Source organism: Ranitomeya variabilis, chromosome 1 (assembly GCF_051348905.1).
Source record: "Ranitomeya variabilis isolate aRanVar5 chromosome 1, aRanVar5.hap1, whole genome shotgun sequence".
In the NCBI taxonomy this organism is placed as follows: Eukaryota; Metazoa; Chordata; class Amphibia; order Anura; family Dendrobatidae; genus Ranitomeya; species Ranitomeya variabilis.
Window position 1 is genome coordinate 483,846,759 of NC_135232.1, and position 72,089 is coordinate 483,918,847.

The 72,089-nt window shown below is 45.9% G+C and overlaps 1 protein-coding gene across 1 annotated transcript; it reads right to left on the minus strand.

The window, feature by feature from the left end:
- Window positions 1-11,066: 11,066 nt before the first annotated feature.
- Window positions 11,067-58,590, minus strand: MELK (maternal embryonic leucine zipper kinase). The gene is made up of 18 exons (XM_077251672.1): window positions 58,465-58,590; window positions 42,296-42,388; window positions 34,419-34,504; window positions 33,912-34,028; window positions 32,979-33,122; window positions 32,816-32,884; window positions 27,948-28,040; window positions 27,668-27,766; window positions 27,488-27,556; window positions 27,193-27,291; window positions 26,839-26,925; window positions 23,480-23,608; window positions 16,856-16,993; window positions 16,349-16,556; window positions 14,847-14,934; window positions 13,562-13,730; window positions 13,337-13,440; window positions 11,067-11,462 (listed from the first exon to the last, which is right to left on the minus strand). The coding sequence occupies exons 2-18, from the start codon at window positions 42,357-42,359 to the stop codon at window positions 11,276-11,278; spliced, it is 1,950 nt and encodes a 649-aa protein (XP_077107787.1). The 5' UTR covers window positions 42,360-42,388; window positions 58,465-58,590; the 3' UTR covers window positions 11,067-11,275.
- Window positions 58,591-72,089: the final 13,499 nt, after the last annotated feature.

The following is a 72,089-nucleotide window of genomic DNA, read 5'->3' on the forward strand; positions in this document are numbered from 1 at the left end:
CCATCTGTTCCGATATAGATGCTGTGGTATGACCTTAAAAAAGCAGTTCATACTTGGAAACCCTCCAATGTGGCTGAATTACAACTATTCTGCAAAACTGAGCAGGACAAAATTCTTCCGGAGCATTGTAGAAGACTCATTGCCAGTTATCACACAGGGCCCTGTAGGTTTGGATTTCTTTTTGATTAAATAATAAAGACCTTCACGTAAAAACTGAATTTTGTGTTTACTTGTGTTATCTTTGTCTAATATTTGCATTTGCTTTGTGATTTAAAACATTTAAATGTGAAAAGTCTTGTGTAAAGGAGAGACTTTTATTTTTGACATATGGAGATAAATACATTGGAATTTTTTTTTTTAGAAATAAAAAATTGTGCCCATTTAGGTTTTCTTTATATATGTCTATCAATATGTGTATTTTTATTTTTGCCATTTTTAAAATGATGTCTGGGGGGCACTGTACTTAAACTTCCTGTTCATCCTAGTGTACATATCACAACTATGCACTAGGTTCCCTTATGGTTGATGAAGACACTGGACTGGCATTGAAACACATTGAATGGCCTTTTTACCTCCTATTTTATGCCCGTTTGATGTTTTTATATTTTTTAATAAAAATACTAATTTAGACAACATCCTGCTGGTTCCACTTTGTGTTCCATCAGGACTTCCTCAATCCAAAAAGCACAAGGATCTGATTTTTTTCAGTACTTCATGTTAAGTTTTTACTTGGATAACCAGACATCAGAAATACTCCTGAGTGGCTTGTGCAGATGGTTCTTTATTCACTCAGCCCTATACCACACACTGATCTCCCAGTGCTGTTCTTGCTTGCTGCACAATCTCCTCGGGTGAGTGACCCTGTAGTGGGTTTTTACTTGCCTGGGGCTATAAACCCATTCTGGAGGTAAAGTGGTTCTCTCTTGTTCCCTCCCTAACCCCTTTTAATACAATTCAATCTCTATGGGACTGCTGGAGAAAGCAGAGTACAGTGCTCCGCTATTTACGACAGTCCCATAGAGATGCATAGAGCTCTTCCCATTGATTTTTTGGTGAGCCTGAGATTGATTTGGATTTATACACAGCAGTTAATCAGAAGAAGCAAAGCTGGTGGTAAAGAATAGCAGCCTGATCTAATGTAGAGAAAAGGGTGCATCTCAAACTACCTTAAACTCTTTGCAGGCACCAAAGAAAACCTGTTGTCCCAGATAGAGCTAAGCTTTAAATTGTAAATTTAAAAAATCAAAGTAATGCAACACCTGTATGTTCACATTTGATGAACAAAAAAATTAAATGCTGGATTTAGAATAAAATTATGTTGAGCCACTTGAATACTGCTCAGCAAAATTAGTATTTTTGAAGAAATCATTCTAGAGGTTTGACACGCTTTTTGAGCTTTTCGTCTGCCCTCCTAGATCATGCTATACTTTACTCAAATCTGAGTAAAAACGACAAAAAAGAAAAACAAAGTTTGTTGTAAATTTCATATTTTGAGATTTAATAGATAAAATTTAATCGTAGCTTAAAAATATATCACAACACTATGGGAAAAAAAAAGAAATAAAAGGTCACCAACACCACCTATAAATGACAGAACAAAAGCTTTCTTCCTTTGGGAAAAAAAAAAAGTGTTATTTTGCATATTCTTTGCATTTAGGAAATCATTTTCCTGGCTCATTTTATTTTAATCTGCAAAACTTACCATTGATATGCAAATACACATTTGTGAGAAGGAGGACGGAGGAGAACTTAAAGGGTTTATCCACTACTTGGACAACCCCTTCTGAATCCCTGTGTTTACCCCCCAGTAAGATAACACTTGTACTCACCTCTTGCACAGGTGCCGTTCCAGCGTTGTCGGAAGTGGCTCTCTCCTGCGGCTAAGCAGTACTGGCTTCACTCTCACCTCCTTCATACAGATCAATACATGAGGAGGAAGTGTGAGCTAGTGCTGCACTCTGACTTCTACCGGATGTCAATTACATCCATAGAAGAGAAGTGAGAAGCAAACGCTGATTGGCCACAGGGATCGCATGACAAGGTCATATGAGCCCCAGGAGAGTCAGTGCCAACATTAATGAAACGGCATCAACACCAGAGGTGGTGGTCCTGGCTGTTGGACCAGTCTGATCTTGGTCTTTTCTGCAAATTAGCCATCTGTGTCATAAGGCCAGACAACCCCTTTGACTATTAGCAACAACCCTGATCCCTGTCACGGTTACTGGGAATTGGTGGCTGTTTACATTATTGTTCCTTCTTGACGTTTTGTACACTGTAGCCAAAACAGTAGTATGTGCTCCAACTTGCTCTAGCATGCCAATATTTCTTCTTACACTATGTGAGAATTAAAATCTTTAATAGAAAAGGCGATAAAAAAAGCCATACAACTCATGTACACACTGCAAACAATATCTGCACTGTAAATTGAAAAGAGCTCGAGGTTTTCGATATGTGGCATGCAAGGGCACACACAGGCAGAAGAGGAACCCTTGCAGTCCAAGTCTATGAGAACCTCGTTCTGACCTATTTCCGGCTCCCATACACTTACATTGAGTAGGGACTTCCGGCTCACCTATCAAACACTGTGGCAATCCGGCAAGTCATAAACGATTAGAGACCAATGTGAGTGGCACCGATATCAGATGAAGACGATGGCAGGTAAGAAATCAAAAATTAAAGACCAGCTGGAGTACCAAGTTTAACATGTGTACGTCCCCGAAAAAAAAACCTGTACAATTTTTTTTAAATTTTTTTTTGGATGTGAATGGGTTAGAAAACAAAATCAGTAAAACGGAAAAGCGTTGCGTTACTCAGCTTTCAAGTTAAAGTGTGAAATGTTTGACAGGGGTGTTCAATGTAGAGTACCCTAATAGGCTTCAAAATGGAGAAAGTTTAGTTCAGTGCATTTTTATCCACAAGGGTCCATATTAGTTTATGCTTGGAGAAATAAAATTATGCATTACTGCCAAAGCATACTGGAAAAAGTGGCTTATGGTCAACAAACATAGTGCCCATGATTTAACAATTCTTATCAGCGATAGTCTGACAGTATATAAAGCGTGAACGGTTAGGAACTGATTGATAAAACAGTCATAAATTCCCCTCAGGGCACTGGAGTTATTACTAAACTCTGGAGTTTTACTTCGGTAGTTTATTATAGGTTCAGAAATCCCTGATTGATTTATAGCTTGGCTTTCCATCCCCATTCATTACCCATTTATAACCTTCACTCCGTCAGTAATAAAGACAAGTAGTTGATGTACTTTTATTCCCTTTCACATATACACTACCTTCAAAAGGGAATATATACAGCATTTAAGCACAGGGAATAGATTACATTTTTTTTTCTGCATGTTACAAAACTAAAAGACCTTTGTTTTCATAACTTACATTAAAATTCCACACCAAGAGAGCAATAAAATTCTCTCAAATAATTTAATACTACATTGTAAAATGGATGACAAACACCTGGGTGGATGTTACCAAAAGTAGTGAAAGGGATGCTTGGGGCAGTTGTCTACAGCCTTCAGATGCTAGATTCAAAGGATTCTCTGATTTATAAAGTCCTCACTTAATAGTAGTGAACGAGTGTTGTTAAAAACCCACGTTTTACAATCATCTTGCAGTGTACACAGGCTTCTGCTCACCTGATAAACGAGCAACACTCATTCATTGGATGAGATGATCTTTTTGCACAGCATAAAAAAAAATCATTGATCTCAGCGGTGCATCGTCCTGTGTAAATGGGACTTACACTGTTGAGAACCATTTCATGAAGAGGAATGGTCTTCACTCAAAAGAAGGAGCGGTGCTGGGAGTGTGGGCTGGGAAAGCAGTCAATGAAGAAATATCCACCTCACTTAAGATCAGTTGCAAGTCCATTTTATTCAATAGCATATACACAGTGGAATGGGGTAAATCAGATGGACTTTTTGGGATGCGCCTGCTCTACTCCTCAGCGTCTGCTTGTCTCCAGCTTGTATCAGAACAGCATATGCCTCCAAACTCTGCATCAACGATTCAGGGAATCAGCTACCACTGGCGAACCCAGAACAGGTCAAAATGTCCTTTAAAATTGTCACTTTTCGCTTCATCTGATTCACCCCATTCCATTGTGTGTATACGCTGTTGAATAAAAAATCACCTTGGAACGGATCTTGAGAGTGTGGTGGATATTTCTTCATTGACTGTTGAGAACCATGGCAGCTGTTGGGTACTGAGCAATATAGTGTGCATCGTTCATTTTAGGGCTCATACTCACATGCGAGAAACTCAGATGATTCTCGCACGTCAATACCCGGCACTCAGATCGGAGCGTGTGGCCGCACAGCAATACATGCAGCCGCATGCTCCGCTCCTGAGTGACGGGTGCAGTGCGAGACTCATGCGAGTTTCTCGCACGTGAGTATAAGCCCTTAGTCTGTCAGTGTGAGGAGACATTTAAACTTCCGCCGATTACAAAAAAGTCCAACAATCTCAGATATTTAGCAATTTATTTGTCACAGTTGCAGTACTCTCGGGATTGAATTCTCTTGTATTACACTGTGATGCAGCAGCGGCAACTCAAACTTTGGCTGTGGGACATGTGTTGCCATGTAGCCACAACCTAATTGTATCGAATAGGCTATGATAGACAGAACAATAGTGCCCTCTGCTTAAAAAAAACAAAAACAAACAAAAAAAAAAACCAAAACGCACAAGATTGTCTGACAAAAGGATACAATGAGATCAATTTCTTAAACTACTTCGGTAAGTAACAAATACAGAGGACTGTTTTAATGAATTGAGCCCAATACCTATTATAATGAACAAGCGACAAGTGACACTTATCCCAGGGATAATGTCACATTTTTATGTCATGCTAGCCCGGCAGACAAATCAATCAGTGGCCAATAGTATGCAACTTCACTCTCACCTCCTTTGGATAAAACTGACAGTGACAAGAAGTGAGAGCTGCTGCTGCTTTTATTTTATGGGGGGGGTGGGTAGCACAATTGAAAAAAAAAAAAAATCATCCGAGAAGTGATTTATCCCTTTAACTATCTTCAACAGCCAAAAAGGATTGTGAAAAAAATTGTCACCAATTAGTTAAATGGTCACAGTTGTTTAACCCCAGGTCAATTTTTCTCATCTTTGCTCTTTCGGTTTGTACTTTCTTTTCCAAGATTTTTATTTTTCTGACAAAATAGCCATGGGTTCATTTTTTGCAGGATAAGTTGTAGTTTTTTTTAATTGAAAAAAAACCAAAACGTATCTGCTCACCATGATAAATGTCATGTTTGAATGATAGGAAAGAAGACTGAGTCGGTGGTTTGGATAAGCGCGGCCAAGCAGTACAAGAATGGATGCCACTGGTAATCTTAAAGGGATTAAGATAATCTTATTTTTGCAACGTGTTTCGGGGCCCAACTGGCTCCATCAGGCAAGTGTCAGCCAGTTGGGCCCCAAAACGCGTAGAAATAATAAAAGATTATCTCCGGACCACCGACTCAGTCTTCATTCCTCTTGATTTCCATCTGGATCCCTTGCTGGTCCAGCATGTGGAGCAGCAGCCTGCAGGAGATATATTTAACCTTATCTCACTGTTACCTGCATTGCACAACTTACCCAGATGAGCAACTTCAGCACGGAGATCTGCTTTGGTTTAGTTGATCTGAGCAAGGTGAGGTTTCTTTAGATTTTTTTCTTTCATGTTTGAATGATGTGAGCAATGCACAGATTACTCAATGCCGGTGTCATAGAGCAACAATGGAAACAAAGCTCCGTAATCCAGCACCACAAAATAGTCTTTTTAACCATCCTTAACGATTGTCTCCATAAATTAGAATAAAAGATTCAGTTGAAAGAAGATAAATTACTTAGCGGTAATTTGATTTTCCTGAACCATGACAGCACTGTACAGAGAGAGGATTCACCCCCAGGAAAAGGAAGCCTACAGAATAAAAAGGCAGAACCTCTCTATATGCCTCCGTGCGTTTACAGACCATAAGGGGTTGCTGCACAGGTAAAGACATGAAAATGCCAACTCTTACATGTAAGAATAAGTTGTGTTTTTTGTACACCTCGTGACTACTGAGGAAGACATCACACCACCATAAAACCATTAGGAGGGAATTAGTAAAGTGCTGTAATGGTTCAGGAAAATCAAATTACAGGTAAGTAGTTTTGCTTACACCCTGACAGCATCGGACAGAGATTAAAAATAGAAAACAATCCCTAGGGAGGGACCACCGCTGAAAAAGACTTTCCTCCTAGGGAGGGGAAAAAGTATCCCAAATCCACCCTGCAGTGCTTAAAGTAAAAGGTGAAGACTAACTACTGCCTTACATATCTGATGCATTGGCCCTTTCGGCCTTTCTGAAAGTGGCCATGGCTCTTGCAGAACAAGCTTTGATATCCTAAAGGGAATTTTGACCGGACGAAGACTAGACCAGAGCTATGGCCATTCTAACCAGTCTAGATTAGGAAGCTGTAGAAAACATTCTGCCCTTATTGGGGTGTTGAAATAAACCTGGACGAAGATTTCCACTATGGACTCAGAACCTCAAGGTATTTAAGAAGAGTCTCCTAAAATCTAAGGAATGAAGTATTACCGCACCCTGAGATCATAGATTCTGAAAGAAAGGGAGAACTATTTCTTGGGATCTATGAAAAACCAGAAACCACTTTGGGAAGATTATTAGATCAGGTTTATGATATCCATATAGTCAAGATAAGCTGTGAAAATATTAAAAATGGCCTGTAGTTTGGAAACCCTTCTAGCTAAAAAGTTATTAGAAGGGCAATTTTCGGAGTAAGCACCGCAAGTGCAGAGAGCGTCAAGCACCAGATTTAGAACCCAGGGCACTACCTTAGCTCAACTCACTAATCTATATCAAAGGAGAGCTTTAACAAACCTAGCCCTAGGAATGATTGGCAATTTTCTGTTCATTTAGAGCTCTTTCTGAGAATTTTCCAGAAGCTCTAAGAGGAATCTGCTGTTTAGTTGATAAATTTCTCCTAGAGCGATCTTAAGAACCAAATTCTAGTATCAGGGAAGTAACCCCTTCTCTCCTTAATGGAACCAGGGGATTTCCCTCCAGTCTCCCATGCTGGCAACTACCTCTTCTCCACTGCGTTGCGCTGTGATCCAACGAGGGCAGGAACACTTCAACTTAGAATGTCCATTGCGTTTTTTTTTTGTTTTTTTTTTTAAATTAGAGTAAAGACTAAGTAAGCAAAAAGCATCTAACATATCAAAATCTCCCTTCAGGTCCCAGGATGTCCGGTCCAGGCTGCAAACTTGAGGACAGACTGGACCCTGCGATAGAAAAGCAGAAATCTCCCCCCAAAAGGGGAGCAGCTAGAATGACTCAAGGTCTCTCCACAGCTAAAACCAAAGGGAAGGAGGGAAAAAAAAAAAAAAAAAAAATATATATATATATATATATATATATATTTTCTAGTTGAAAAATCACCCTTCTGAAGGAGCAAATCTACCCTCCTCCCGTGGGACTGCCTAGGGTTTAAAGAAATGAGTGCTCTTAGATGGCGATTTTTTTCTGTCCAGTAGACTCCACGAACACAAGTTTTACTGAAGATATCTCGATTCAGGGTCTATTACCCCTTACTGAGTAGATGACGACTTTAGAGGGTCGGAGAATCTCATAGTTGATTACTTAAGTAACAGCAGGATAAAGATAGAGTATTTTCTCCTACCAATGTCAAGATTTTTCCCTTCCTTGATCATCAAAGGCCCTGACATGGCCTGGTGATTTAGGTAAGCCATTGTTGTGCTGTTGTAATAGATATCCCATACCTCTTTCAGAAAGAATTTCAGAGAGCTGTAAGATCAGTTTTACTGCTCTGGGCTCCTTTAGATTTGAGGAACGGTCCTCCAACAAAGGACTCCATATTCCCTGAAAGAACAGATTACCTCTGCGTCTGGTAGAAACCCAGAATCCCCAGGAAAGGTCCCCTGTTCTGCCACCAGGCCAGGGAACCTAAGATCCCTACTGATGTATGAAACGTCTGGACTAGATGAACCGATCTTTTGCCATAAGATTGACAGGATCTCCCCTTGACCACATGCATGTTGGCTATCAAGAGTCCAGAAGAAACATTTTCCCAAATCAATTGAAAATTAAAAATGTTGATAGTGTTGTTCCTCTTGGGTGGAAGAGGAAAACAAACGGGTCGAATCTATACACAAGCCATAATCATCAGCAGTAACAGAAATAAACACTTGAAATATATCACTCTGTAATGACTCTAATATAGGAGTTTCACTTTTTGTAAATAACTGAAATAAATTAACTTTTTGATGATATTCTAATCTTGTGAGAAGCATTTGTATATATTTAGAAAAAAAAAAAAAAAGTTCAAATCCCCCCCCCCTTTTTTGCCCCCTCTCCAGCCTGCTCGTGCATGCCCTATTCATCTCCCACCTCGACTACTGCAACATCCTCCTCTGTGGCCTACCTTCTAACACACTCGCACCCCTCCAGTCCATCCTTAACTCTGCTGCCCAACTAATTGATCTCTCTTCTCACTACACTCCTGCTTCCCCTCTTTGTAAATCCCTTCACTGGCTCCCAATTTCCCAGCGTATCCAGTTTAAATTACTAACACACAAAGCCATCCATAACCTTTCTCCACCGTATATTTCCACACTAATCTCTCAATATCTTCCCTCTCGTAATCTCCGGTCCTCCCAAGACCTCCTCCACCTTTATTCGCTCCTCACCCAATCGCCTCCAAGACTTCTCCCGAATATCACCCATCCTCTGGAATTCAGTGCCCCAGCACGTCCGGTTATCCACTACTTTAGGATCCTTCAAAAGAAACCTGAAAACCCACCTCTTCAAAGAAGCTTACAGCCTGTAAAGACCACACGGCCTCCTCAACACCATCGGAGCTCCTGCAACCCTTGACCTACTGTCTCCTTAATCCTGAAGAATGTAAGCCCGCAAGGGCAGGGTTATCTGCCCTCTATACCAGTCTGTCATTGTTAGTTTTGTTTACTGTAAGTGATTTGTATTTTGGTGTAACCCCTTCTCATGTACAGCACCATGGAATCAATGGTGCTATATAAATAATAATAAATAAAAAGCCAACATGGCCACGCAAAATGAGGATATCTTGCTCTGATGCCTCAGCAATGTGGAAATGGTGCCAGGCAAAATGTTCAAATTCGTGTGAAACTACAAGTTTAGAGGGAATTTCTCTCAATCCTCTGCTTATCGATTCGCTTATCTCTAATAGCAGGCATATTTTGAGTGGCTAAAAAGACTGAACAGAGTCCATCTTTGCTCATATATCATTTTTGAAGATTGATCAAGAGAAAAGATTATATAGACCCAGACGTCAGATAAAGCTAGCTAACAGATTTGATGTTAAATCAGTCTACTAAAATGCTTTTTAGCCTAAATACAATGTATTTTATAACGGTAACTGTGCCTTCAAGTAACATTTCAGAATTAGGTGTCCTGTCTGTACATTAATAACATAATTTGTGTTTGTGACATATATCCTGCATGCTCACCATTCTGTAATTTACAATCCACTGCGAGCTGCAGCAATTTCTCCCATGGACAGCACAGCGAGGGGGAATGCCTGCTCTTTACCCACTTTTTAGCTCACAGAAAAGGTGTAGCAACATGGAGGATATTATACAGCAGAGCTGAGCTGTTTTGATTTGCATCAAGCTCTGAAGTCAGGTAAAACACTTGTAAAAGGAAATCTATTACCAAGTTCTTGTAACTCCGTGTGAGCATAATGTAGGGGTAGAGTCCCGATTCCAGTGATGTTACTTACTGAACTGCTTGCTGTAATTTAAAAATAACTGTTTTACCTGCTGCAGATCTACCAGTTCTCTAATGCTGAGCTCTGCCTACACCACTGTTTACTAGTGATGAGCGAATATACTCGTTACTCGAGCACGCTCGGGAGTCCTCCGAGTATTTTTTAGTGCTCGGCGTTTTCGTTTTCATTGCCGCAGCTGAATGATTTACATCTGTTAGCCAGCATAAGTACGTGTGGGGGTTTCCTGGTTGCTAGGGAATCCCCACATGTAATCAAGCTGGCTAACAGATGTAAATCATTCAGCTGCAGCAAGAAAAAGTAAATCTCCGAGCACTAAAAAATACTTGGAGGACCCCAGAGCGTGCTCGAGTATATTCGCTCATCACTACTGTTTACTAAAGCAAAAAGCTGTCACAGGGTACAAAGAATTCTGCTAATCAGTGGGAAGGGAATATGTAAGTAAGCTCATGAATATGCTTCACTACCAGGCAGAAGGATTACTAGTCCTCTAGTGATAATCTCCTGCTGATAAAACAGTGATTGTATCAAAACAAACTACAGTTAGAAACTCCGTAAGTGAGAAATGGCTGGAAATAACCTTGTGCATAGATACAGAGCCTTTCTGTCTGTTCCCTTTCCCGATCCCCTCTCTATAGAGTATACTGGACAGTGTCCCCTGAGCAAGACTGACTTGCGCTGATTCTTCACAGTGGATAACAAATGCAGGGGGGGAAGTCCAATAAAAAAGACTAAAAGTGGGAAATTAAGCAGATTTCTCTGATACAGCATTAACATTTTTTTATTTTTTTTTAAACTTTTAGGTTAAAAATTGGATTGTTTTTCATTGCATTTCTACAAAAATACTATATACACAAGTAAAAAAAGGCCTCCCTGGTACGACAAGGATACTTATGTGAAGGCTTCGATGACCTTTCAAAGGAGATTAGCAATAGGCATTCGGAGTTCTGATCATTACCCGTTGGTCCTAGGCCGAAGTAATGAATTTACATTTCATTACAAAGCATTCAGCTTCATGGCATTTTTGTTGACTAAAGAACACATTTATTGGAGTCAATCCTATTTTCCTCGACATATGAGCATACAGTTTAACTCTAGTAACCACAGCTGTGGCTTAATTAACGACCTCAATAAATCCTACTTAAGAACCACAGACAGCAAAAGAATTATGCAAATTTGCTGACACCCATGTCCTAGGAAACATTCCACGTTCGGGGAATTTCCGCTGCTCTATCCGTGTGACATGATAATGAAATACTCAAATATAAGGTTAAAAATTGTTTTATTTTAAATGTAACATACAAACATTTAAAAAATTCACAATTAAAAGACAAATGACACTTAGACTTTACAGTTATTCACATGATTATGTACCAGCGGCCAAATCTCCAATATTACTTTACAGACTATGATACAGGACAGGAATAGTTCTAGTGAAAGTCTATGTACACGGCGAGACAATTCTGTGTAGTAGTTAGACCACAGTAACCTTGCAGCTGGAAAGAATGTCTTCTACTAGTCTCTTGTATACCCAGGCATCACCTTTAAGCCGCTGTCTTCGGATCCCTACGAGATCTGGCTTGTTTACTTGACACACTTCTAGTTCAAACTGCATGGTCACCTTCCCAAAGTCCGACTGCGTTTTGCATTTCAAAGTATACCTGAAATTCCAAACGTGTGACGAGTTATTGTGCGATCTGTATATTACCACAGTGTACAGTATACGGCTTCCATGGTGGCACCTCGGGATATATACACAATTCTTGCATCACAGCTCTCCTTGGGGGCGGCTTTTGGTAAAGCTAGATACTACTACACTGATACCTACCTTTAGGATTCACCAACGCCAGAGATCTTGTACTAAAATGTTATTCCCATCTTCAGACGAGTATTGTTGGGGAAACAAGGACTTTGCGATTCAGAGCACAGGGGCCCCAGGCAGCTATATGGGGCCCCAGGCAGAGCACATGGGGCCCCAGGCAGAGCACATGGGGCCCCAGGCAGAGCACATGGGGCCCCAGGCAGAGCACATGGGGCCCCAGGCAGAGCACATGGGGCCCCAGGCAGAGCACATGGGGCCCCAGGCAGAGCACATGGGGCCCCAGGCAGAGCACATGGGGCCCCAGGCAGAGCACATGGGGCCCCAGGCAGAGCACATGGGGCCCCAGGCAGAGCACATGGGGCCCCAGGCAGAGCACAGGGGCCCCAGGCAGAGCACAGGGGCCCCAGGCAGAGCACAGGGGCCCCAGGCAGAGCACAGGGGCCCCAGGCAGAGCACAGGGGCCCCAGGCAGAGCACAGGGGCCCCAGGCAGCATATGGGGCCCCAGGCAGAGCACAGGGGCCCCAGGCAGAGCACAGGGGCCCCAGGCAGAGCACAGGGGCCCCAGGCAGCATATGGGGCCCCAGGCAGAGCACAGGGGCCCCAGGCAGCATATGGGGCCCCAGGCAGCATATGGGGCCCCAGGCAGAGCACAGCGATATTTTGGACCACTGTGCGGTGTTTCAGACCCCCTGTGTGATGTCTGGGGCCCTGTTCTTAAGTATATTAAAGATTAAAGTAACGTATATTAAAGTATATTATAGATCAAATTTGACACGTTTATGAGCACCATTGAGTGATATACTCAAGAATGACATAATTTTTCAACATTTTATGGTTTCAAACTGTAAACACTCAGTTTTTTTTACTTCAACCAGAAAACCTTAACGGTTCATAAAAAACTTGACTGTTCAGGATATGATAAAAGTCATAGTATTCTGAATCTTTAACTTATAAAGATACCTTTACATGGGGTGATTATTGGTTCCAGAGAGGCTTTCAGCCGATAATCGTACACATGGCTGGTGACAGGACAATACAATATAAACGTTCAAAGGTAAACACTGATAACATTAAAATCTAATATATAATTGCCTAGAATACTACTTCCGGCAATTTGTGCCAACTTCCGTGGCTTTGTCCGGAGATAAGTGACGTCACCAGCGTCCTACACCCGCTCAGGGTGGACAAAGATATATGCCTTCGTGGTGCGCGGCACTTTTCTGATTGGTCGCTCGCGGCAGGCGGCAACCAATCAGAAATGTGCCGTACTGTCAAGAATTGTCAAGAGCTGGTGAGTGCAGCCATTTTTTGTTCTCTTACTATTATTTATTAATTGTATTCTTACATTTGAATAAATAAAGTATATATGGATTCTAGACTCCCGAATCTTTAGAATCGGGCTGCCATCTAGTTAATAATTGTATATACGAGCACAAGGTGTGTGTGTGTGTGTGTGTGTGTGTGTGTGTGTGTGTGTGTGTGTGTGTGTGTGTGTGTGTGTGTGTGTGTGTGTGTGTGTGTGTGTGTGTGTGTGTGTGTGTGTGTATATATATATATACACACACACACACACCAAAAAGTAGTAATAGGGAAATCTTATTTCTACACGTTTGAGTGGCATATATAGATCATGAGAATTTTTTTTTTTTTTAATATACATGTCTCATTTGAGACCATATTTCTTGATTAAACAAATTAACCGACCACCTTACCCCTTCTGTACATAGTCGACATTCTTCTGGGGCAGCACTCTGACTATTTCATTTAGCAGCAGGTCAGGACTCAGCATATTGGTCATGGTTACATTGTAGTGAGCCTGTAAGAGTATACAACAAATTAAACATTAATGGTCGCTGTATATTTTCTATATTTATTAGAATAGAAGTCCAAAAAAAAAAAAAAAAACACAAATTCACATCAGAAAACAGAAGTTTTACCCTGAGCTTTCGAGGTCCATCTCTTGCATATCCTTTCCGTTTGCTCGGTGTTAACATAGTGATTACTTTATCAAGTCCTCTTTCCAGGCTTCCAAATACCTTTGTTCCTTTTTTCTTCTGGGCACCATCCAGATGTGCTTGATTCAAGTCCAAATCTACTGAGCGACAGCTGGAAAAAAAAAGAAAAAAAAAGTTTATAGCCATGCAAGTCAGATATCCTCATCTTATTGCCATGTAGCACCACCTAGTGGACAAACTGAAGTACTACATGCAGCCAAAAGGTTTTCACATAGTTCAAAAGGAATAGAAAAAGTAACATTACAGGTCTTGGAAAATGAAGAAGAATTAAGCTTTCTTTACAAAATCTTCACAATCTCCATTTCTTCCTCCCACTAAACAAAACTATATGCAAGTTTTATATAGTCATAATTGTACTGTCCTGGAGAATGATTTGGAGTAATTTTTTACTGTACAATGAATGCCGTAAAAACAAAAAAAACCTAAGAAAAGTATAGCAGAATTCCTTTAGCAGCAATGGACATTCAGAAGTAGTGAGAGTTCCTGCTGCTGTGTCTTTCTCCGAATGTCTGTTACTGCCAAAGGAAGTCTGGAGGAAGCACTGTGGTCATCGCTGGAACAGTGCCGGCACTAAAAGAGAGTGCAGGTGGTTATTTTATACTGGGGAACAAATATAGCTATTAAGAAGGGGGTTATCCGAGTAGTGTACAATCCCTTTAAGGATGGAGCAAATTTTGGTTAACACTGTCTAGTCTACCACAGTGGGTCATGCTGTATGAAATCTGACGCAACATTACACCATCTGCGGTGGAAATGTGCACAACCTTTTGTTTTCCTCAACTTTGTGCGGAAATTTGCACCTACATTTTGGTGCACTGGGGTGTAAGTTGGGCTATGACCCTTTCCCACAAGGCAAAGCTCCCATTTCAGAGAGGGGAGATGAAAGTGTGTAAAACAGATGTGAACCAAGGTCTGTACACTTGTTTTTTTGCACAATTCTGGCACATTTATTGTAGCAAACCTCCACCATTGGGTCTTAAAAAGGGGAAGTTCTCCAACTTGCACAACAGTTCCTGTAGTGACCAGGATTCCAACTAGCAGCTGTTCTCATTAGTAATCTCCAGTCACTTATCTCCAGTCCTCCTTGAGGGGACGCTGGGGCCATGAACACTTACACAGCGCCCATAGACCTCCACGCACCAGTAGACCACCATATGGAAGACTCAGATCTTACACATGCTGTAGCCACAGATATGTACTCACTCACCGTCTTTCAGGACTTATTGAAGGGTTCATTTCGCTGCTTGTCTCCATCACTTTTTTAATAGGGGTTTCTTTTTTGGCTGAATTTTTCTCTATAATAAAACAGGACACAAAACGGACGCTATATTAACTCAACAACAGGTAAAGGGCGAGGAAATAAAAACAAAATTAAAAAAAAAAAAAAAAAAAGCACATTTTAAATTCTGTTTTTTCCCTGCCAAGAGGTGAGTTTTCAGTGCAGAATTCTCTGCTGCATATACCCTTATAACGGAAAGCAAAAATAAAATGTCGTTTCAATTGATTTTTTCTCTAGCCTTCTGCTATAGAGACAAATCTGCATATGCGGCTTTCCATAGAAACTTTGTACAAAAAAAAAAAAGTCTCTACTGTAAATCTGTCTTGCCCTTAAAGCAGGGACGTGGAGTCAGAATCGGTGTTCAATTTTTTTATTTTTTTTTTTACTATTTTTATTAAATGTTCACATAAAATTTAACTTACAAAGTTACTTAGATGCTTACATTCTTAAAGTGAATATCAAAGCAATACATTAAATTGCCATAACCTTCAATCAGAATTTCCACTGATATCTTTTTGTTGGAGTTGGTATAAAATAGACAGACTCCTAAAATATATAATACATTGGGTTCACTAGTTCAGTGCAGGATGAACTGTAAATGTCTTCATAATAACTTGGGAAAGTTAGGAAATGCCCTATAAATGTCTGCTCTGTTCCTGATGTAAGGATCTCTGGGCTTTTAGTAGAGATGAATCGGTGCTGCACTTTATGTACATGCTCATTAGTCGGAGTCGGGGAGATTGAGGAACCGGAGGGTTGGCTTTCCCTGATGAATCGTGACCTAGGTGTTCTGATGTCTTTCTATCATAGCCAGAATTAACTTGAATCCAACAGAAAAGCCTATGTAGCCCTAAGTCCTTAGAGCAGGGTACGAGCCTGTTGCTGGGTTATAGATTTCCCTTACTCTGACCCACTTTTTTTTGGGAAATCCTAATCACTACATACCAGAAAAACACCCCACTAGACCTTCTATTTTGGGGATTTTCTGGTTTAGCAATGGCATTTTGGCCATTGTCAAACTGGCTCTGATAATTTAAGAGTTATTGCGAGTTAGAATCAGAAAACGAGGTCAGGGGGTGCCTAATGGATCGCACCACTTGGTAGATACCAATATCGTGAGAATATTACCCCTTTCAACCGTAGGTGGTGTTAATGTTATTGTTTTACCAGATAGTGCTGCTATATGCTGTATATGGATTCAGTGTAGCGGAATTTCATCACTACTTAGTATCTAGGTACTGCATTCATTCTATTAGTTACACTACTATGAATTATAGTTGATACATGTAAATATTAGTAAACAGCAGCATGCATATCGTCATCTGAAAAATGTGCATCTAAGTACACAAAACATTTGCGGCTGTTGCTAGTTGCAAGAATGGGGGGGAAAAAAAAAAGAAAAAAAAAAAAAAAAAAACACACACAGCTACCTTTTCCTGGTGGCAGAACATTGGTGTTGGTAAGGATTCCCTTAGTAACTGGAGTCCATGGTGCTGGATGCAAAAAGAGGCCTTCATTTTTTGATAGCTTGGCATCAGAGTTTTCTTTATCCTCCTTTTGTTTTACTTGAGTCTTTTGCTCCATTGGTGTTGAAGGCGCAGAACCCACACTATTGAACTCGGCACGAAGTTTAGTGCGCTACATATACAGGAACAAGTCAGCATAGGCACAAGATACGCAGTTACCCATTACACAGTTCTACGTCAGGTTCACTTACAAAATGAGACATTTCTTAATGATTTTGATCTCTTAAAATTCAAATCTCACTGAATTTTTATAGTTGGCCCTAGTTTCTGTGATATTCGAATCTTCCCTCTTACTGCTACATATAAATTAATAAAATCAACAAAATGTCCAATCATCGGTTTTTCTTCATTTACAAAGAGAAAGAAAAAAAATATATATATATACACATACACACATAGCCATTTCCATACCTCTTTCATGGTGATCATTTCTGCACTACTGTATGTGCAGTCTTCATAAAAGAGCTCGTCATCAGAGAACTCCATGGATCCAAATACATATGGAAGTTCACCGGTTTCAACCTCATCGAAACTCAACTTGTTTCGAGCCTATTAGAAGAATATAATAAAATACAAAAAAATAAAATTGTAAGATGATTATGCCACAAAGTCTGTCTAACCAAACTTTTACTAACTTTGTTATTTTGTAACACTTGTGATGGTCCAGCCCAACTAATAATATTATAAGAATGGATAGGGCGACTATAAAATCTGACAATCAGCTACTACTGTTCTAGCGGCCTGTACTAGCAGTGGAAGCATCAGGAAAACATCCAACGACAAGACAACTACAGACAATCATAGGGCTCAGTGGTCTTTAAACAGAAGGATGTCCTCATTACTGGTGGATCCACAGGGGTGACAGGAATCCTGTTTGCCAGTTTGTTATTTTCACCCTACCCATACTTGTGGTAACCATTTAAAATTAGGACTTAGGACAACTTCTAATTACTGTTGATCCGTGTGTATCCAGGTCAAGAGATCTACAATGATTACTCAAAGTAATCAGAAGAAGTCAAGAATGCTTAGGTACAAGCTGAGCAGTTTGGAATAAAAATTACACAGTTGGAGATACAATATAAAATTAGATGTATTTTACACACACACACACACACACACACACACACACACACACTCTCTCTATCATAGTCAGCATAAGTGACTTATAATAAGTGAACATAAAGACACAACAGGAAACATTTCCCCTCCTGTCTGCTTTATCACAGGAGTGAACTGTGGCATCACTAGTCTTGTGAGTTCATCATAAATCGGCCAGTTGTGGGGCTCCTACATCACCAAATTGATTTATGATGAGCTCAGAGGGGTGGAGAAGGCAGAAACACTCAATCCAGTGTTACCTCAGGCAAGGAAGTGTGCAACCTAACACAAACTGTCATCTGCGTGCACACTTACCATAAGTGACTTATGCTTCCTCCCCTAACCAGGAGCTGTGAAGTGGGCAGACCATAAAATGGCGCAGCTCTCCCTGTATTTGCATGGGTTTTCCTCCCACTCTCCAAAAACCTACTGCTCATAAGTAATCTAGATTGTGAACACCAATGGGGAAAGGGCCGATAACGTCTGTAAAGCGCAGTGAAATTGAGAGCAAATAAAAAAAAAGTTCCTATGCGGAGATTTAAAATTATAAAACTTGTTATTCCAAGAACTACTGATTAAAAAGTTACTTGACATCATTACAGCAGAAGAATTAGTTAGTTCACTTGGATATTCGTATACTCAGAAGTCCATAACAAATTTGGAGTTACCCCATCGCCTCCATATTTTCCGATCTGATACAGCTGTCAGAAAATCAAAGATGCCTGCTGTTATTCTAGGAGACTAGCAACTTATGGCTCAGGACCATAGAGTGAGGCTATGTGCACCAGTCAGGATTTCTTGCAGAAATTTCCTGAGCAAAACCGGACATTTTCTGCAAGAAATCAGCATGCGGTTTTTCGCTTTTTTTCCAGAGCTTCCCAATGCATTAAATAGCGGGAAAAATGTGAAAAATCTGCAAAATTAATGAACATGCTGCTTTTTTTTTTTTTTTAACGGAAAAAACGCGTCATGTGCATAAAAATTGCAGAATGCATTATAATTGATGGGATGCACATGTATGTGTTTAATGCGTTTTTATAGCGGAAAACGAGAAGGGGAAAAAAAAAAAAAAAAAGCAAAAAATCCTGAATGTGTGCACACAGCCTGAGCTGTGCGTGTATATATACAGTCATAGCCGAAAGTGTTGGCACCATTGAAATTGTTCCAGAAAATGAAGTATTTCTCCCAGACAACAATTGCAATTACACATGCTTATTTCCTTTGTGTATTGGAACAACACAGAAAACTGCAAACTGGACACAATTTTCACACAAAACTCCAAATACGGGCCAGACAAAGTTGTTAGCCCCTTTCCAAAATTGTGGGTAAACTGTCATGGATCCGTATATTTGTCAGGACAATGACCTCACAATGTCCCGGTTGTGGGCTGGACTTAGCCCTTCATAATTTTAGGAAATCCCAATTTTTGTAATGACTTATCACAGAGCAATCACAGAAGGTCGAGACAGGTGTCATCTTTCATATCGGGATTTTAGCTACGCTTAGAGACTAAACGTGGCTTACCTGCTGGTGGTTGTTATATGATCCCTATGGATTTGCAGCTTTTTGGTGGGGATTATAGTTATGAGAAAACGTGTATTTTTGGCCTTGTTATCCCGGTGCCAACAATGTAAGTCTCATTAATATTGGATGTATAGAAAATCCAATATTCCATATTTTCTCCTGGAGCCATAATGTCTGCTCTGTCACCACGATGCTTTGTAAAAGGTGTAATTTCTTCTTTGATCCACTCCAGGCCCTAACAAGGCCTTCTCCTGTCTATGTGGCGGCAATAGACTTCTTTTGACGCTACCTGGACATAGAGAGGGATCCTTGCAGTTTAATTAATCTGCTTCACATAGCTGTATCACTGCCATTTTGCATAAAGACAGCTGTGATTGCCATCTCCCAGCTCTTCGGGACAAAAGGTAGATAAAAGGAAAAAAAGGGAGGAGGGGGGGGGGGGGGTTAACGGGACATGAGGGACCTCAAGTATGCTTAATATTTTCTTTAACCCCTCCCCCTTTTTTGAGGTGGCATATTAACAGATCGCCCCTTAAGTGTACCTTATGGCATATGGCACACCCTTCCTGGATCCCATAATACACTCTCCGTTGGGGATTTGGAGTTGGGCTTCTCCAGGGGGCAACTCAGCGTCTTCCGACAGGTCTGGGACTCCTGGTTAGGGGTAGCCTAATGTGACGATAAGGTCCCAAACTTACAGAAACCCTCTGGGACCTGTTCGGGGGTCAATCACTGGTCCTGTTATCCCACTTCATGAGTCCGGAAGACAGGACGCTTCCTGCATTCTGGGCTCTCTGGCCACGGGTGACAACTCCTGGACAGGCTGTCTCCCTGGGGGGATAACATTTTTCTATTTCTGACAGGCTGCGAGACACACCTGCCCACTACTCTGACCAACTCTGGGTACAAATTTTCCCACCCATCTGACAGGCTAGGGGTACCTTTACCCAATCCTCCTGACAGACAGTGAGACACATTTCCCTCACCCTACCCGGCTGTAGGACATAGCCCCAGCCCATCCAGGATGTGGGAAGGTAACACCTTCTCTGGCCTCCTTTTTATCTTAGAGGCTTTACTAACTGTGGGGCAGCTACCACTGGCCATGTCATGGTGCATTGTGCCATTGATCAGCTGCACGGGACCACCTTCCTTATGATCCCAGTGCTTCTCCCCATCCTGTCCCATTACCTCAGGAGCTGTGCCAATCATGGGCCAGCTACCACCGGCCTTGTCGCAGTCCGTGGTGACACTGGTCAGCTGCATGGGACCACATGCTTCCATCGCCCTTCGCACTTATGCTGGCTCCTTTTAGGGGATCCTCAGCAGCATCACCACGCAGTGTGATGTGGCCGAGTTCTCCTGTACCACAACACATTTTTATTATGCATCACATTCACACTTGCATGACATTACATATCAGATCTGGGAGGGTTGTCAAGGATGTTTCAGGCAACCAACCGTCCCAGATCAGTTCCCAATAGAACATTTGCGGGGAGATTCTCTGACACCCCCACTTCACTTATCCAATTCCCCGCACTGCAATCCAGAAAAACCTGGGCCATCGGTAAGAGACAGTGAACACCCCCCAAAACCGGTGACAGTCAGTCTTCCCAGGAATGAGTCCCTGCAGTAACAAATTCGGGGCGCACGAGAGTTCATTCTGCACCAGTATCTTTAAGCCCAACAGTAATGGTGTTGCCAACAGTAACTGATTGCAAACTCATGGGCTCTCCCAACCGCCACACCCACAAAAAGAATGGCTACACTGGGCCCTGGGGCTCAGGTGTGGGGTTCACTGGGCAGACAAGGCTGATGTGAGTTGTATGCAGGCCGGGTGCTGGAAGATGGGGCAGGATCCCCCGAGGACCGGCTGGCAGGGACACTGGGGGGTAGTTGTCGGCTTACCCCATTTCCAGCCGACGACAGCTGAATTCCGCACCTCAGGTGTATGGTTGGCCTCATAGGTATATGCGATCTGTGCTGCCTTGGTGGCTTCCAGTTCAGCACAAACTGTCGCACCTCAATGGGACAAAGATGAAGAAATTGTTCTTTCCCCATCAGATTCTTCAATTCCTCAATAGGTAGCAATTGACAGTCCCTTGACTCACTGCTCAGAGGTGGTTCTGAGCCCATCCACCACATCACTGTAGCTGTCATGTGGTCCACGTTGGAGGGCTCAGAACTTTTTCCAGTAGACCTCAGGAGTCAGCTGATACCTTCCTTAAGGCCTGCTTGATTGCCTCAGTCTCCATCTTGGTCTCGAGGGAGAGAAACAAACACCTCCAGAGATTTTCCTCTAAACCCTGGAGTTAAATATCGGGCCCACTGGCCCTCAGGCAGCTGATACTGTCTGCAAGCTTTTTCAAACCCCCACAGAAATATGTCTAAGTCCCCTTCCTTGTCTATCAGAGGAAAAGGCTTGGGACGGGGTTTTAAAGCAATTGGCGTTGCTGGACTCACTGCTGTATGGGGAAGATCTCTGCCCCTGGATTTGGGTTAACTCCAGCTGGCACTGTCGCTCTTCCCACTACCGCTTGGCTTGTCTCTCTTTATCGCTCCTCCCGCTCAGCCAGAGCCCGTCGGTGTTGCTGAATCAGCAGGAGACGTCCCTCACGATAGTCTGCGTTGAGTTGCTCCAAGGCCATCTGCAGGAGGGTTGCGAGTATAGCTGGCATTTACCAGTTGTACTTCTGCAACAGCGCCACCTGCGCTTGGGCTGGATTCGCTGTCATCAAGGCTCTGGTGACGGACTAATTCTGTGGCACCTAGCTACTGTCATTTGGTGCCTGGTTTTGCCAGTGGAGTCAATCCTTGGTCTGCTGATTATGCCAAGACTCTCCCATTGTAGCCATAATTGCCAAATAAAAGAGAAGACAGAAAAGCCAAGAGAAGGGGAGGGTGTAACAGCTACATGTACAGTAATGTCCCAGATAACTTCAAATATTGGCCAGGCAAAACGGTTAACCCCTTTTCCAAATTGTGTGCAAACAACTGTTTCAAGCATGTAATGCTTGTTCAAACTCCCCTGTGGCAAGTAGCAGGTGTGGGCAACATGAAAACCACACCTGAAACCAAACAAAAAGGGGAGAAGTGGACTAAATTTTTGTAGTGAGTGCCACACTAAGCATGGAGCATAGAAAGATGAGAAGAGAACTGTCTGAGGACATTAGAATAAAAAAAAAAAAATTGAACAATATCAACAATCTCCAGAGAATTTGATGTTCCTTTGTCCACAGTGTGCAACATAAGCAAGAAACGCAGGATAGTCCGGATGGTGCATAAACAGCCCCAATCAAGTTCCAAAGAAATCCAAGCTGTCCTGAAGGCTCAAGGTGCAGTGTCAGCACAAAACATCCATCAACATTTGAATGAAATGAAACGCTAATGGCAGGAGATCAAGGGTGTACCCACTGACTACACAGACATAAAAAGCTACACTGCAGTTTGCAAAAATGTACGCGAGTAAACCAAAAATCTTTCTGGGAAAGCATGTGGAGGATAGAGGAGACCAAAATAGAGCTTTTTGGTAAAGCACATCATTCTACTGTATATCCAAAACCAAATGAGACTTACAAAGAAAACAGTACTTACAGTCAAATATAGTGGAGGTGCAAAAGTGTCTTGCTGCCTCTGGCACTGGGTGCTTTGACTGTGCGCAAGGCTTTGTGAAATCTGAAGACACGCGCAGGAGAGTTCTGAAGTGAACAGCAATGGTTCAATGGAGAAAAAAAAAAAAAAAAAAAAAGAAGAAAAGGACCAGCACATAAGACTAGTGTGAACAAACGCCAATAAAAAAAGGGCGCCCTTTTTTCCTAAGGCAGCAATGTTTTAGAGTAATCCTTCTTTGCATATTGTGGTGCAACCTTTGTTGTGACCAGCAATGGGTCCGGATCTAAATTCCCTTTAACACCTGTGTAGATATCTTAAAATTGCTGTTGGGGGAAGGCACCCATAAAATATGAGAGATCTAGAGCAGTTTGCAAAAGAAGAGTGGTCAAAAATTCCAGTTGAGAGATGCAAGAAGCTTGTTGATGGTTATAGGAAGCAATTGATTGCAGTTATTAATTTCAAAGGGTGTGCAACCAAAGATTAGGTCAAGGGTGCTAAATTTTGTCCGGCCCATTATTTGGGGTTGAAATTATGTCTTTTTTTTTTTTTTAATTTCTGTGTTTCTGCAATAAAAACAAAGGAAAGAAATGTGTATAGCAAAACATGCGGAATGGCAATTTCCTGGGAGAGATGCACACACACATTGAGTATGAATATAACTTGGCTTAGTAGGCAGGGGCACTCATCTGCTGGCTTTAGTGCATTCACAAAAAAAAAAAAAAAAAAAGGGAAGGGGCAAGGAATTCTATAATGCCCTTCATATCACATACATATTTCATTACATCTTATCAGACATGCACATACCCGGAGATCCTGAAAACTTGAACCAGAGGGCTCCACAGCAGATAATGAGCGCACCAAACGAACAGGCTTTCCTTTGCCTTTCTTGGCTTGGAGTAGCAGATAGGTGGCAGTAGTGTGATCATAATTCCACTAGAATGACATTTCCAAATCAAAATAAATACTAATATGGATGACATTTAAATACTTTGTCTAGTGCATAAAGCAAAACAAACAAAAATAAACAAACTTCTTAAAACAGCGAGTTCTTTAACTTCATTAAAATCTTTTATCAAATGTGACCCAATCTGAGGATCTCCACATCTAGATTTTTTTCATCACAATACAGCATTTCCTGTGTCTGCACATCTGTGCAGTGTGTAAAGTGCTGGCTAATTTCAATAGCCAAGCCAGCCTCCTTTGTCTTCATACTCTGCACCAATGATGTGCTGACAGAAAAAGCTGTCCATTGTTGCACACAAGCAGGATGGTGGACCTGTGGGGACACCTTCACAGCGAGGAACCTTTGAAGGCTGAAGGATAACTTGTTTTCTTAACCCCTTTACCCCCAAGGGTGGTTTGCACGTTAATGACCGGGCCAATTTATACAATTCTGACCACTGTCCCTTTATGAGGTTATAACTCTGGAACGCTTCAACGGATCCCGCTGATTCTGACAATTTTTTCTTGTGACATTGTACTTCTTGATAGTGGTAAAATTTCTTTGATATTACCTGCGTTTATTTGTGAAAAAAACGGAAATTTGGCAAAAATTTTGAAAATTTCGCAGGTTTTCCAACTTTGAATTTTTATACAATTAAATCACAGACATATGTCACACAAAATACTTAATAAGTAACATTTCCCACATGTCTACTTTACATCAGCACAATTTTGGAACCAAAATTTGTTAGGGAGTTAAGGGTTAAAAGTTGACCAGCAATTTCTCATTTTTACAAACACTTTTTTTTTTTTTTTAAACAAAAAATTTACTTCAGCTCCAATTTGTTTTATTGTACCAAGGGTAAGAGGAGAAAATGGACGCCAAAAGTTGTTGTCCAATTTGTCCTGAATACGCCGATACCTCATACGTGGGGGTAAACCACTGTTTGGGCGCATGGCAGAGCTCAGAAGGGAAGGAGCGCCATTTGACTTTCCAATGGAAAATTGACTGGAATTGAGATGGGACGCATGTTGCGTTTGGAGAGCCCCTGATGTGCCTAAACATTGAAACCCCCCACAAGTGACACCATTTTGGAAAGTAGACCCCCCAAGGAACTTATCTAGATATGTTGTGAGAGCTTTGAACCCCCAAGTGTTTCACTACAGTTTATAACGCAGAGCCGTGAAAATAAAAAAAAATTTTTTTCCCCTACAAAAATTTTTTAGCCCCCAGTTTTGTATTTTTCCAAGGGTAACAGTGTAAATTGAACCCCAAAGGTTGTTGCCCAATTTGTCCTGAGTACGCCGATACCCAATATGTGGGGGGAACCACCGTTTGGGCGCATGGCAGAGCTCGGAAGGGAAGGAGCGCCATTTGGAATGCAGACTTAGATGGATTGGTCTGCAGGCGTCACATTGCATTTGCAGAGCCCCTGATGTACCCAAACAGTAGAAACCCCCCCATAAGTGACCCCATATTGGAAACTAGACCCCCCCAAGGAACTTATCTAGATGTGTTGTGAGAACTTTGAAAAGGGGGGGGGGGGGGGGGGGGGGGAGAGTAAAACGGATAAAGCAGTTTTATTCTTCTGGTCAGTACGATTACAGCGATACCTCATTTTTATTTTTTTTTGTGTTTTTTGGCGCTTTTGTAGGATAGAAACTATTTTATAGAAAAAATTATTATTTTTGCATCGCTTTATTCTGAGGACTAACTTTATTTTTTCGCTGATGATGCTGTATGGCGGCTCGTTTTTTGCGGGACAAGATGACGTTTTCAGCGGTACTATGGTTATTTATTTCCGTATTTTTGATCGCGTGCTATTCCACTTTTTGTTCAGCGGTATGATAAAGCGGTTTTTTGCCTTTTTTTAATGTGTTCACTGAAGGGGTTAACTAGTAGGACAGTTTCATAGGTCGGGTCGTTACGGATGCGGCGATACTAAATGAGTACGTTTGTTTTTTATTTAGATAAAGGAATGTATTTATTGGAACAATATATTTTTTTAATATTTAGGAATTTTTTATTTTTATTTTTTTTTTTAAACACACTTTTCCCCTTCACATTTTTACTTTGCCCCACTTTGTGATGGGGGCGCATCACAGTAAAAAGTGACAGATCGCCGATCTGACACTTTGCTGTGCACTGTGTCAGATCGGCGATCTGACGTGCACAGCTGGGAGGCTTCCCGGCGCCTGCTCTGAGCAGGCGCTGTGAAGCCACCTCCCTGCAGGACCTGGATGCAGCCTCGTGGCCATTTTGGATCCGGGGCTTGACGGGAGGAGACGCTCGGTACAAGGTGAGCACATCGCCTTGTACCGAACGTCTCAGAAGCACGCAGGGAGCCCTCTCCCTGCGCGATGCTTCCCTATACCGCCGGAACACTGCAATCATGTTTGATCGCAGTGTGCCGGGGTTAATGTGCCGGATGTCAGCTGCGATAGTCAGTTGACACCCGATCGCGCTGGACGTACTATTCCGTCCTTGGGAAGTAGGGCCCACCCCACATGGACGGAATAGTACGTCCAATGGCAGAAAGGGGTTAAGCATGTTTAAATTACATCTCCAAGTTAAACTTTTATTCTTTCTAAAACATGTATGTTGTGTAGTATAAGTGCATTACAATACCTACTACTAATTGCTGTCTACTCCGGTTTCCAGCTCAGCTCCGGTCCCCATCTAGACCACAACACCTACTGGGGTCAGAAGAGGACCAGAGTGATGCCAGAAACCGCTCAGTATTTTAGTAAACTTTCACTACACAGTAGGAGATTGGGGAATACGAACTTAGCTGGCAGAGGTACTATAAGGATTTTTTCAATTTTGTGATATCTGTATAAGCCAGCAACTACTTTGGAAGTCCAGCTTGTATGAAAGCCCTGAGGAACATTGATACTCAGCAAATCTAGTCCTAGTGTGATACAGAAGGCAAACCCAGCACAGTACATGTATAGCAGAGGACTATTAATGCATACAAGAGGAAATGTTCCTGAAAAGAACGGTGGCTCAGTGGTTAGCACTGCAGCGTAGGAGTCCTGGGTTCAAATCCCACTAAGGACAACATCTGCAAGGAGTTTGTATGTTCTCCCTCTGTTTGCGTGGGTTTCCTCCCACATTCTAAAGACATACTGATAGGGAATGTAGATTGTGAGCCCCGAAGGGGATAGTGATGATAATGGCGCTATATACGGGAGCAAAATAAATAAAAGCAAGGAAATACCTCAGAGATCAGTTGAGACATGCTTTCTTTACTGAGCTTGAAATATACAGATAGCTCTGTCATGCAATCTTCATCCATGTATCCAAGCTAAGGGCAGAAGAAACAGGCAATCATTTTAAATGGCCCATTTGTGAGAAACTTTAGGATATATAAGCCAACATAATTGTTGAAAAAAAAATAAAAACGCATCCTTGGTTAATATTGGGAGAATGCCAGAATTAAAGCGATATGGATAAGCCATAACCTTAAGATAGTGGGAGTACGACAACTGGTCCCTTGATTTAAGAAATCTAGTTAACTACCACATGACTAGACATTAGCAGATCCCAGAAATTGTTCAATAGGAACACTCACAGGGCATTTACTATACCATTCCACAGGGCAGGGGTAACCTTGAAAGAGCCATGGGTGTCTCAGAAGATGCTTCACAGAAATCCTTTTTTTGGGATCCACCTACAGATAAATGTACTTTAGGTACAAGACTAAAGACATACAACAACCACCACTTGTCATACAGTATTGTCTGCCAGGCGGTGGCCAATAGCTGCAAGACTCTGCAGATAAGCCAAGACCTTACCCACCTCATGCAGGCCTCATCTTGGCCATTGCCTATTGTAAAGTCTAGCCCAAAATCAGTTCCCGTCATTACCTGAAGCATCTGACTGAGCAGCAGCACACTTCCAGGAGAAAGCCACTTGGGGATTTCATATTTACCTCTCTGCAAAAAAAGATTAAAAAAAAAAAAAAAAAAAAGGAGGAATGAGAAGCAGAAACTTAAAGAATTGAAAGAAGTTAAAATTGGAGTACTATTTATAAGAAAGTGGCTTACCATTATCTTTTTATACAAGAGCATCACATTGTCATCATCAAATGGTAGGAAGCCACACATTAGTGCATACATCAGCACTCCCATGCTCCATATGTCCGCCTGGAAGCACACAAGGTTATTAACGCACGCAGTGCTATTGACTCCACAACATCTAGCTCAATGGCATGGTGTATGCCAACCACATTAAGAAGGGAAACAGTCAGTGGATTCACGCGGCCCAAACCACATTCAGCAGGAATCAGACTGCACAGCTGCAGCCAGGTAGATTTCATTTTCCTACCTCAGACCCTATGTAGGCTTTTCCCTGTACGAGTTCTGGGGCTGCGTATGCCGGGCTGCCACAACAGGTCATCAAGTGATAATCCATGCCACCCTATACATGGAAGACAAATGCAAAATCAAAAGCACCTTAAAGATGGCAGTGCGCCTTATGTTGTTTCAAAGGGGTTGTGAGTTTTGTTTTTGTTTTTTTGCTAGACATCTGCAGACTTCTGAATCCCCACAGCACACTTGTGATTGCTCAAGGGAAGGAAAAAACAAAACACAAATGTGTAGATTACTTGTGAAAATATCTGTCTGGATAAGAACCATGGGACTATAGATGGAAAGACTTGTCCTAGAAAAAGCTTTACCTTTCCCCCTGTGATGGAGGTTATTGTATATATGAACCAAGTATGAATTAGATAAATACATGAGGCATTATGTACAGCAGACACCCTTTGATTTTAGTAGTTCGGAATTCAGATTGTGGAATAGAGATACACACACACCTCCAAATCTGTTCAGTTTTCAGTTGAAAAAAATTTAGCTGCAATCATCAGGAGTAGCAGTAGAGGGCACAAGTGTTAGAAATATGGGAAAAAAAAAATCTATATTGCTTAAAAAGGAAGAACAGAAAAAAAAAAAAAAAGTTTGTCATAAGTAATTGTTTGACTTACAAAGACCCACAAAACGTATTACTGTAATTTCCAGTGATCAAAATGTAAGGAAGTGGAGGTGCTGTCCACACATCATCCCTTGAAGAGGTGTTATGATATAATGCATTGCACTGTGAAGATGTGATTTTTGATATTTAGCAATTTGCATGCACTTAATTGGGGAAGAGAGAGTTAACAGTTGGGACTAGCCCAGATTGGGAGGGGCTATATAGGAAGATCACTTCCTGATAGTGAGTTAGACCTTAGGTATGGCTTTTCTATGCACTGGACTGAGTTGGCAGACTGACATGTGACAGTGTGTGAAGAGGAAAGATCACAGGGCATGAGATATTACGTCCTAAAGACCCAGGAAACGCGAGGCGATTTCTGACAGAGAATTGACAGATTGGAACCCAGGCCAGAGAGGTCACCTAAACGGCATGGAACTTAACCCAGGGAAAGTAGAAGGCCCACTTACGATCTGGTCTAGTTCAATCCCATGTATCAGCATGACTAACAATTATCTACAGTGAAAGGAAGCTCAATTGTGTGTATGGAAAGAAACAATGGTCACCATATTAGGACTTTGGGGGGGGGGGGGGGGGTGTAATACAAAGAAAGAGCAGTGGCATTTCAAGGTTCTAATGAGGAGTCGTCTTTAGACAGTTGGGAGCGGAGAGTAGCTGGGAGCGGCCGTAGCATTACTCCTCGACCTGCTGCCAACTCATGAGGAAGAGTCTCCCATAACCATCTGCTGGATTGTCATGAGAAGCAAGAGTGTGAAAAGCAAGAGAAGAGAAGGGATATTAACCCCTTCCCGACCTTTGACGCCACGTAGGCGTCATGAAAGTCGGTGCCAATCCGACCCATGACGCCTATGTGGCGTCATGGAATGATCGCGTCCCTGCAGAGCGGGTGAAAGGCTTAACTCCCATTTCACCCGATCTGCAGGGACAGGGGGAGTGGTACTTCAGTCCAGGAGGGGTGGCTTCACCCCCCCGTGGCTATGATCGCTCTGATTGGCTGTTTCACTTTCAACAGCCAATCAGAGCGATTTGTAATATTTCACCTAAAAAAACTGGTGAAATATTACAATCCAGCCATGGCCGATGCTGCAATATCATCGGCCATGGCTGGAAACACTTATGTGACCCCCCCCCCACCACCACCACCGATCGCCCCCCCAAGCCACCGATCTGTGCTCCGCTCCCCTTCGTCTTGTGCTCCGCTCCCACGTCCTCCTGTCCGCTCCCCCCGTGCACCTATGCCACCCCCCCGTGCCCCAATCTCCCCCCCCTTATACTTACCGAGGCTCCCGGTGTGCATCCGTCTTCTCCATGGGCGCCGCCATCTTCCGAAATGGCGGGCGCATGCGCAGTGCGCCCGCCGAATCTGCCACTGGAAATCCGCAGGTAAAACGCAGTGCCTTTTACCTGCAGATTATTCAAAAATCGTGCGGAAAAATCTCACACGAATCCGCAACGTGGGCACATAGCCTTAGGGTTAGGATTGGAATTAGGGCTAGGGTTGGAAATAGGGTTAAGATCAGGCTTGTGGTTAGGGTTACGGATAGGGTTAGGGGTGTGTTGGGGTTACAGTTGTGGTTAGGGTTATGATTAGGGTTGGAATTAGGGTTACGGGTGTGTTGGGGTTAGGGTTGTGGTTAGGGTTATGATTAGGGTTGGAATTAGGGTTACGGGTGTGTTGGGGTTAGGGTTGTGGTTAGGGGTTTGTTGGGGTTAGGGTTGTGATTAGGGTTATGGCTACAGTTGGGATTAGGATTAGGGGTGTGTTGGGGTTAGTGTTGAAGTTAGAATTGAGGGGTTTCCACTGTTTAGGCACATCAGGGGTCTCCAAACGCAACATGGCACCACCATTGATTCCAGCCAATCTTGCGTTCAAAAAGTCAAATGGTGCTCCCTCCCTTCCAAGCCCCGACGTGCACCCAAACAGTGGTTTACCCCCACATAAGGGGTACCAGCGTACTCAGGACAAACTGGGCAACAACTGTTGGGGTCCAATTTCTCCTGTTACCCTGGCAAAAATAAAAAATTACTTGCTAAAACATAATTTTTTGAGGAAAGAACAATTATTTTGTATTTTCACGGCTCTGCGTTATAAACTTCTGTGAAGCACTTGGGGGTTGAACGTGCTCACCACACATCTAGATAAGTTCCTTGGGGGGGGGGGGCTAGTTTCCAAACTGGGGTCACTTGTGGGGGGTTTCTACTGTTTAGGCATATCAGGGGCTCTGCAAACGTAACATGATGCCCGCAGACCATTCCATCAAAGTCTGCATTCCAAAACGTCACTACTTCCCTTCCGAGCCCCGGCATGTGCCCAAACAGTGGTTTACCCCCACATATGGGGTATGAGCGTACTCAGGACAAACTGGACAACAACTTTTGGGGTCCAATTTCTCCTGTTACCCTTGGGAAAATAAAAAAAATTGTGGGCTAAAAAAAAATCATTTTTGAGAAAAGAAAAATTATTTTTTATTTTCACGGCTCTGCGTTATAAACTTCTGTGAAGCACCTCGGGGTTATAAGTGCTCACTATGCATCTAGATAAGTTCCTTGGGGGGGTCTAGTTTCCAAAATGGGGTCACTTGTAGGTGAGCTCCAATGTTTAGGCACACAGGGGCTCTCCAAACGCGACATGGTGTCCGCTAACGATTGGAGCTAATTTTCCATTCAAAAAGTCAAATGGCACGCCTCCCCTTCCGAGCCTTGCCGTGCACCCAAACAGTGGTTTACCCCCACATATGAGGTATCGGCGTACTCAGGAGAAATTGTCCAACAAATTTTAGGATCCATTTTATCCTGTTGCCCATGTGAAAATGAAAGAATTGAGGCTAAAATAATTTTTTTGTGAAAAAAAAGTACTTTTTCATTTTTACGGATCAATTTGTGAAGCACCTGGGGGGGGGGGGGTTTAAAGTGCTCACTATCCTTCTAGGTAAGTTCCTTGGGGGGGGGTCTAGTTTCCAAAATGGGGTCACTTTTGGGGGAGCTCCAATGTTTAGGCACACGGGGGCTCTCCAAACGCGACATTGTGTCCGCTAAAGATTGGAGCCAATTTTTCATTCAAAAAGTCAAATGGCGCTCCTTCCCTTCCGAGCCCTGCCGGGCGCCCAAACAGTGGTTTACCCCCACATATGAGGTATCAGCGTACTCAGGACAAATTGGACAACAACGTCCGTGGTCCAGTTTCTCCTTTTACCCTTGGGAAAATAAAAAATTGTTGCTAAAAGATCATTTTTGTGACTAAAAAGTTAAATGTTCATTTTTTACTTCCATGTTGCTTCTGCTGCTGTGAAACACCTGAAGGGTTAATAAACTTCTTGAATGTGGTTTTGAGCACCTTGAGGGGTGCAGTTTTTAGAATGGTGTCACTTTTGGGTATTTTCAGCCATATAGAACCCTCAAACTGACTTCAAATGTGAGGTGGTCCCTAAAAAAAATGGTTTTGTAAATTTTGTTGTAAAAATGAGAAATCACTGGTCAAATTTTAACCCTTATAACTTCCTAGCAAAAAAAAAAAAAAAAAATTGTTTCCAAAATTGTTCTGATGTAAAGTAGACATGTGGGAAATGTTATTTATTAACTATTTTGTGTCACATAACTCTCTGGTTTAACAGAATAAAAATTCAAAATGAAAATTGCGAAGTTTTCAAAATTTTCGCGAAATTTCCATTTTTTTCACAAATAAACTCAGAAATTATTGACCTAAATTTACCACTAACATGAAGCCCAATGTGTCACGAAAAAACACTCTCAGAATCGCTAGGATCCGTTGAAGCGTTCCTGAGTTATTACCTCATAAAGGGACACTGGTCAGAATTGCAAAAAACGGCAAGGTCATTAAGGCCAAAATAGGCTGGGTCATGAAGGGGTTAAATGAAAGTATGAAGTGTCCATGCCTGCTTAAAGCAAGAGAAAGCTTTGTGAATTATCCTACCTAATATCTGATGGACATAGTTGTGATCAAGTTCATGTTCAGCAAAAACATTATTGTTGGACTTTGGTCTCCCTCAATTCCTTCCCCAACATCTGGTCCAGGCTTGTCTTATTTGGCAGCCCCATGCAGAGGCCTATCGCCAAGATAACAAGAGTATGCGCTCGCACACAGCCAGGACCCCCATTTTCATGTGGCATGCTGGGGCATTAAACACAAGTACCTAGCCCACTGCTTCCGCCTCACGCTATCATGCAGAAAGACATTTGCATACCTTTGGCCTTGCGCAAAGTCCAAAGTCTATTAGTTTCAAGTTCTGATCCTCATCAATAAGAAGATTTTCCTACAGAAGAAATAAGAATTGAGAAGTGCAGACTAAATAAACACACACACAAAAAAAAAAGATATAAATATATTTTTCTGTTACGCAGACTCACTGGTTTTAGATCTCTATGTGCATATCCTTGGCTGTGAATGTATGCAACAGCAGACACGATCTGCCGGAAAAACACCCTTGCTTCATCTTCAGAAAGACGGTCTTTTGCAATAATGTAATCAAATAATTCTCCACCAGGACAGTACTGCAATAGAAAACAACCAGTGATTCGATGGTCAACTAAAATGTCGGCATATATGCTAGGGGTGCACAACCTTTATTGGGCTGAAAGCCACATGGTTATATTCAATGACTTCCAAGAGCCGCAGTAAAACTTAAAGGTGTATTACCTTTCAAGAGCTTTATGGCATATCTAAAGTTTAAGCCATAAATGAGATGCAGGTTGCAACACCAAGACTCCCAGATATATTATGGTGCTCCCCCAATCAGTACTCTAGCAGAGAGGGGACTTTGCACACATGTAAACTCTCCATTGAAGATGATGGCTGTTGTAGCTAGTTTCATTTCATAATTCCCATAAAACAGAATACGGTAAGTGCTGCATGTATAGGCAGCCACCACTAACCCACATATGCCTGTCTGCGGGGCTAAACAGGGGACAAGGATTGATAGCCATGTATGCAGGACTCATGGGTACTCTGTGCTCCATTCCCACGCCTGAGCAGTGTGCCACGTCTTTCTCCCCCTCAATAGAAGGGTTGATAGTTTATTTTTAGCCAATTCTTCTAGCTATATTTGCAAAGAATTATTGGAGAAATTAGGGAGGTTTGAAGGCAAACTGTGATCACAACAAATACGGATTTGATAATGGCAATCATTTGCTCACTATGCTATATCATAAAAATAAAACTACGGCATTCATTTAACACTTCTGTCTGTAAAAGCACTCTTCCTTTGCTGAATTTTTTCCACCTTTCCTAGAACGTTTGCACAGTACAGTATATAATGAACATATACATGGAAGGGAGCCAACCTCAAGAACCATAAAGATCTTCTTTGGGGTTTCAATAACATGATAGAGTCTACAAACATGCTGATGACTTAGGTTCTTCATTGCTTCAATTTCCGTTTTGACGCGAGGCAAATCATCCTAAAAAAAAAAAAAAAAAATAAAAAAGAATTTTCCCGAATAACAATTTGATAAATGTCTGATCAGTGTACGTAGAATAGAAGTGCCCGACTACTATTCTACAAGCTCTTTGCTGCCAACAGCCATCAGCATTAACACAAGGGAACCTGTCACGTTCGCTCATCACTTGTAGGGATCCAATGTACCAGTCATAAGAAATCTAGCCTGGAAACCATATAGAGGAGATCAAGCTGGAAGTGCCCAGAAGCGGGCCAAGTGAATGGTCATGACCCCATTGCACTTCAGGCCAGATTATATATGGTGTTCTTACAAAACATTTACCTTATATTTCTTATCTTGGTAGCAGTTTATGAAAAAAATAAATAAATAGATATATCAAAACAAGCGTACCCCTAGGGATTCTTTGTCCATGATCTTGATTGCCACTTTCTCACCAGTCAGAAGATGAGTTGCAAGCTTGACTTTAGCAAATCCCCCTACCATAGACAGAAAGTGGATGATATGATTGTGAAGACAAGAAAATGGTAGAGGTTAGCACATCTGAGACTAAACTGTTTCACCATTAAAGGATGAGTCTATTTTAATAAACTGATAATTGTTGTATGTTATATTTTGCAATGCTCATTCATTTTTAGTTGGTCTTAATTTTTTTTTCTTCTTTTTAAAGAGCTTGTTGCATAAGTGTCCCACTACAGTGCTTATAAGCCTTTCAATTGAGCTTGCATTCACTGCTGGCAGGATTGCACACTTCTCATTATCTGAAAGCTTCAGTGCAGTGTTTACAATCTAGACAGCATTGGTGGTCGGTCTCCCCGGCAATGAGAGCAAAAATTAGAGTCATTATCTCAACAACTGTTGCAAATTTTAATAAAACAGTAAAAAAAGATTTTTTAAAAAGTGCTTGTTCATACATGCACTATCCAACAACACTCATTTATGAAGACCAAAATAACCCTACTATGCCATCTGCAGCAGGAGTGAACTGTTCTCCACAGCTAAGCTCCTGCAGTGTGTGCAGACACTGATAATGGTGCCAATCCCAGCACTTTAATCTCTCAGATATCATTGTCAATAGTGATAGTGGCAAGTAAGTAAAGAGTTATTATATATTATGTTCCACTGCCAAGATAGTCGTGCCTGTGCTATGTACTGTGCAATGGCTGTGTCTGACCATACAGGAACATGGGCTGATCATACCACATTCTTCCTGGTCTAGCCAGGAAATATGCGATTATACAGACGACAGCAGTGGTTTATAGCTGGTGCTTTCTGTGACAAAACATTTCCTTGCCCGTTTTAAATCACATGATTGAGTGGCTTCTGCGTCTCCAGGCCTCTCAACTGTTCATAAATTAAGTCATTGACCAACGAGTTCAGCATCAGCCAGAGCTCCTACCTCACTGATTTGATATAGGATGAGAGGATGGGACTGGAGACACGGAAGAAACAACTCGTTCCTGTGATAAAACAGGTAAGGTCAAGTTTTAGATCTCAGAAAACAGCTGCCTGAGAGTCATTGCTATGGTCATTTAAATAATCACATTCTGTGATTTCTGTATGTGCAGACCAGGTCCCTGTATGGTCAGACACGGCCATTGGCCATTACACAGCACAAAGCAGGGGCACATTTTGTAAGACTATCAGCACAGGAACTTACATATAATATATATATATATATCTATCTATCTATCTATCTATCTAAACGAGTTGTGTCGCCAAGGGATTAAAAGGAATCCGTCACTAGGTTTTTGCCACCAATATGAGAGCAGCATGCAGTAGAGCAGTGTTCCCCAACTCCGGTCCTCAAGAGCCACCAACAGGTCATGTTTTCAGGATTTCCTTAGTATTGCACAGGTGATAGTTGCATCACCTGCACAGGCAAGCATTCAATCACCTGTGCAATACTAAGGAAATCCTGAAAACATGCCCTGTTGGTGGCTCTTGAAGACCGGAGTTGGGGGAACACTGCAGTAGACAAAGACCACAATTCAGGAGGTGTATCACTTACTTGGCTGCTTAGGCCACGCTCACATGTTCAGTATTTGTAAGTCAAAACCAAGAGTGAAACAAATATTGGGCGTGTGAACGTGGCCTTACAGTAGTTTTAATAAAAAAAATAAAATGTTATCAGCAGCAGATAATCACTGGAGGACTAGCAAGTCTGTTGCCATGTAGTCCCCATACACCCCCACCTCTAATGGGCGGCTTTCTCTCCATGTACAGTGTACACAAAGCTGCCAACCAGTGGTGTTAGTGGGGTAATACAGGAGCTCAGCATTTAGAGAACTGCTAGATCTGCAGCAGAGAAAATACTCAAGCTACTTACCAGGTAGCGGTGTTTTTCAGGAGTCCATGACAGCACTAACGAGAGAGGGGATCCGCCCTTCAGGGACAGGAAACCTACAGAGATAAAAGGGCGGCACCTCTCTCCCGCATCAGTTGGATTACAGAGCATGAGAGGACCTCCATTGATTAGTAACACATAAATATCTTAACACATTTCACCTTGTGACTAAATTTTGTAGAAAATTAACCTACATGAGAATATACTTATCGTGAAGAAAACCATACCAGTAGAAAGGGAGGGAATATAGGAGTGCTGTCATGGACTCCTGAAAAACACCGCTACCTGGTAAGTAGCTTGAGTATTTATTCAGTCGTCATGACAGCACTAACGAGAGAATTACAGAGAAAAGAGTATTAGGGTGGGATTACTGCTTCCAGCACCCTTCTACCAAATGTGAGATCATTGGAGCTACCAAGATCTAATCTATAATGATTCAAGAAAGTAGACGGAGATGACCATGTGGCCGCCTTACATATGTCCTCAATTGACACCTCCGATCTCTCTGCCCAGGAAGATGCCATGGCACGAGTGGAATGAGCCTTTACGCCTTCCGGGACTTCTAGGCCACCTGCTGAATAAGCCAGAGAAATTGCCTCCCTAATCCATCTACTCAAGGTGTTTTTGGACACTCTAAACCCTTTTTTGACTCCCTGATAGGATATAAACAGGGAATTGTCTTTTTTCCAGGGATCTGTTAAAGAAATATATTTAAGAAGGCATCTTTTGACATCTAATGTATGGAGTTTGAGTTCCTTTGGGTTTTTAGGATTAGGACAAAAGGTAGGGAGATTTATCTCCTGGAGTCTGTGGAACCTAGATGCTACTTTTGGGAGATAGAGGGGATCCGTTCTTAATACTACTCTATCTTCTCTAATCTGCATATATGGAGTTAGTCTAGAGAGGGCCTGCAAATCACTAACTCTCCTAGCAGACGTAAGAGCAATCAAAAGAGCAGTTTTTAAGGACAGGATCTTTATAGATGCAGATTCTAAAGGCTCAAAGGGGGGTTCCGTTAACGCTGAGAGGACTAAGTTTAAGTCCCACGGGGCTAATTTATTCTTAACGATGGGTCTTGATCTAGCGGCCGCTTTAATAAACCGAGCAATCCAATAATTTTTAGCTAACCCACAATTATACAGTGCCCCCAAGGCTGAAACTTGGACTCTGAGGGTGCTTGTAGCTAGCCCCATTTCGAGACCTTTCTGCAGGAACTCCAAGATCTTTGGAATACTAGCTTTCTGACTGATAACCGATCCTGAGACTGAAAGGAATTTTCTCCAGATTCTTACATAAATATTTGTAGTGGAGTTTTTTTCTGCTTTTTAATAGGGTATTAATAAGTCCCTCAGAAAATCCCTTTTTTCTTAATAATGACCCTTCAAATCCCACGCCGTCAGATGTAAACTGGCCACTCGTGGATGGAAGATCGGACCCTGTGAGAGGAGGTCTGGGAGTTCTGGGAGAATCCATGGTTGAGAAATGGACATTTTCCTCAACCAAGGAAACCACGGCCTCTTAGCGCCATTCTGGCCCATCAGAATCACATGAGCTCTGTCCTCCCGAATCTTTCTGAGGACTATCGGGATCAAGTTCAACGGGGGAAAGGCATAGGCTGTTTCGAAGTGCCAAGGAATCAGGAGAGCGTCCACCGCCACCGGATTGTCTCTGGGATTTAGGGAACAAAATCGACGACATTTTTTGTTTTCTTTGTTGGCGAAGAGGTCTATTTGTGGGTATCCCCAACGATGGGTGATCTGATCGAAGATGGTCTGATTGAGCACCCACTCTCCTTGCCCGAGCTTTCTGCGACTTAGAAAGTCGGCTACAACGTTGTGCTTCCCCTTTATGTGCAGTGATGTTAGTGACCGTAGATGATTCTCGGCTATCTGTAAGATACGACCCGATACCTCCATTAAGGACCTGGATCGGGTTCCCCCTTGGTGGTTAACGTAAGCTACCGTTACCTGATTGTCTGAGAATATTCTGACGTGATGGTCCTGTAAGGATATAAGGAAATCTCTCAGAGCTCGTTCTACGGCCAACAACTCTTTGAGGTTAGATGACAAACTCTGTTCGGAGGGTGACCAAACCCCCTGGACCCACATCTCGCCCATATGCGCCCCCCATCCCGTGGGGCTAGCGTCTGTGGTTAATACTCGTGATATGTGGTTTATCCAGGGTACCCCCTTACGAAGGTTTGGAGCGTGTAACCACCAACGTAAGGACTGAATAGTGGCAATTGACAAGGAAAGAAAACTGTCCAAGTGACCTTCTAACCGACGAGTGTTGTACAGAACCTCCCACTGTAGGACCCTGGTGTGGTACTGGGCCCATCGTACTGCCGGGATGCACGACGTGAGTGAGCCTAACAGTGACATTGCTCCCCTCAATGTTATAACTGGATTAGCAATCACTCCAAGAATCTGTCGTTGGATCTTTTCCAACTTAACGTCAGGTAGACGGCATTCTTGTAACCTTGAGTCCAATATGAGACCCAAGAATTCTTGAATCTCTAGAGGCTGCAACCGTGACTTTTTAAAATTGATTATCCACCCCAACCTTTGCAAGGCTGCGATTACTTTGTGTAGTTGGGACGTGCAGTGTGATTCGGAGTTTCCTATTATTAATAGGTCATCGAGATATGGAACTATGAGAATATCCTGCTCATGAAGATGCGCCATAACCTCCACCATTATTTTAGTGAATACCCGAGGGGCCACCGCAACACCAAAGGGGAGTGCCCTGTATTGGAAGTGTCTTATTGATTCTCCTAAGAGGACTGCAACTCTTAGATAACACTGGTGATCTACGTGTATGGGGACGTGATAATACGCGTCTTTCAGATCCAAGACGACCATAAAGCACCCGCCAAACAATAACTTTATTGCAGACTTGACCGATTCCATTTTAAATGACGGGATCCACAAAAAACTATTTAGGCCTTTCAGGTTTATAATTGTGCGAAAAGTGTTATCTGGCTTCTTAATCAAGAAGAGGGGAGAATAGAATCCTTTACCCCTCTGTATTTCAGGAACATCCACCAAAACGCCTTTCTGTTGGAGTTCCTGGACCTCACTCTCTAACGCCAGCTGTTCTGTGGAGGAAGAACGCAATGGTGTTACCAGAAACCTGTCGTCAGGAGTGAATCGAAAGTCAAACTTTAAACCAGACTCCACAATGTTCAAGACCCACGGGCTATTAGATATAGTACGCCATGCCGGATAGAAGGCTAGAAGCCTGCCTCCTACCCGGTCCGCCAGTCATTGTGGCTTCCTGTTGTCTCTAAAGGAGCTAAACATGTAGCCTCTACCTTTCTTTTTGTTGGCATCATATCTGGATCTTTCTCTATTTGGTCTTGTTCGATCAAACCACCTCCTATTAGTGCCTCTTCTGTAAGAAGACCTACCGAGGTAGGGAAACCGTTTCTTACTGTCTCCCGCTTTTTCTAATAATTCGTCCAGAACCGGACCGAATAGGTGTTCTCCCACACACGGGATGTTGCACAATTTGGATCTGGCCTGCATGTCTCCTTGCCAACATTTCAGCCAGATTGCTCTACGGGCTGAATTAGAGAGCGCGGCCGACCTAGCCGCCAATTTAACTGAGTCCGCTGAAGCGTCAGCAAGGTAAGCCGCAGCGCCCTGAATCATAGAGAGGGAGGATAATATTTCATCTCTCGGCGTTTTGTCCTTCAGCTGACTCTCCAGGCTATCCAACCACACCATCATAGACCGTGCAGGTGGCAGCGATTGATGGTCTGAGAGCCCCTGCTGAAGTTTCCCAGGCTCCTTTGAGAAACACATCTGCCCTCCTGTCCAGTGGATCCTTTAAAGTACCAAGATCCTCAAACGGTAGAGAGGACTTTTTTGAAGCCTTGGCAACAGCCGCATCAAGCTTCGGGGCTTTATCCCACGTGGCCGAAGCAGACTCCTCGAACGGATACTTCCGTTTGAAGGATGGAGGAAGAGAACCTTTTCTTTCCGGTTTTTTCCATTCTCTGGAAATTAGGGCGCTAACTTTCTCCACTACCGGAAAGCATCGGCGGGATTTACGGTCCAGACCTCGGAACATGACATCCTGCATGGATCTCTCTGGTGTCGTCTGCTCAATCCCAATTGTATTATTTACCGCTTTAACTAGGCGGTCTATGCGGTCAAAAGAAAAACAAGAATGTTCGTATTCAGAACCTGAGGAGGATACTGACGAGAGAGAGACTTCCGACTTCAGATCTCCTAAGTCACTATCCTCATGTGAACTTGGGGATCCAGGGTCTGTTATTTTAGACCCCCTATGAGATTGAGATCTTGTAGAGCTTCTAATCTCCTGTCTAACAATCTGTCTTAGACTAGAAGCGAAATCTGGTGTTTCTTCCGCTATTAGACGCTGGATACACGGACCACATAGTCTCTTAACGTATTCGTCAGGGAGAGGAATACCACATTCTGCACATTCCTTGTGCTTGGATTTAGAGGACCGCTTTTTTCCCTGATGTAAAAAGAGGGAATAAGGAGGGACACCAATCACTAAGTGAACTTTCACGATGATCACTTACCCCTACAGTGTCCAAATGGTACCGAAGATTGCGGGGGGACCTTCTCCACCGAAGCAATATCCATCCGGCTCGAGGACTTTCCGGCTTTATCAGATTGATCAGCTTTACCTCCAGGACGACTACTGCCACTAGAACGTCGCTGGGTGTTCGCTGCATGGGGCTTCTCCAGGGTTAAACACTGCTGCGCAGAAGGCAACTGGTCCTGCTCCTGAGACTCCATTGTAACAATGGACATGAAGCATGAAGCAGCCATCATTGAATCCTTAAATAGCCGGCCCCCTAAAGGTACCTCCCCCTGATGGGGGACAGCCGGCCAATTCCGGTGAACTGCCTGGTACAATCTGGTGTGTGGGAGGCCCCTCCCCTTCCAAGACCCCCGCCAATGGCACCACGATCCTCGTCCGGAAGCAGCGCCGCCCGAAATATCCGAAAAATCCCCGCACGCCGACTATACAAAAGAGACCGACGGGCGCCGCCATGTTTTCCCCAGCGCGACGCACTGCGCATGCGCCGAGCGTCATTGCCTGCTGCCGAATTAAGCCCCGCCCCCCTATGCGCGTCACCTCCGGTGCGACGCTTCCTGGACGCTGGAAGCAGCGCTCGTGCTGCTTAGGATGCCGGTGAAGAGGGAACGCTCCAGCGCAGTGCCGGCAGTAAGAGTACCGCTGCCGCGCTGTGTGTGTTGTTTAGACGCCGATGAGAGGGGACGCTCCAGTGTAGTGCCGGCCGTAAGAGTACCGCTGCTGCGATGTGGGTACCGTTTAGAACGCCGGTGAGAGGGGACGCCAGGGAATGGAGGGCCTCCCACAGTATACTCACGCGTACCTGGCGATGGGACACCCCTGGAGACAGCACTCCCCCTGAAGGCTGCTCCTGCCGTGCTGTTGCCTACCCCCACAGCCCTCTGTGGTGCGGAACTTCCAGCGTCGCGATCAACACCGGGGAAGGGGCCATCCCGCCTCCAGGATCGGTGAGTCGGACCTGGGTCAAAATTTCTTCGCCTTTCTTCCAAAGGCCTCTGCAGGGTCCCCTGTCAGGGACAGGAAACCAACTGATGCGGGAGAGAGGTGCCGCCCTTTTATCTCTGTAGGTTTCCTGTCCCTGAAGGGCGGATCCCCTCTCTCGTTAGTGCTGTCATGACGACTGAATAAACACAGAATTGTTATCAAAGTGACAGCAAGCAGACCAGTAAGTGATACAGCTCTACAATCAGTGTCTCTGCTTCTACACTATGCTCCTATCACATGGAGTAACAAAAGCCTAGTGACAGATTCCCTTTAAGAGTTTTTCTGGACTCCTGTTGACCATTATGTAAAGCTGGCAGGATGACAAAAGAAAAAAATAAATAAATAAATAATCAGTTGTTACCTGTACCGATGGTCTCATGGAGCTCATAATACTTGAGTAGTTCCTCATAATCGTGGACCACCATGATTTTATCTTCGTATTAGCACGCAGGGCCTGCAAATTTAAGAACACGTCAGAATAATGTCCCACAAACGTTACATTGGGTGCTTTTGGGGAAACTACCCACAGGCCGGTTCCATCATTACTTATCAGAGGCGCTATCATTTTCAGCCTGTCACCAAAATCGGGAAATTATGTCAATTTCTCGGATTTCCATACACTAATATCACACACACCATGTTACATTTCGTACTCATGTGAGAAAACAGGGTGGAAAAAATGTACAAGTGTCCTAGTATTGAGAGTCCACACATCAATTTAAATGTAGCCAAGTGCAGTTCTCATGATTTGCCGGTCACCATCGTCACACAGTTGTGTGTAATCCGCCTACAAATTAATACATCGCATAAGTACACAATGAAGGAACAGCTTCAATAAGGTTCTTATTAATCAGCGCCAAATAACAGCATTATACTAAATATAACCCAACACTGCTCTACTGTTAGACTTCACAGCAGTACATGCAAGGGAATGAACCCTGGCATAACAAAGAATAGCTACAAGTAAATCACACCTGTTGCCAAATGCGGAGGAGATTTCTTTAGGATGGCAGCTAAAAAGAAGCTTCATCTTAATAAAATAACACATTAGCAACCATTTAATCCACGTGGAACAGAGCACTTCCTGTGCCATCTTTCTTACAAAGGAAGGTGTGTGTGTGTGTGTGTGTGTGTGTGTGTGTGTGTGTGTGTGTGTGTGTGTGTGTGTGTACACACACACAGGCCGCTGGCCTATTAGCTGCAGCGACGTTGATGTGATATCACACCAAAGCAATGAAGACAGGGGCAGCAGCGGAGACACTGGATGCTAGGAAGGTGAAGCAGAGGTGGCTTTTATTTTATTTAGCAAGTTCATATTAGAAAGAAGGGGGGGGGGGGGAAAAAAAAAAAAATAGAATTATTCTTACCGTTAATTCGGTTTCTAGGAACCTTCCACGACGGCATATGGAGGTTGCCTCTTTGCCCTAATGGGGAACAGGAAATGGAGAGGTTAAAAGGCCCTCCCACCTCCCTCTCACCAGTGACTTATAACTGAAAACCATAGCACCGGTTTACCTTGAATCCCAGATTTAAATCCAGGAGTATAGGGAGGGAACTAGCGCCGTCGTGGAAGGTTCCTAGAAACCGAATTAACGGTAAGAATAATTCTATTTTCTCTAGTCACCTTCCACGACGGCATATGGAGGAATACCAACTGATTGGCGCTAGGGAGGGACAACGGCCTGGAGTACTTTCCGGCCGAAGGCTAAATCCTTGTTGGGCATTACATCCAATCTGTAATGCCTGGAGAAGGTATGCAAAGAAGACCATGTGGCTGCCCTGCAGATTTGCTCTGCTGATGCACCTGCTCTTTCTGCCCAGGAGACTGAGGTTGATCTAGTCGAATGAGCCTTGATTCCCACTGGAGGAGTTTTGTCTTGAGCAAGGTATGCTTCTGCTATTGCTTTCTTTATCCAGTTGGCAATAGTACTTTTGGCTACCTTTTTTCCCCTATTTTGTCCTGATGGATGGATAAATAGATTGTGGTCAATTCTGTAAGAACTGGTTTGTTCTAAGTAAAACAATACAGTGCGCCTGACATCCAGCATATGGAATCTCTCTTCTTTGGAATTTGCAGGATTTTGGCAAAAAGAAGGTAGAATAATTTCCTGGGAGCGGTGGAAGTCCGATACGACCTTTGGGAGAAAGGAAGGGTCTAGGCGCAGTACTATAGAGTCATCTCGAATGGTTAGGTATGGTTCTCTTATTGAGAGAGCTTGTAATTCTCCCACCCTCCTTGCTGATGTAATAGCCACAAGAAAAATTGTTTTGTAGATTAGGTTTTTCTGGGAGCAGGAGGATAATGGTTCGAAGGGGGGATCTGTGAGCCCCTGTAATACTAGGTTGAGATCCCACAGTGGTACTGTTATTTGCTTCTTAGGGTTCATTCTAGAAGCCGATATCATGAATCTCTTGATCCAGCGATGATTTGCCAGATCCTGATCAAATATTGAACTGAGGGCGGACACCTGGACTTTTAAGGTGCTAGGCCTGAGGCCTATTTCTAAGCCCTTTTGCAAAAAGTCTAGAATTTTTGAAATATTCGGGTTGAAGGGATCCGGCATCTCAGGAAGACAGAAGGATGAAAATTTCTTCCAGATTTTATTATATATTGCAATGGTTACAGGTTTCCTAGATTTTTGAAGTGTGGAAACCACTGCTTCTGATAGTCCTCTTGCTCTTAATATTTGGGCTTCAGTAGCCATGCTGCCAGATTCCACTTGTGGGCATCTAGGAGATGGATTGGTCCTTGAGAAAGAAGGTCTTTTTCTATCGGAAAGTGGAGCGGCCCATCCACCTGAAGGTCCACTATCAGGTTGTACCAACTCCTCTTGGGCCATAGTGGAGCTACCAATATGGTAGGCGTTTGTTCTTCTCGCACTTTCTGTAAGACTTTTGCCAGAATTGGGATTGGTGGAAACGCATAAGCTAGCCGGAAATTCCACTTCTGGACCAGTGCATCCACTCCTTTGGAGCCGTCCCTGGGGTTCAGAGAGAAGAATGCTTCGACTTTCGCATTTCGGCTGGATGCAAAGAGGTCGATTTCTGGGAGACCCCATTTGTTCACCAGCATCTCGAAGCTTCGGTTGCTCAGGCACCATTCCCCCGGATGTATGTCTTGGCGACTTAGATAGTCTGCCTGAATGTTGGACGAGCCTTTCAGGTGAACCGCTGTCAGAGATAAGAGATGTCTTTCTGCCCAGGAGCATATCCGGGCAGATATATTCTTCAGGCAATTGTTTTTTTGAACTGCCCTGATGTCTGATGTGGGCCACCGTGGTCACATTGTCCGAATATATCCGAACGTGATGTCCCTTGATTAGATGACTTCCTACTAGTAGGGCTTCTTCTACAGCTTTTAGCTCTCTGTAGTTGGAAGATTTCTTGCTTGTTGACTGGTCCCAGAGACCTTGGAAAGGGGTGTGATTTATCATGGCCCCCCAGCCTCTCTGGCTGGCGTCCGTTGTTACTGTGGTCAGTGGGACTTGCGTCCAGCTGACCCCTTTTTGTAGATTTTTTGGGGACATCCACCAAGCCAGGGAGGCCTTGACACGACCTGGTGTGTACAACCTCTTGTTTAAAGAATTGGGATGACCGTCCCAATTCTGCAAGATATGTGCCTGAAGAATTCTGGAATGGGCTTGGGCCCATGGTACCGATTGAATGCAGGCTGTCATCGAGCCCACAAGAGACATGCCTACTCTGACTGTAGGGGATCTGGTGTCCCTGAACGTTTTGACCTTTGATAAAAGGGTTTGACGGTGTTCCACTGGGAGGAAGGACATTTGTTTTGCCGAGTCCAGGAGAACTCCCAGGAATTTCCTGCATTTGGAGGGTCGTAGGTGAGATTTTTCCAGATTCGGCACCCATCCAAGAGATGTCAGGATTTCGAGAGTCTTGGATACATGGGACTCCAGGGCCTGTTTGGAAGGAGCTATTATCAGAAGGTCGTCTAGGTACGGCACTATACAGACGCCTTGCTTCCGGATAAAGGAGACTACCTCCCCCATTATTTTGGAAAATACTCTTGGAGCCGAGGAAATTCCAAATGGGAGGACGTTGAATTGATCGTGCTCTATCAGACGCCCTCTCTGTACAGCGAATTTGAGGTATTGGCGATGTCTTTGGTGAATAGGGATGTGAAAGTAGGCATCTTTCAGATCGAGAGTGGCCATGAAGTAGTGTGGACCTATCAAGGGGATGGCATTCTTCACTGATTCCATCTTGAATCTTCGGTACTTTATATGCCGATTGAGATTCTTTAGATTTATAATGACACGGGACTCGCCCGATGGCTTGGGAACCAGGAATAAGCGAGAGTAGTGGCCGTGATCCCTCTCCGATTCCGGTATCTGGGATATCGCACCTGACATCTTTAGGGCTCTGAGACCGGACGCCAATTTTGACTGATCTTTCAGGGAGGGTAGGGAGGTGACTTTTAGACCCCGTGGGGGGGAGGAAATGAATTCTATTAGGAGACCCTCTTTGATGATATTGAGGATCCAGGGGCAAGAGGTGATGTTTTGCCACTGGGAGTAAAAATTTGAAAGTCTCCCCCCCACTGGATCGAAGTCACCGTTTCTCCTGTTGAGACTGCTGCTGCTGTTGCTGAGGGATGAGGATGTTTCTCCCCCCTCCCTTCGGGTAACTCCACCTCCCGGACTTGCCTTTCCCTCTCTGAGAGGTTTGGGACTGAAAGGGACGAAAAAACTTCTTTTTGGGAGTTTTTTGTTCTGGGAGGGCTTTCTTTTTATCGGTTGCTTTCTCCAAGATGTCATCAAGAGAAGGCCCGAAGACGTAGTTACCTTTAAATGGTATGGCGCATAACTTGGCTTTGGAGGTGATATCACCAGACCACATTTTTAACCACAGCGCCCTTCTGGCCGAGTTAGTCTGTACTAACGACCTTGCAGCAATTCTGATCGTTTCCATCGAAGAATCTGCTAGGAAACCCGTGGCTCTAAGGAGACTAGGAAGGGAGTCTAACAACTCAGCTCTTGAAGTGCCCTGGGATATGTGAGACTCCAGTTCACCTATCCAGCGGAATAGAGCTCTAGCCACGCATGTTGATGCGATATTAGCTTTGAGGGCTACCGAGGAGGTCTCCCATGATTTCTTTAATAGACTCTCTATCTTCCTGTCCATCGGATCCTTTAATTGTGACGAGTCTTCAAATGGAAGAGCCGTTCTTTTAGCCACTCTTGCCACCTGAGAGTCAACTTTAGGGACATCCCATTTGGTCATTTCGCCTTCTAAGGGGAATCTACGCTTCATCTCGGATGGAGTACTGAGGCGCTTTTCAGGTAATTCCCACTCTTGGTCAATCATATCGGAAATATTCTGGTGGATTGGAAACCCCACCCGTTTACCCTTAGTTATGCCACCAAACATCTGGTCCTGTATGGACTGGGGTTCTGGCTCCTCCTCCAGCCCCATAGTACTGCGTACTGCGGCTACTAAGTCCTCAATCCAGTCAGAAGAAAAGAGATATTTTCTAGCCTCAGATGTAATAGAGGATGCAGATTCCTCCTGACGACCTGAGGATGAGGCATAAGAGAGGTCTGACTCAGATTCAGAATCCTCTTCCTGGATCTTCCTTTTTTTGGCTGGAGAGTGTGGCGGAGGGGGTGGCGGAGGGGGTGGAGGGGTAAAGGCTGCTAGGGAGGATTGCACCTCTTGCTTGACCAGGGATCGGATTTCCTCTAGTAAAGAAGGTTGCTCTGCCCTGACAACTTTGTCAGTACAGGTCCTGCAGAGTTTTTTCTCCCATGAAGGTGGCAGCTTAATGGTACAGATGGCACACTTCTTTTTAACAGTAGTTTTGGGGGTAGACCTTTCTCCCTGCAATGAGAGGGGAGAGAGAGAGTGACCAAGGATACCCCAAAGTTACTACCTAAGGACCCCTGTCCCTGCGGCACTTACTGTGGCAGGGGCAGCGCTGGGCTCTGCAAGCGCAGGGCAGGTACCGCTCTCCATGACAGGAACAGTCTTACCTGCGACGTTTTCTGGCAGGTTTTATACACGGTGGAATGCACCTGCCCCCAGCGATCACCTCTTCCCCTCCATAGTCCAGCGTGGAGGACGCCGTCCTGCACGAGACACCGCCGGCGGAAGTGCCTCCAGGGAGCGCAGAAAGGACCGGAAGTGACGCGCGCGATCACTTCCGGGTTGCCAGCAGCGTGTGTGGAGGGGAAGGAGACCGGAGAGCTCCAGGAGGACTCCGGTCAGAAACACTAGCCTGCTTTGCCCTCACGGGGGCGCGGGAAGGCTAGGCACAGGTCCCGAGGACACCGCAGCGCGGCGGGAGCAGCATAGGAGGGGAGGTAAGATACGACCCCATGCTGCCCGGTTACACACAAGCCGACGCTTGTAAGATGCAGCAGTCACCGGCCACCACTGCATACGAAGTAAACCTCTCCTGTCCCATGGGGAACAGGAAAAGACACTGGTGAGAGGGAGGTGGGAGGGCCTTTTAACCTCTCCATTTCCTGTTCCCCATTAGGGCAAAGAGGCAACCTCCATATGCCGTCGTGGAAGGTGACTAGAGAAAAAAAAAGGGTTTTTTGTCTTCTAGATGGGGCAACCTGTTCAACCCTATAGAAATGTTGTGGAAGGACCTGAAGGGAGCAATTCATGGAAGAAAAGCCACCAACATAACTGATCAAGCTGTTTTATAAATAGGAATGGGCTAGAATTCCTCCAAGCTGACGTGCAGGAATAATGACTTGCTAGAAACCAGTAGATGCAGTTATTGCTGCACAAGGGGTGGGTCACACCAGAAGCCAAAAGCAGAGCTTCACATACTTTTACCATTTGATTTGGGATAATTTCGCTCAATTTTTTTTCTTCCAAAGTCTAAATGTTCACAACTTTGATTTGTTTCTCTATTTTAGGACTTGAGCTAAAATCTGATTTATAGGTGACATTTATGCAGAAATATCGAAGATTGTGACGGGGTCACAAACTGTCGAGCGCTAATGTAGGTGTAACTTACGGTATTTTTTTTTTTTAAGCTACACAACCTGTCTTTGTGACAAATACAATTATAGTAAATTTTGCAATCATTTTGCTTTCTACATTATTTTTTATATAATGTTCAATGTTTTGGGAGTTTGCAATTTATTTGATTCTAGTTCCACTTCCTACATAGGTTGTAGATCAGGGATGTCAAACAATACACAAAGTCAAAATAAAAAAAAACTACGACATAGATATCAAGGCTGGCCCACGACTATCAAAAAAAATTGTCTACAATTGAGGAAGTTTTTCCTTATATTTTATGATAACCATGAACCTTTTCATATGAATACAAACTTTAAAAAAATTGCCGTACTTTGTTCGTGAAACAACGCCAATTAATTGATCTCTACATTCGGATCCTTCAGACGGAACCTGAAAACTCATCTCTTCAGGAAAGCCTACAGCCTGCACTGACCCCGCTGCCTCCTCATCACTACTGAAGCTACTGCCTCACCAACACCGAATAATAATAACAACAACAATAATAATAATAAAAATATAAGACAATCAAATGGGACATACTGGAATATTAGATTTTATCTAAGAGCGATACAAAGCATATGGCCCAATTTAAATATGTAATAAATGATAAAAAAAAAAATGGAATTAAATACAGTTAAAGTGTGATGCCAACAAAAGTGCCCCCATAACAGCACAATACCCCACAGTGAATTCCTCCACAGTATCTTCTATGCACATGTTATGAAGACCCTACTGTAGCCACCTCAGCAAAGTAGGGTGACCTCCACATAGTATGATGCCCGAACAATAAGTCCCACAGAGCCCTCTGCACAGTATAATGGGGGTTGTGTTGCATTGCGGGGCGTGGGCCACAGTTTGACGTGTGTTGGAGAGGATGATGCACCAGAACGCATTATGAGAAGAAGGCACACTTGTGGAAGCATTGTGGGGACCTGGGTGATATTCTGTTTGAAAACTTTAGGCCCTGGGATCCATGTTGCTGTTACCACCTTACTAAACTGACTAAGACCAAGTATAGCCTTATGGCTTTAGTATTTTCTAATAGCAGTATCATGTATCAGCAGGGACATGCTCCTCGCTTCATGCATGCATTGCTCATGGTACTGAATAGGCCTCTAAGTTCCCCAGGTCAAGAATCAGCAGGATGCGCTGGAAAAACCTGTCTAGAGCGTGGCGACTGCAATAGGTTCTTGCCATCTTCAGGACATCACTAATGCAGTCACACAGACCTGTAGTGTTAGTGTAGTTAGTTAGTGTAGAATGTTAGAGCTGGAAGGGACTTCAAGGGTCATAGTGTCCAACCCCCTGCTCTATGCAGGCTTCACTAAACCATCTCCCACAGATGTCTGTCCACACTCTGAAGACATCCATTGAAGTAGAACTCAACACTAGAGAGGAGCAAATATGTTCGGAATACAATCACCAAATCCGAATTTGCCATATTTGTGCCGAATTTATGTTTGACGATCGTGTCCGATCATATTCGCTAATCTGTACTCCAATTGACTCAAATGGCGTTCGGCGAATACTGCAAATACGGAAATCGTAATCCAAACATTGAAATATTTTATCATCTCTACTCATCACCTCTCATGGCAGCCTGTTCCACTCATTCATCACCCTCACTGTCAAATAGGTTTATCTAATATCTGATCTGCATCTTCTCCCTTTGAGTTTCATTCCATTACATTGAGTATTTCCATGTGCAAATGAGAATAATGATGATCTCTCTACAGTGTGACGTCTCTTCAGATATTTGTAGACAGCTTTAACCCCTTTCTGACATTAGACATACTATCCCATCTAGGTGGCCTGGGCCCGTATGACCACCGACGGGATAGTAGATAGATCACACATGATCGCAGCGTTACGGCAGTATAGGGAAGCATCGCGCAGGGAGAGGGCTCCCTGCGTGCTTCCCCGAGACCCTTGGAACAACGCGATGCGATCACGTTGTTCCGAACGTCTCCTTTCTCCTCCCTGCAGACCCCGGATCCAAGATGGCCACAGGGGTTCATCCAGGTCCTGCAGGGAGAGCAGGCAGCGGCAAGCCTCCTGCACTGCCTGTCAGATCGCTGATCTGACACAGTGCTTTGCAAAGTGTCAGATCAGCGATCTGACACTATACAGTGATGCCCCCACCCTGGGACAAAGTAAAAAAATAAATAAAAATATTGCTCCAATAAATACATTTCTTTACGTAAATAAAAATAAAATAAAGTACACATATTTAGTATCACCGCGTCCATAATGACCCGACCTATAAAGCTGTCCCACTAGTTCACTGAAGGGGTTAACAGTAAAAAGGGGGGGAAAAAAAAAAAAACAAACAAACCAATGCTTTATCATCACCCCGCCAAACAAAAAAAAAAGTGAAATAATGTGCGACCAAAGATCTAAATAAACATGGTACCGCTGAAAAAGTCATCTCTTTCTGCAAGAAAGGAGCCACCATACAGAGTCATCAGCGAAAAAAAAAAGCTATAGCTCTCAGAATAAAGCGATGCAAAAATAATTATTTTTTCTATAAAATAGTTTTCATTGTATAAAAGCGCCAAAACATAAAAATATATAAATGAGATATCGCTGTAGTCATACGGACCCGAAGAAAAAAAAATAACTGCTTTATCCATTTTACCAAATGCAGAACGGTATAAACCCCCCCCAAAAGAAAGTCAACTCGTCCCACAAAAAAACAAGACCTCACATGACTGTGGGCCAAAACATGGAAAAATTATAGCTCTCAAAATGTGGAGACGCAAAAAGTATTTTTTGCAATAAAAAAGCGTCTTCGTGTGTGACAGCAGCCAATCATAAAATCTCCCTATAAATAGTAAATAAACCCTCCACCCTTTTCATCGCCTTAGGGGAAAAAAAAATATATATATATATATATATATATATATATATATATATATATATATATATATATATATATTCTTCTTTTGAGGAAATTTTTTTTTATTTTCACAGCTCTAAATTATAAACTGTAGTGTAATTTGTGGGGGGGTAAAAAAGGTTTATATTTTCACAGCTCTGCGTTATAAACTGTAGTGAAACACCTGGGGTTTCAAAGTGCTCACCACACATCTAGATAAGTTCCTTATGTTGTCTACTTTCCAAAATGGGGTCACTTGTGGGGATTTTCCACTGTTTAGACACATCAGGGGCTCTCCAAAATGCGACAGGGCGACTGATCTCGATTCCAGCTAATTTTTAATTGAAAAGTCAAATGGCGCTCCTTCCCTTCCGAGCTCTGCCATGCGCCCAAACAGTGGTTTACCCCCACATATGGGGTATCGGCGTACTCAGGACAAATTGTACAACAACTTTTGGGGTTCAATTTCTCCTGTTACCCTTGTGAAAATAAAAACTAACTGGGTCTGAAGTAATTTGTTTCCTTTTTTTTTTTCCTTTATTTTTTATTTATTTATTTTTTTTCAAGGAAGGGGGGGGGGGGGTAAGCTTGCCAGTATCAGGGATATTAGTACAGAGTTGACCACATTCTTTGCTTCATTTTTTTCCCCTAATTTCTTTCCGTAAAACCTAGGAGTGTCTTCTAGTCCAAAAGAATATGGTACTTCCAATTTTTCCTTCTTTTCAGGATTGTAACAGATTGTGAAATGAGTTTCATTTAGCAAAATCTCCCTGCCTTCCTGGACATTTCTGTCCTTTAGGACATCCAGCCATTGGCCCTTTCCTACCCTATTTGACTCCATTAAAATCTGCCTTTCTGAAGTCCAACTTTAACCCCTTAACTACATTGAGCATACATTTATGCCGATGTCCGACTCCCTCCCTTTGATGCGGGCTCTGGCGTTGAGCAAACATAATCCCTGATACATGTCAGCTGTTTTGAACAGCTGAAATATGCCGCTAACAGCCAGGGGAGGAATCATGATCCACCTGTGGCCATTAACCCGTTAAATGCCACTGTGAAACGCTGACAGCGGCATTTAACATGCATTTCCGGCAATCGTGCCCACCAGTGACCCCTGTTACGTGATTGTGGGTCACAGATAGGTTGGCATGACAACCAGAGGTCTCCTGGAGACCTCTATGGTTGTCACTGCCGGCTTGTTATGAGCGCCACCCGGTGGACGGTGCTCATTGCAAGTGAGTAATTCTGCTACATACAGGTGATCTGATCATTGCCTGTATGTAGCAAAGCCGATCGTGTTAAGGCAACTTCTAGTGTGGCACCCCAGGAGTCTGGTAGCCACAGTGGCATTTCCTCCCTCACAGGGGGTGATGTCATGCCTGGACGCAAGGAGGTGTCCCCTTAGCAGGTAACACTGGCATGCAACACTTTCCAGACGAGAAGGGGGAGCTCCCCTATAAGTTCTGGCTGGAGACGTGGTTAGTTAGGTTTTAGTGTGCAAGTCTGAGAGGAAGGAAGAGGAGGCAAATGAGGAGAACATGAGAGATTGGAGCTGCGACTGAGCTCACCCCAGGACTGAGCGTCAAAAACCAGACACCGGAGTCCGTGGTTGTGTGGGAAATGCAGGCCCAGCAACTAAAAATCGGAGGGCAGGAGATTGCAGGTCTCCTGGCCCCAGCTGACACCCTGCAGCACAGCAACATGAGAGCCTGGAGTCACACCTGGAACAGGCTCAAGCTGCCTGTTATGCGGGGAATGTTCTATTTCATGGACATGCATGTAGAAAAGCCGCGGAGACACCATCACGTGTTTCTCAACGCAAGCAATGAATAGCCAGGTCTTTCACCGGGAAGGAACAATCACGGGAAGGGCAGCATCCAATAAAGGAAAACCACCTATGCCAAAACATGGTATCCATCCACAGACAGCTGTTTCGGGGTATTTGCCCCTCAGTGTGGAGTAGGAAACTGGCTACTAGGAGCAGTGCCTAGTAAAAGGCTATGAACATAAGGGTGAATGACCTCGGGGAGATCAAAACATCCAACACCGCGGAGACACCATCACGTGTTTCTCAACGCAGTGATCCAGAACACTGCCCCCATCCCTTATGGGAAATATGCAAATGCATGTAGAAAAGCCGCGGAGACACCATCATGTGTTTCTCAACGCAAGCAATGAATAGGTCATCCTATTTCATGGACAGACAGCAACAGGGACTTGTGGAGAGCTTAATATAACACCCCAGGTAACTGGTTGTTACAGTGATGTTGCCTTTCCTTCAGGGAGGGTAATATCATGATATCATGATTGGAGCCAATGGAGTGCTCTTTCCCAGTTAATGACACACACCCACCCCCCAAATCCAGGCCAGGAGGGGGGGTGGGGGGGGGGGGGGGGGGGGGAGTTCAGGACCCAGATTCAGGGGAGCTTCCCTGAGCTATAAGTATCCTGACCTGGAGGAGTTAGGACAGTCTGATGGAAACCCTGAAGGAGAAGGAAGTCTGGAACTCAGAGCAGACAGAGGCCAAGCAGCCACGAGGGAGCTGCAGCCTCTGCAAGGAGTGAGAGAACCCGAAGGGTTGTATGTGGTGGAGCTACAGAGGGAAGGAGCAAAGGAGAGAAAAAGGGCTCAGAGGGGGAACTGCGATCGGACACCCTCAGAGCCAGAGCGCAGTAGCCGGGTACCGGGAGCCCGAGGCTTTTGTGGGACTCTAAGACAGAGCAGAACCGAAGGGCTAAAATCTATATGTGATTGGCCCACACCACACCTGAGACGCAGCAGCACCTGAAGAGCCCGGGGCATGATTGAGTCCCTGTAAAACATCTCAAGCTGCCCATCATGCAGGTAACTGTCCCATGACAGGAGAGAGGATTCCTTGCCAGCAAGCTACAAGCAGCAGGGACCTCGCCATCTTAGCGCAAGTAGGAAAGGCTTACGGACCTCACCTGAGAGAGGGATCACCTTTGCCTCCATGCCGGCCAGACCACATCACCACCTGTGCCTGGTACCCTGGACTGTGGCCTACTAACAATAGTAAACCAGGTAAAGACTTTACAACTTGTGTCCTCCACTTATTCATCGGTGTACAACATCCTTGCCACACACCTTGGGAGCCCTGGGGACTCCACTTCACCTGTGGGAAGCATCATCATCCAACTGCCATACCATCACCCCAGAGGACCCCTTTAAACGGCATCAGTACGAGAACCACAGGTGGCGTCACAAACAATAGACTTTATACCATATTCCCTTTAAAGACCTAGTCCCTTTACCTGGGCGCCCAGGGCCACGGACCAGGTCGCAGCCACTGTGACATCCTTTTTAAGAGCGACCGGACTCAGTACCGAGTACCCCATGACCCAGGCGTACGACTCAACTTGGCGTCACGAACAGGATGGACCGACCCATTGAAATGGGTCCTGTGCGCCATGGATTATAATGGACTGTGTGAAATTGTAATATGGCCGCCATTGCTGTACCACGAGGCGGATAAAGGAGGAAGATGATGTGTTGCCATGGGTGGAGTTCAAGAACCGGTGCGAAAGCTGGATCCACCCCCTCCAGAGACTCCAATGCCACCAAAACATGTCCGTCACCAGGACAGATCTGCCCCTGGAGATGGCCGGCGGGAAAGTGGAGCAGAGACCGCCCACGAAATGAAGGAGGAAGACGCGGGAAAGCGTGGCCGCAGCATGGCTGCACGCTACCCAGTAACTGCATTGGCGGACAGCATTGGAGAGCCGCCGGGACCTGCTGACACCAGAGCAGGTGTCCCCGGTCAGCAGCCGCAAGAAACTACAGAACTGATGACCACCATGGATCCAGAGCTTCTCGGCGCAGAGATGGAGGAGCTGGCCCGACGACTCCTGCGGACACAGATGACAGCGGTGACCGCATGGATGGTGTCCCTGATCAAAAAGATGACGACTGCGCAGCAATGAAACCTACCATCAGCGCTCACAACACCAGCAGAGCCAGAAAGAGCGGCACTGGTGAAAAAGATGGCGGCGCCGATGAAGGACCCGGAGCCTGCACCTTTGACCTCAGCGGAGGTGGAAAGTGTGACGCTGCCAACCGAGACTACAACACCGCAGCACCAGGCCCTGCGAGCAGCGCATCTGACCCCAGCAGCGGCGGAGGACACTGGCAAGACAGGTACGCAAACTGCCCCGGTAGCTGAAGAGACCCTGGTGCGACCCCTAGGAACCCCGCCAACCTTAACGCCTGGCCAGATAGTCACCGTAACCTGGGATAACATGACAGACTTAAGACATGAGTTAACTGATTGCAGACAACAGAAATTAAAACTAGCCACAGAGGAGAAACACTGCGGAGCTAAATGGGAGCAAAAGGAACAATGTAACCTGCTAGCTAAAGCTCAGTCCCGTATGGCTAGCCTTACCAATAAAGGACCTATAAGACTAGGAACTGTTATTACCTGTGATTTGGACAAAGGATGGGGATTTATCAGAGAGCAAAGAGGACATAAGGAACTATTTGTCAACCGCAGAGATGTTGAATCATATCTACTAAGGGGACATCCTGACCGTGATCTGGACCCCGGTGACAAAGTGACCTATACCCAGCACCTTGGCGAAAGGGGATAATACGCCCTACATGTAAAAAGGTGCCCAGGACAGCATATTCGTACCCATGTAGCCACTGAGAGTGGGACCTAAATCCAGGCTACACAAACATCTGATGATGGACTGTTTGCAGCAGAGTCACCAGTTGTGACACACACCAAAGGACTTCCCCAGTCAGGAAGCTATGCACACCAGGACCTGCCCTGGAAGAATAATTAAAGAGACATTCACCTGCGTGAATGTAATGTAAATAATGTTTAATTGATTTTTCCTTTACAGTGAAAGACAAGAGGGTAATGGACCATGATTACCTGAGAACTGTTCCTGTAAATAGTTGGCACTTGTTAAGGTGCACCCTGGTTCTACCCACTTCGCCAGCGTGGGTAGGGCCTTGTTTCTTTACAGCAGAACTGTATGGTGTAGCGGAGGCCAGGACTGGTCAATACGCCTTATTGTTATTCAAATGATTGCACTTTTTCCTGTGTGCACTCATGTTAATGTTATGCAACGTTCAAGAACCGTACCTCCCATAAAGGGATGTTTAAGTTAAGTTTTAACCTGTTGAAATGCATTTCCAAAAAATTGTTTTTAACCTGTTTGTGTTTTCTTTGCCCAGTCCGGGTGTACTGGTGTGGTACCGAGTACCCCACGGCACAGGCGGGCGACTCACTTAAGGCATCAAGGACCTAGAAAGCCACGCAGAGGGAAGGCCTCCAAATCCACCTGGCTAGGTGGATCTTGAAATGCTTCCAGGCTGCCTGGACCTCCATGATCACCTGTCACCAGTGCCCGGGACTGCACCTGCAATTAAAGGTAAAGAAAGTACAGTCCTTGTGTCCTCCAATCATTTCCTGCACCCCAACATCCCTCAAACTGTTCTGGTAGGGGAGCCGAACCATCTCAGCTGCAACACCATCGGCCCCAGCGGTCCCCTAAATCAGCGTCGGCCATCTATAGCCGAACATCACAGGTGGCGTCACGTGAAATCCCCTACAAACATTCCCTCATCACTTCTATTGTGCACCCAGGGCCACGGACCAAGTCACTGCTGCCGTGACAACACCTTTAAGAATCGTTCAACCCGGTTCCGAGTACCTCACTGCCCTAGCGGGTGTTGCATGGGTTAAAGTCTGAGTCCTCACTTAGGCTACTTTCACACTAGCGTTGTTCGCTGTACGTCGCAATGCGTCAATTAGGAGAAAAAACGCATCCTGCACAGTTGCCTGCAGGATGCGTTTTTTCCTCATACACTAACAGTAGCGACGCATTGCGACGTATGGCCACACGTCGCAACCATCGTGCGACGGATGTGTCGTGTTTTGGCGGACCGTCGGCACAAAAAAAAGTTACATGTAACTTTTTTTGTGCGTCGGGACCGCCATTTTCAACCGCGCATGTGCAGCCGAAACTCCGCCCCCTCCTCCCCGGACCTTAAAATGAGGCAGCGGAAGCGTCGTAAGACTGCATCCGCTGCCCACGTCGGGCATTTATTTCACAGCATGCATCGGTACGTCGGGCCAACGCTAGTGTGAAAGCAGCCTTAGTCACACTGCAGTCAAGGAAAACAAGACACCATGTAAATAAGGACATTATTATAAATTAGCAACAATTTCAATAAAAAAAACCACAACAAATAATGTCAAACGACCAAAGTACACTGAACATAAAACCATATTCATAGAAGGTGAAGGATAAAAGAATGTTCAATTTTCAGAAATTATATTGTAGAAAAGAAAAAGAAAAAAAAAAATGCGCCTCATTCATTCATCCTTGTGAGGTCCGGCTTGGAGTCTCTGCCACTTCCTGCAGGTGTTTGTTATTGCCCACAGCACTGATATCACAGACGGCGCTGCAGCCGATCACTGCCCGCAGCGTCCACCGGGAGAGGGTCACTGAGCTCAGGGAATGTGAGGACATACATATATATATAGTATATATAGCCAGCAATGCAGGGCACATGGTCTGTGACAGTAACCCACCAAACTGCTCACATAACAAGCTAAAGTCAGGCCAGGAACTAGAACATTGCACCCCGACCCCTGCCCGGATCAGTAACCAACCTGTCAGTCGTCGCTTCTCACAGCCGATCCCCCACCGGCCGCTGACCCGCAGAGCTTCACGATTACGTCTACGGGAATCAACATTTAAATTTACCGGGGAACAAAGACAACTTCCGGCTGCAGAGCAATAACCAATGGAATCAAACCTCTGGAATCAAGCGCCGTGCATGCCGGGAGGGAGGTCATGTGGGAGTATGACGGCGCCGAGCGCCATGATGGTAGAGGAGTAGTAGCTATCTAGCATGTAGTGATGATTTCGTGTAGTATTTATTTTACAATGAGCCAATGTAGCATGTGCCGTGGCGCTTTACTGCTCGGTGCTATAAGCATGGCTTTTGTTACTGAGTAATGTGTGCTGTTCATTATAGTGAATTGCTGAGTATTGGGAGCTTATTGTTTTCCTGGTTACATGGTACTCTCCTGTCACATCAGCCCGCACAACGGTGCATGCCTGACATCTAATATACCACCACAACAGTGCATGCCTGACATCTAATATACCACCACAACAGTGCATGCCTGACATCTAATATACCACCACAACAGTGCATGCCTGCCATCTGATAGGCCCCCACAACGGTGCATGCCTGCCATCTGATATGCGCCCACAACAGTGCATGCCTGCCATGATATGCCCCCATAACAGTGCATGCCTGCCATCTGATAAGCCCCCACAACGGTGCATGCCTGCCATCTGATATGCCCCCACAACAGTGCATGTCTGCCATATGATATGCCCCCACAACAGTGCATGCCTGCCATCTGATATGCTACCCCAACAGTGCATACCTGCCATCTGATATGCCCCCACAACAGTGCATGCGTGCCCTCTGATATGCCCCCACAACAGTGCATGCCTGCCATCTGATAAGCCCCCACAACGGTGCATGCCTGCCATCTGATATGCCCCCACAACAGTGCATGTCTGCCATATGATATGCCCCCACAACAGTGCATGCCTGCCATCTGATATGCCCCCACAACAGTGCATGCCTGCCATCTGATATGCCCCCACAACAGTGCATGCCTGCCCTCTGATATGCCCCCACAACAGTGCATGCCTGCCATCTGATATGACCCCACAACAGTGTATGCCTGCCTTCTGATATGCCCCCACAACAGTGCATGCCTGCCATCTGATATGCCACCACAACAGTGCATGCCTGCCATCTCGTGCTCCCACAACGGTGCATGCCTGCCATCTGATATGCGCCCACAACAGTGCATGTCTGCCATATGATATGCCCCCATAACAGTGCATGCCTGCCATCTGATAGGCCCCCACAACGGTGCATGCCTGCCATCTGATATGCGCCCACAACAGTGCATGCCTGCCATCTGATATACCACCACAAAAGTGCATGCCTGCCATATGATATGCCCCCATAACAGTGCATGCCTGCCATCTGATAGGCCCCCACAATGGTGCATGCCTGCCATCTGATATGCGACCACAACAGTGCATGCCTGCCATATGATATGCCCCCATAACAGTGCATGCCTGCCATCTGATAGGCCCCCACAACGGTGCATGCCTGCCATCTGATATGCGCCCACAACAGTGCATGCCTGCCATCTGATATACCACCACAAAAGTGCATGCCTGCCATATGATATGCCCCCATAACAGTGCATGCCTGCCATCTGATAGGCCCCCACAACGGTGCATGCCTGCCATCTGATATGCGCCCACAACAGTGCATGCCTGCCATGATATGCCCCCATAACAGTGCAAGCCTGCCATCTGATAGGCCCCCACAACGGTGCATGCCTGCCATCTGATATGCCCCCACAACAGTGCATGCCTGCCATCTGATATGCCACCCCAACAGTGCATGCCTGCCATCTGATATGCCCCCACAACAGTGCATGCCTGCCATCTGATATGACCCCACAACAGTGTATGCCTGCCCTCTGATATGCCCCCACAACAGTGCATGCCTGCCATCTGATATGACCCCACAACAGTGTATGCCTGCCTTCTGATATGCCCCCACAACAGTGCATGCCTGCCATCTGATATGCCACCACAACAGTGCATGCCTGCCATCTCGTGCTCCCACAACGGTGCATGCCTGCCATCTGATATGCCACCCCAACAGTGCATGCCTGCCATCTGATATACCACAACAGTGCATGTCTGCCATATGATATGCCCCCACAACGGTGCATGCCTGCCATCTCATATGCCCCCACCACAGTGCATGCCTGCCATCTGATATGCCCCCACAACAGTGCATGCCGGCCATCTGATATGCCCCCACAACAGTGCATGCCTGCCATCTGATATGCCCCCACAACAGTGCATGCCTGTCATCTGATATGCGCCCACAACAGTGCATGCCGGCCATCTGATATGTCACCCAAAAGTGTATGCCTGCCATATGATATGCCCCCATAACAGTGCATGCCTGCCATCTGATATGGCCCCACAACAGTGCATGCATGCCATCTGATATGCCCCCACAACGGTGCATGCCTGCCATCTGATATGCCCCCACAACGGTGCATGCCTGCCATCTGATAAGCCCCCACAACAGAGCATGCCTGCCATTTCATATGCCCAAACAACAGTGCATGCCTGCCATATGATCTGCCCCCACAATGGTGCATGCCTGCCATCTGAAATACCACCACAACAGTGGATGTATGCCATATGATATGCCCCCACAACGGTGCATGCCTGCCATCTCACATGCCCCCACAACAGTGCATGCCTGCAATCTGATATGCCCCCACAACAGTGCATGCCTGCCATATGATATGATATGCCCCCACAACAGTGCATGCCTGCCATCTGGTATGCCACCCCAACAGTGCATGCCTGCTATCTGATATGCCACCACAATGCAATGGTGCATGCCTGCCATCTCATATGCCCCCACCACAGTGCATGCCTGCTATCTGATATGCCACCACAACAGTGCATGTCTGCCATATGATATGCCCCCACAATGGTGCATGCCTGCCATCTCATATGCCCCCACAAGAGTGCATGCCTGCCATATGATATGCCCCCACAACGGTGCATGCCTGCCATCTCATATGCCCCCACCACAGTGCATGCCTGCCATCTAATATGCGCCCACAACAGTGCATGTCTGCCATATAATATACCCCCACAACGGTGCATGCCTGCCATCTCATATGCCCCCACAACAGTGCATGCCTGCCATATGATATGCCCCCACAACGATGCATGCCTGCCATCTCATATGCCCCCACCACAGTGCATGCCTGCCATCTGATATGCCCCCACAACAGTGCATGCCTGCCATCTGATATGCGCCCACAACAGTGCATGCCTGCCATATGATATGCCCCCACAACAGTGCATGCCTGCCATATGATATGCCCCCACAACAGTGCGTGCCTGCCATCTGATATGCCACCCCAACAGTGCATACCTGCCATCTGATATGCCCCCACAACAGTGTATGCCTGCCAACTGATATGCCCCCACAAGAGTGCATGCCTGTCATCTGATATGCCACCCCAACAGTGCATGCCTGCCATCTGATATGCCCCCACAACAGTGCATGCCTGCCATATGATATGCCCCACAACAGTGCATGCCTGCCATCTGTTATGCCACCAGAACAGTGCATGCCTGCCAACTAATATGCCCCCACAACAGTGCATGCCTGCCATACATGCCCCCAGAACAGTGTATGCCTGCCATCTGATATGCGCCCACAACAGTGCATGCCTGCCATCTGATATGCCCCCACAACAGTGCATGCCTGCCATCTGATATGCGCCCACAACAGTGCATGTCTGCCATATGATATGCCCCCACAACAGTGCATGCCGGCCATCTGATATGCCCCCACAGCAGTGCATGCCTGCCATCTGATATGCCCCCACAACAGTGCATGCCTGCCATCTGATATGCCCCCACAACAGTGAATGCCTGCCATCTGATATGCCTCCACAACGGTGCATGCCTGCCATCTGATATGCCCCCATAACGGTGCATGCCTGCCATCTGATATGCCCCCACAACGGTGAATGCCTGCCATCTGATATGCCCCCACAATAGTGCATGCTTGCCATCTGATTTGCCCCCACAACAGTGCATGCCTGCCATTTGATATGCCCCCACAACAGTGCATGCCGGCCATCTGATATGCCCCCACAACAGTGCATGCCTGCCATCTGATATGCCCCCACAACAGTGCATGCCTGCCATCTGATATGCGCCCACAACAGTGCATGCCTGCCATCTGATATGCCCCCACAATGGTGCATGCCTGCCACCTGATATGCCCCCACAACGATGCATGCCTGCCATCTGATATGCCCCCATAACGGTGCATGCCTGCCATTTCATATGCCCTAGCAACAGTGCATGCCTGCCATATGATCTGCCCCCACAATGGTGCATGCCTGCCATCTGATATACCACCACAACAGTGCATGTCTGCCATATGATATGCCCCCACAACGGTGCATGCCTGCGATCTCACATGCCCCCACAACAGTTCATGCCTGCCATCTGATATGCCCCCACAACAGTGCATGCCTGCCATATGATGTGCCACCACATCAGTGCATGCCTGCCATATGATATGATATGCCCCCAGAACAATGCATGCCTGCCATCTGATATGCCACCCCAACAGTGCATGCCTGCTATCTGATATGCCACCACAACGGTGCATGGCTGCCATCTCATATGCCCCCACAACAGTGCATGCCTGCCATCTGATATGCCACCACAACAGTGCATGTCTGCCATATGATATGCCCCCACAATGGTGCAAGCCTGCCATCTCATATGCCCCCACAACAGTGAATGCCTGCCATATGATATGCCCCCACAACGGTGCATGCCTGCCATCTCATATGCCCCCACCACAGTGCATGCCTGCCATCTGATATGCCACCACAACAGTGCATGTCTGCCATATGATATGCCCCCACAACGGTGCATACCTGCCATCTCATATGCCCCCACAACAGTGCATGCCTTCCATCTGATATGCCCCCACAACAGTGTATGCCTGCCATCTGATATGCCCCCACAACAGTGCATGCCTGCCATATGATATGCCCCCACAACAGTGCATGCCTGCCATATGATATGCCCCCACAACAGTCCATGCCAACCATCTGATATGCCACCCCAACAGTGCATACCTGCCATCTGATATGCCCCCACAACAGTGTATGCCTGCCATCTGATATGCCCCCACAAGAGTGCATGCCTGTCATCTGATATGCCACCCCAACAGTGCATGCCTGCCATCTGATATGCCCCCACAACAGTGCATGCCTGCCATATGATATGCCCCACAACAGAGCATGCCTCCCATCTGTTATGCCACCAGAACAGTGCATGTCTGCCATCTAATATGGCCCCACAACAGTGCATGCCTGCCATATAATATGCCCCCAGAACAGTGCATGCCTGCCATCTGATATGCGCCCACAACAGTGCATGCCTGCCATCTGATATGCCCCCACAACAGTGCATGCCTGCCATCTGATATGCGCCCACAACAGTGCATGCCTGCCATCTGATATGCCCACACAACAGTGCATGCCTGCCATCTGATATGCCACCACAACAGTGCATGCCTGCCATCTGATATGCCCACACAACAGTGCATGCCTGCCATCTGATAGGCCCCCACAACGGTGCATGCCTGCCATCTGATATGCACCCACAACAGTGCATGCCTGCCATATGATATGCCCCCACAACAGTGCATGCCTGCCATCTGATATGCCCCCACAACAGTGCATGCCTGCCATCTGATATGCCACCCCAAGAGTGCATGCCTGCCATCTGATATGCCCCCACAACAGTGCATGCCTGCCATCTGATATGACCCCACAACAGTGTATGCCTGCTATCTGATATGCCCCCACAACAGTGCATGCCTGCCATCTGATATGCCACCACAACAGTGCGTGCCTGCCATCTCGTGCTCCCACAACGGTGCATGCCTGCCATCTGATATACCACCACAACAGTGCATGTCTGCCATATGATATGCCCCCACAACAGTGCATGCCTGCCATCTGATATGCCCCCACAACAGTGCATGCCGGCCATCTGATATGCCCCCACAACAGTGCATGCCTGCCATCTGATATGCCCCCACAACAGTGCATGCCTGTCATGTGATATGCGCCCACAACAGTGCATGCCAGCCATCTGATATGCCACCCAAAAGTGTATGCCTGCCATATGATATGCCCCTATAACAGTGCATGCCTGCCATCTGATATGGCCCCACAACGGTGCATGCCTGCCATCTGATATACCCCCACAACAGTGCATGCCTGCCATCTGATATGCCCCCACAACGGTGCATGCCTGCCATCTGATATGCCCCCACAACAGTGCATGCCTGCCATTTCATATGCCCAAACAACAGTGCATGCCTGCCATATGATCTGCCCCAACAATGGTGCATGCCTGCCATCTGATATACCACCACAACAGTGCATGTCTGCCATATGATATGCCCCCACAACGGTGCATGCCTGCCATCTCACATTCCCCTACAACAGTGCATGCCTGCCACCTGATATGCCCCCACAACAGTGCATGCCTGCCATATGATATGCCACCACATCAGTGCATGCCTGCCATATGATATGATATGCCCCCAGAACAGTGCATGCCTGCCATCTGATATGCCACCCCAACAGTGCATGCCTGCTATCTGATATGCCACCACAACGGTGCATGCCTGCCATCTCAAATGCCCCCACCACAGTGCATGCCTGCTATCTGATATGCCACCACAACAGTGCATGTCTGCCATATGATATGCCCCCACAATGGTGCATGCCTGCCATCTCATATGCCCCCACAACAGTGCATGCCTGCCATATGATATGCCCCCACAACGGTGCATGCCTGCCATCTCATATGCCCCCACCACAGTGCATGCCGGCCATCTGATATGCCCCCACAACAGTGCATGCCTGCCATCTGATATGCCACCACAACAGTGCATGTCTGCCATATGATATGCCCCCACAACGGTGCATGCCTGCCATCTCATATGCCCCCACAACAGTGCATGCCTGCCATCTGATATGCGCCCACAACAGTGCATGTCTGCCATATGATATACCCCCACAATGGTGCATGCCTGCCATCTCATATGCCCCCACAACTGTGCATGTCTGCCATATGATATGTCCCCACAACGATGCATGCCTGCCATCTCATATGCCGCCACCACAGTGCATGCCTGCCATCTGATATGCCCCCACAACAGTGCATGCCTGCCATCTGATATGCGCCCACAACAGTGCATGCCTGCCATATGATATGCCCCCACAACAGTGCATGCCTGCCATATGATATGCCCCCACAACAGTGCTTGCCTGCCATCTGATATGCCACCCCAACAGTGCATACCTGCCATCTGATATGCCCCCACAACAGTGTATGCCTGCCAACTGATATGCCCCCACAAGAGTGCATGCCTGTCATCTGATATGCCACCCCAACAGTGCATACCTGCCATCTGATATGCCCCCACAACAGTGCATGCCTGCCATATAATATGCCCCACAACAGTGCATGCCTGCCATCTGTTATGCCACCAGAACAGTGCATGCCTGCCAACTAATATGCCCCCACAACAGTGCATGTCTGCCATATGATATGCCCCCACAACGGTGCATACCTGCCATCTCATATGCCCCCACAACAGTGCATGCCTTCCATCTGATATGCCCCCACAACAGTGTATGCCTGCCATCTGATATGCGCCCACAACAGTGCATGCCTGCCATATGATATGCCCCCACAACAGTGCATGCCTGCCATATGATATGCCCCCACAACAGTCCATGCCAACCATCTGATATGCCACCCCAACAGTGCATACCTGCCATCTGATATGCCCCCACAACAGTGTATGCCTGCCATCTGATATGCCCCCACAAGAGTGCATGCCTGTCATCTGATATGCCACCCCAACAGTGCATGCCTGCCATCTGATATGCCCCCACAACAGTGCATGCCTGCCATATGATATGCCCCACAACAGAGCATGCCTCCCATCTGTTATGCCACCAGAACAGTGCATGTCTGCCATCTAATATGGCCCCACAACAGTGCATGCCTGCCATATAATATGCCCCCAGAACAGTGCATGACTGCCATCTGATATGCGCCCACAACAGTGCATGCCTGCCATCTGATATGCCCCCACAACAGTGCATGCCTGCCATCTGATATGCGCCCACAACAGTGCATGCCTGCCATCTGATATGCCTACACAACAGTGCATGCCTGCCATCTGATATGCCACCACAACAGTGCATGCCTGCCATCTGATATGCCCACACAACAGTGCATGCCTGCCATCTGATAGGCCCCCACAACGGTGCATGCCTGCCATCTGATATGCACCCACAACAGTGCATGCCTGCCATATGATATGCCCCCACAACAGTGCATGCCTGCCATCTGATATGCCCCCACAACAGTGCATGCCTGCCATCTGATATGCCACCCCAAGAGTGCATGCCTGCCATCTGATATGCCCCCACAACAGTGCATGCCTGCCATCTGATATGACCCCACAACAGTGTATGCCTGCTATCTGATATGCCCCCACAACAGTGCATGCCTGCCATCTGATATGCCACCACAACAGTGCGTGCCTGCCATCTCGTGCTCCCACAACGGTGCATGCCTGCCATCTGATATACCACCACAACAGTGCATGTCTGCCATATGATATGCCCCCACAACAGTGCATGCCTGCCATCTGATATGCCCCCACAACAGTGCATGCCGGCCATCTGATATGCCCCCACAACAGTGCATGCCTGCCATCTGATATGCCCCCACAACAGTGCATGCCTGTCATGTGATATGCGCCCACAACAGTGCATGCCAGCCATCTGATATGCCACCCAAAAGTGTATGCCTGCCATATGATATGCCCCTATAACAGTGCATGCCTGCCATCTGATATGGCCCCACAACGGTGCATGCCTGCCATCTGATATACCCCCACAACAGTGCATGCCTGCCATCTGATATGCCCCCACAACGGTGCATGCCTGCCATCTGATATGCCCCCACAACAGTGCATGCCTGCCATTTCATATGCCCAAACAACAGTGCATGCCTGCCATATGATCTGCCCCAACAATGGTGCATGCCTGCCATCTGATATACCACCACAACAGTGCATGTCTGCCATATGATATGCCCCCACAACGGTGCATGCCTGCCATCTCACATTCCCCTACAACAGTGCATGCCTGCCACCTGATATGCCCCCACAACAGTGCATGCCTGCCATATGATATGCCACCACATCAGTGCATGCCTGCCATATGATATGATATGCCCCCAGAACAGTGCATGCCTGCCATCTGATATGCCACCCCAACAGTGCATGCCTGCTATCTGATATGCCACCACAACGGTGCATGCCTGCCATCTCAAATGCCCCCACCACAGTGCATGCCTGCTATCTGATATGCCACCACAACAGTGCATGTCTGCCATATGATATGCCCCCACAATGGTGCATGCCTGCCATCTCATATGCCCCCACAACAGTGCATGCCTGCCATATGATATGCCCCCACAACGGTGCATGCCTGCCATCTCATATGCCCCCACCACAGTGCATGCCGGCCATCTGATATGCCCCCACAACAGTGCATGCCTGCCATCTGATATGCCACCACAACAGTGCATGTCTGCCATATGATATGCCCCCACAACGGTGCATGCCTGCCATCTCATATGCCCCCACAACAGTGCATGCCTGCCATCTGATATGCGCCCACAACAGTGCATGTCTGCCATATGATATACCCCCACAATGGTGCATGCCTGCCATCTCATATGCCCCCACAACTGTGCATGTCTGCCATATGATATGTCCCCACAACGATGCATGCCTGCCATCTCATATGCCGCCACCACAGTGCATGCCTGCCATCTGATATGCCCCCACAACAGTGCATGCCTGCCATCTGATATGCGCCCACAACAGTGCATGCCTGCCATATGATATGCCCCCACAACAGTGCATGCCTGCCATATGATATGCCCCCACAACAGTGCTTGCCTGCCATCTGATATGCCACCCCAACAGTGCATACCTGCCATCTGATATGCCCCCACAACAGTGTATGCCTGCCAACTGATATGCCCCCACAAGAGTGCATGCCTGTCATCTGATATGCCACCCCAACAGTGCATACCTGCCATCTGATATGCCCCCACAACAGTGCATGCCTGCCATATAATATGCCCCACAACAGTGCATGCCTGCCATCTGTTATGCCACCAGAACAGTGCATGCCTGCCAACTAATATGCCCCCACAACAGTGCATGTCTGCCATATGATATGCCCCCACAACGGTGCATACCTGCCATCTCATATGCCCCCACAACAGTGCATGCCTTCCATCTGATATGCCCCCACAACAGTGTATGCCTGCCATCTGATATGCGCCCACAACAGTGCATGCCTGCCATATGATATGCCCCCACAACAGTGCATGCCTGCCATATGATATGCCCCCACAACAGTCCATGCCAACCATCTGATATGCCACCCCAACAGTGCATACCTGCCATCTGATATGCCCCCACAACAGTGTATGCCTGCCATCTGATATGCCCCCACAAGAGTGCATGCCTGTCATCTGATATGCCACCCCAACAGTGCATGCCTGCCATCTGATATGCCCCCACAACAGTGCATGCCTGCCATATGATATGCCCCACAACAGAGCATGCCTCCCATCTGTTATGCCACCAGAACAGTGCATGTCTGCCATCTAATATGGCCCCACAACAGTGCATGCCTGCCATATAATATGCCCCCAGAACAGTGCATGACTGCCATCTGATATGCGCCCACAACAGTGCATGCCTGCCATCTGATATGCCCCCACAACAGTGCATGCCTGCCATCTGATATGCGCCCACAACAGTGCATGCCTGCCATCTGATATGCCTACACAACAGTGCATGCCTGCCATCTGATATGCCACCACAACAGTGCATGCCTGCCATCTGATATGCCCACACAACAGTGCATGCCTGCCATCTGATAGGCCCCCACAACGGTGCATGCCTGCCATCTGATATGCACCCACAACAGTGCATGCCTGCCATATGATATGCCCCCACAACAGTGCATGCCTGCCATCTGATATGCCCCCACAACAGTGCATGCCTGCCATCTGATATGCCACCCCAAGAGTGCATGCCTGCCATCTGATATGCCCCCACAACAGTGCATGCCTGCCATCTGATATGACCCCACAACAGTGTATGCCTGCTATCTGATATGCCCCCACAACAGTGCATGCCTGCCATCTGATATGCCACCACAACAGTGCGTGCCTGCCATCTCGTGCTCCCACAACGGTGCATGCCTGCCATCTGATATACCACCACAACAGTGCATGTCTGCCATATGATATGCCCCCACAACAGTGCATGCCTGCCATCTGATATGCCCGCACAACAGTGCATGCCGGCCATCTGATATGCCCCCACAACAGTGCATGCCTGCCATCTGATATGCCCCCACAACAGTGCATGCCTGTCATGTGATATGCGCCCACAACAGTGCATGCCAGCCATCTGATATGCCACCCAAAAGTGTATGCCTGCCATATGATATGCCCCTATAACAGTGCATGCCTGCCATCTGATATGGCCCCACAACGGTGCATGCCTGCCATCTGATATACCCCCACAACAGTGCATGCCTGCCATCTGATATGCCCCCACAACGGTGCATGCCTGCCATCTGATATGCCCCCACAACAGTGCATGCCTGCCATTTCATATGCCCAAACAACAGTGCATGCCTGCCATATGATCTGCCCCCACAATGGTGCATGCCTGCCATCTGATATACCACCACAACAGTGCATGTCTGCCATATGATATGCCCCCACAACGGTGCATGCCTGCCATCTCACATTCCCCTACAACAGTGCATGCCTGCCACCTGATATGCCCCCACAACAGTGCATGCCTGCCATATGATATGCCACCACATCAGTGCATGCCTGCCATATGATATGATATGCCCCCACAACAGTGCATGCCTGCCATCTGATATGCCACCCCAACAGTGCATGCCTGCTATCTGATATGCCACCACAACGGTGCATGCCTGCCATCTCAAATGCCCCCACCACAGTGCATGCCTGCTATCTGATATGCCACCACAACAGTGCATGTCTGCCATATGATATGCCCCCACAATGGTGCATGCCTGCCATCTCATATGCCCCCACAACAGTGCATGCCTGCCATATGATATGCCCCCACAATGGTGCATGCCTGCCATCTCATATGCCCCCACCACAGTGCATGCCGGCCATCTGATATGCCCCCACAACAGTGCATGCCTGCCATCTGATATGCCACCACAACAGTGCATGTCTGCCATATGATATGCCCCCACAACGGTGCATGCCTGCCATCTCATATGCCCCCACAACAGTGCATGCCTGCCATCTGATATGCGCCCACAACAGTGCATGTCTGCCATATGATATACCCCCACAATGGTGCATGCCTGCCATCTCATATGCCCCCACAACTGTGCATGTCTGCCATATGATATGTCCCCACAACGATGCATGCCTGCCATCTCATATGCCGCCACCACAGTGCATGCCTGCCATCTGATATGCCCCCACAACAGTGCATTCCTGCCATCTGATATGCGCCCACAACAGTGCATGCCTGCCATATGATATGCCCCCACAACAGTGCATGCCTGCCATATGATATGCCCCCACAACAGTGCTTGCCTGCCATCTGATATGCCACCCCAACAGTGCATACCTGCCATCTGATATGCCCCCACAACAGTGTATGCCTGCCAACTGATATGCCCCCACAAGAGTGCATGCCTGTCATCTGATATGCCACCCCAACAGTGCATACCTGCCATCTGATATGCCCCCACAACAGTGCATGCCTGCCATATAATATGCCCTACAACAGTGCATGCCTGCCATCTGTTATGCCACCAGAACAGTGCATGCCTGCCAACTAATATGCCCCCACAACAGTGCATGCCTGCCATATGATATGCCCCCAGAACAGTGTATGCCTGCCATCTGATATGCGCCCACAACAGTGCATGTCTGCCATATGATATGCCCCCACAACAGTGCATGCCGGCCATCTGATATGCCCCCACAACAGTGCATGCCTGCCATCTGATATGCCCCCACAACAGTGCATGCCTGCCATCTGATATGCCCCCACAACAGTGAATGCCTGCCATCTGATATGCCTCCACAACGGTGCATGCCTGCCATCTGATATTCCCCCATAACGGTGCATGCCTGCCATCTGATATGCCCCCACAACGGTGAATGCCTGCCATCTGATATGCCCCCACAATAGTGCATGCTTGCCATCTGATTTGCCCCCACAACAGTGCATGCCTGCCATCTGATATACCCCCAACAACAGTGCATGCCGGCCATCTGATATGCCCCCACAACAGTGCATGCCTCCCATCTGATATGCCCCCACAACAGTGCATGCCTGCCATCTGATATTCGCCCACAACAGTGCATGCCTGCCATCTGATATGCCCCCACAACGGTGCATGCCTGCCATCTGATATGC

Excerpts from the sequence above, each read along its gene's own strand:
- MELK (XM_077251672.1), bottom strand. The coding sequence starts at position 42,359 with ATGGTGGTCCACGATTATGAGGAACTACTCAAGTATTATGAGCTCCAT. Across the intron at positions 32,885-32,978 it reads CACATAGAGATCTAAAACCA|GAAAATCTTCTTATTGATGA; the intron begins GTGAGTCTGCGT and ends TTTCTTCTGTAG. Across the intron at positions 27,292-27,487 it reads TGCTCAGTCAGATGCTTCAG|GTGGATCCCAAAAAAAGGAT; the intron begins GTAATGACGGGA and ends ATTTATCTGTAG.